Source organism: Mirounga leonina, unplaced genomic scaffold, assembly GCF_011800145.1.
Source record: "Mirounga leonina isolate KUSES-001 unplaced genomic scaffold, KU_Mleo_1.0 Mir_454, whole genome shotgun sequence".
NCBI lineage: Eukaryota > Metazoa > Chordata > Mammalia > Carnivora > Phocidae > Mirounga > Mirounga leonina.
The window spans coordinates 14,878,788-14,949,418 of record NW_023270763.1 but is presented as its reverse complement, the minus strand read 5'-3'; the positions used below and the strand labels follow the sequence as shown (position 1 = coordinate 14,949,418).

At 44.0% G+C, this 70,631-nt stretch overlaps 1 protein-coding gene and 1 pseudogene across 2 annotated transcripts; both read left to right on the top strand.

Annotated features, from left to right (window-relative positions):
- Positions 1–10,162: 10,162 nt before the first annotated feature.
- Positions 10,163–44,422, top strand: TMEM248 (transmembrane protein 248). Of its 2 annotated transcripts, XM_034988727.1 has the most exons (7): positions 10,164–10,411; positions 31,020–31,196; positions 35,501–35,786; positions 37,278–37,428; positions 39,406–39,589; positions 40,985–41,128; positions 41,705–44,422. In XM_034988727.1, the coding sequence occupies exons 2-7, from the start codon at positions 31,038–31,040 to the stop codon at positions 41,723–41,725; spliced, it is 945 nt and encodes a 314-aa protein (XP_034844618.1). In that variant the 5' UTR covers positions 10,164–10,411; positions 31,020–31,037; the 3' UTR covers positions 41,726–44,422. The 2 variants fall into 2 exon arrangements, with proteins under 2 accessions (XP_034844619.1, XP_034844618.1); XM_034988728.1 differs by lacking the exon at positions 40,985–41,128 and having other exon boundaries at positions 10,163–10,411.
- Positions 33,473–34,173, top strand: LOC117999222 (annotated as a pseudogene).
- Positions 44,423–70,631: the final 26,209 nt, after the last annotated feature.

The window sequence follows — 70,631 nt, the reverse complement described above, 5'->3', positions numbered from 1 at the left end:
CTTCCTTCCTTCCTTCCTTCCTTCCTTCCTTCCTTCCTTCCTTCCTTTTCTTTCTTTCTTTCTCTTTCTTTCTTTCTTTCTTTCTTTCTTTCTTTCTTCTTTCTTTCTTTCTTTCTTTCTTTCTTTCTTTCTTTCTTTCTTCTTTCTTTCTTTCTTTCTTCTTTCTTTCTTTTTCTTTCTTCTTTCAGATTTATTTATTTAGAGTAAGGTAGGGTAGGGGCAGAGGGAGAGGAAGCAAGAATCTCAAGCAGGCTCCAAGCCCGGTGTGGAGCCCAACACGGGGCTCGATCTCAGGACTCTGAGATCGTGACCTGAGCCAAAACCAAGAGTCAGATGCTTAACCGAGGGTGCCACCCGGGTGCCCCTACACATTTTCTTTATCCATTCATCTGTTGATGGCCATTTAGATTATTCCTATGTCTTAGCGATTGTGAATAGTGCTACAATGAACACGGGAGTGCAGATACCTCAAGATCCGAACTTCTAGGGGCGCCTGGGTGGCTCAGTTGGTTAAGCGACTGCCTTCGGCTCAGGTCATGATCCTGGAGTCCCGGGATCGAGTCCCACATCGGGCTCCCTGCTCGGCGGGGAGTCTGCTTCTCCCTCTGACCCTCTTCCCTCTCTCTGTCTCTGTCTCTCATTCTCTCTCTGTCTCTCATTCTCTCTCTCTCAAATAAATAAATAAAATCTTTAAAAAAAAAAAAGATCCGAACTTCTAGTTCTTTTGGATAATACACCCAAAAGTGCTGGATCATATGGTAGTTCTACGTTTAATATTTTGAGGAACTGCCATACAGTTTTCCATAGTGGCTGCGCCATTCTACACTCTGCCACAGAGTCCCCCCTTTCTAACCACCAATTTATATGCTAACTCTTCCCAAGATCTCAGAGAACTGAGAAAGGAGAAAACGGTAGGCACTGGAGCTTTAGCCCTTGGATGCTGGGAAGATGCAATTTGAGAAGTTCTCATTAGGGACAGTGTGAAAAAGAGGACAGGATGCTTCAAGTGGGGTGTGGCTGTTAGGTCGTCAGTTACTGGGAGATTAGGGCAACAGCCTTTCAAGCTACAATGTTGTATTCACGCTTTAACAATGTGTCAATTCCTGAGCAGCCATGAATTTCTTTTCTTTCTTTTTTTTTTTTCTTTAAAGATTTTATTTATTTGAGAGAGAGAATGAGAGACAGAGAGCACGAGAGGGAAGAGGGCAGAGGGAGAAGCAGACCCCCCGCTGAGCAGGGAGCCCGATGCGGGACTCGATCCTGGGACTCCGGGATCATGACCTGAGCCGAAGGCAGTCGCTTAACCGACTGAGCCACCCAGGCGCCCACAGCCATGAATTTCTAGTGGACCGTAAGATGCAACAGAATTGCCCTGAGGTGGCCACAGCCTAAAGCAGAAAGTCAGAAAATATGGCCTGCAGCCAAATCGGACCCACCACCTGCTTTTGTAAATAAGGTTTTATTAGAATACAGCCACTCCCATTCATTCTGTGGCTTTCACAGTACATGGCAGAGATGAATAGTTGCAACAGAGACCATATGGTCTGTAAAGCTTAAAATATTTTTTTTTTTTTTTGCAGAAAAGTTTGCTGACTTCTGGCCTAATGTATTACAGTGATTATTATTTTTTCTTCTAAATTTTTATTTTGAGAAATGTCAAATCTACAGAAATATCACAAGGATACTATAATGAATATTTATATGCCCTTCTCCTTGATTCAACACTTAACATTTTGTCACATTCGCTTCCTTTCTCTCTCTTAGGTGCAGATAACTCAATCCTTCTATTTTGTATAGATCTAAATATATATATATTACATTAGTATGTATCTCCTAAGAATAAGGACAGTCTTTCTTTTTTTTTTTAAAGATTTTATTATTTATTTATTTATTTGACAGAGAGAGACACAGCGAGAGAGGGAACACAGCAGGGGGAGTGGGAGAGGGAAAAGCAGGCTTCTCGCTGAGCGGGGAGCCCGATGTGGGGCTCGATCCCAGGACCCTGGGATCATGACCTGAGCGAAGGCAGATGCTTAACGACTGAGCCACCCAGGCGCCCCAAGGACAGTCTTTCATGTAACCACAGGAATTTAACATTGATGCAATAAGCAGACCATATCCAAATTTTCCAACCCAGGGCCCCCACTCTTTTTATGTCTTTTACTTTTTATTGTGGTAACAACACAACATAAAATTTATGTGCTTCACATGTGCATGGTTCCTGTGCAGGATTAATCCTTGCTTTTAGTGGTCATGTGTCTTTAGTGGTCTTTAATCTAGAACAGTTGCCCAGCCTTATTTCTTTTTTTCCCTCAGCTTATTAAGATATAATTGACAAATAAAACTGTAAGATATTTATTTATTTATTTATTTTTTAAGATTTTATTTATTTATTTGAGAGAGAAAGAATGAGACTGAGAGAGAGCATGAGAGGGGGGAGGGTCAGAGGGAGAAGCACACTCCCTGCTGAGCAGGGAGCCCGATGCGGGACCCGATCCAGGGACTCCAGGATCATGACCTGAGCTGAAGGCAGTCGCTTAACCAACTGAGCCACCCAGGCACCCAAAACTGTAAGATATTTAGAGTGTACATCATGATGACTTGATATACATCATGGAAGGATTGTTTCCTGTTTTCATGAGATGGATGCATTTGAAGAGCATGGACTAGATATTTTACAGAATGTCCCTCATCCTGGATTTGTTTGCTCATTTCCTGAGGATTACATTAGGGTTTTAGCATTTTGGCAGGAATCCCAAAGAGGCAATGGATGTGTCCTTGTCCCATCAGGAGCCCAATGATTGTTAATGAAGCCAAACCGCCCAGATGGCGGTAGTCAAGTGGGTTTGACTTGCTCAAGACCCAAAGTGACAGGACTCAACCTGGCGATGCTCACAAATCTACAGTTTATTCATGGAAAGGGCACAAAGGTGGCGACAGCATTAGAATAAGGAAATGTATCACAACGAAAGGCCATCTTATTCCGAGGATCTGGAAAAGCCAGGTGCAAGGTCCTATTACCCCTCTCTCGGTTCAGGAACAACCTACATGTGCACAGAACACTCTGGAACAGGCACTCTGTTCATACAGAGAATTCGAGTGTGCACACAGATTCCAAATGTTTGCAGTAATTTGGGGGGGGGGGGTTGTTACTCATTTAGAGAGCTGATCCATCTAATAATACTACCAGCACAAACATTTTGTACTTGATAATTCTTTTCCTCCCTGCTCAATGACTATCTGTACTTTATGGCATACTTCTGTTGACTAACCCGTAATTAATCTATTTTTTATTATTTTGTCCCTTCCAAGAAAATCTACCTTTTCTCATGTACCATATCTTATTTCTCATAGGAGTATAGGTCAGAGGCCTTGTCTCTATTATTTCATGACCAAATGTGAAATGCCAAGGGAAAGACAGCCACATATTCTTCCTTGTGGTCACACAGACCTCACAACTGTTCACCGGTTGTGAGGACATAGACCATGCCCAGAAGGTCATTAGGTTGGATATTGTCAGCTCACTTATTTTTTTTTTAATGTGATGAAATATTTACAACTTAAATTGACCATTTTTATGTGTACAGTTCGGTGGTATTAAGTACATTCACAGTTCATGCAACAATCAAACAAAACTATCCATTTCCGGAAGTTGCTCATCATCCCAAATAGAAATTCTGTAGCATTAAACAACTCCCCATTCCCTCTTCCCTGCATCCCCGGTAACTTCTATTCTACTTTCTGTTTTAATGAATTTGCTTATTCTAGCTGCTTCATGAAAGTTAAATCACAATATTTGTTCCTTGTATCTGGCTTATTTCATTTATCATGTTTTCAAGGTTCATCCATGTTGTAGCATGTATCAGAATTCCATTCCTTTTAAAGATGATATTCCTTTGTATGTATATGCCAATTTGTTGGCCTATTCATCTGTTTCTGGACATTTGGGTTGTTTCCACATTCTGACTACTGCAAACAATGGTATGATGAACGTCGATATGTAAGTATGTTTTAGTTCCTGCTTTTAATTCTTTGTGGTATGTATACCTAGGATTAGAATTGATGGGTCACATGGTGATTCTACGTTTAACTTTCTGAGGATCTGCCAAGCTGTTCTTCATAGTGCTCAGATCACTTGTTGGCTCTTCAAAGAAGAGGAATTTTTGGCAAACAGAGTTCTTTGCTCCAAGGACCATCTGAGTCAAAGCTAAGAGACCATATTTATTCTCTTCCTCTAAGTTTCTCACAAGGCATGGAAATTTGGTGAGATTTTCCCTTTTAACAAGCTATTCACTCCCTTTCCCCTCAGGGAGCAATCTCATCTTCCATATATCATTAATCTGAATCCAGTCCTTTCTGAAGGAAGGTCCTGTGGTTCCCCACTATGCACGTAGTCCTGCTGGTAGCAACAGGCGATGGGGAAGAGCCTCCGCTTCAGTTCATCTTGAGGGTCTGATTGGATCAGTGCAGGGAAGTGCAACTATCTCATCCACCAGGCTGCAAAACATCTCAGCAGTCAGCTCCACCGCGGCGGGGTGTGGGGAAGGGACAGTCAGTCCTGTCAATCTCTTTGAAATCCTGCAATTAGGTCCAAATCTATGGACATGATATCTTGTTGTGGAATATTTCCAGCCTCTGGAGCCCTTCACTGAAGTTCCAGTGCAGACACGACCAGGTCCAGTATTGAGGGAGGAAAGGGTACAGTAAGTAAGACCCCTGGGTAGGTCCTCTGCTCTGGCCCCTCCCTTCTGCCCTGACTCCACCACAAAAACATGGCAGGTAAGGGAGACACCACCACAGCATACATTTACAAATCACATATTCCAAACAAACCAAAACACAAATCACATATTCCAATTTTTTTAAAAATAGATTTTTTCTTTCTTTTTTTTTTTTAATTTGATAGAGAGAGACACAGCGAGAGAGGGAACACAAGCAGGGGGAGTGGGAGAGGGAGAAGCAGGCTTCCCGCCGAGCAGGGAGCCCGATGCGGGGCTCGATCCTAGAACCCTGGGATCATGACCTGAGCCAAAGGCAGATGCTTAATGACTGAGTCACCCAGGCGCCCCTAAAAATAAATTTTATTTATTTCAGTGAGAGAGCGAGCGAGCACGAGCAGGGGGAAGGGGAGGGGCAGAAGCAGAGTGGGAGGAGCAGAGGCAGAGAGGGAGGGCAGAGGGAGAAGGAGAAGCAGACTCCCCACAGCAGGGAGCCCAATGTGGGGACCGGTCCCAGGACCCTGAGATCGTGCCCTGAGCCAAAGGCAGACGCTTAACCAACTGAGCCACCCAGGCGCCCCAACATATTCCAACTGTTGACCAGATTTTAATTTTGGTCCCTTTCACAGCAGCATCCCCATGGCCCCCTGAGTTAATTCTGTTGCCCCTAAGGGCTTGTTAGCAGGCCTAGGCAATACTGCAAATGTGCTCCCGTACCCAGGAGACCTACAAGAGTTACCTCTCCACCCTTGGCCATTCCACCGCATGTTGGCCTTAAGAACCACCCTGGGAGTTGGGTCAAGAGACCTCAGCCTTTGTGTCAGTCTTCTTCCTCCATTATGGCCTTGATTTTTTTTTTTTAAATAAGGAATGTCCTTAAATTTAAAATTTGAATTTAAATTTAAAATTGAAATAATATCAATCTTAAAGAAAATTTGCAAGTATGGGAAAAAGGACTACCACCTTTTTATTAAAAGTGGGTATTTTGGGGCACCTTGGTGGCTCAGTCGGGAAGTGTCTGCCTTCGGCTCAGATCATGATCCCCGGGTCCTGGGATCAAGCTCCGCATTGGGCTCCCTGCTCAGCGGGTAGCCTGCTTCTCCCTCTCCCACTCCCCCTGCTTGTGTTCCCTCTCTCGCTGTATCTCTCTCTGTCAAATAAATAAATAAAACTTTAAAAAAAAAGTGGGTATTTTGGAATCTAATGTTATAGGCTCACTGGAACCTTAGTCTTTCCCTAAGCCTTGGGATTTTCCATCCTAGGGACATTGAGGAGACTTAGTTGTGGGATCCCCAGATTTCCATAAAATTCCATCAAGGTTTTGGTGGCACTCTGTCAATTTCCTCCTTTTTCATGACTTTTAAAATTAACTGTCTAAAGATTTCTACATGATTAGAGCCTGAATTGTTGATCCCTTTCTTGGTTTGATCTTCTTTCTTTTGTAAAGTTTTAACCTTTTTTTTTTTTAAAGATTTTATTTATTTATTTGAGAGAGAGAATGAGAGAGAGAGAGCATGAGAGGGGGGAGGGTCAGAGGGAGAAGCAGACTCCCTGCTCAGCAGGGAGCCCAATGCGGGACTCGATCCCGGGGCTCCAGGATCATGACCTGAGCCGAAGGCAGTCGCTTAACCAACTGAGCCACCCAGGCGCCCAGGTTTTAACCTTTTTGAAAACAGCTTTATTGAGATATATTTCATATACATAAATCACCCAATTAAAGGGTACAATTCAATGGTTTTTAGTGTATTCACAGAGTTGTGCAACCATCAGCACAGTCAATTTTCAAATGTTTTTATTGGCCCCCCAAAAACCCTGTCCCCCTTTAGTTACCACCTCCCACCTTCGCCAACCACTAATGCACTTTCTGTCTCTATGGATTTGCCTATTCTGGACATTTCATACCAATGGAATCATAATATGTGGCCTTTTGTGACTGACTTCCTTCATTTATCATAATGCTTTCAAGTTTTATCCATGTTGGAGCAAGTATCAGTACCTCATTCCCCTTCATGGGTGAATAATGTTCCATTGTATGGATGTCCCACATTTTGCTTGCCCATTCCTCAGTTGATGAACATGTGGGCTGTTTCCACTTTTTTTTTTTTTGGCTATTATAATGCTGTTGATAAATGTCAGTGAGGAACTGCTAGGCTGTTTTCCAAAGTGGCTGTGCTACTGATTTTTTAAAAAATTTTGAAATCCTCTGTGTGGTAGTTGGGGTAAAGGATTTTGCCTCTTTTACACCCTCCTGTGGTCTCAATAGCAAAGTCATATATGGTGCCAGCGCTGGTGGGACTCCTTGGACCACAGTGTCGGTCGTAGCCTGGGTGAGGGACATCCCATTGGGAAGCTTGATTCTGTTGTTATGCGGGGAGCTCAGTACTGCCTACACCTGCAGTGTTTTTGAGGCTTCAGCAGGTGTTGACAAGGGAGGGGCACTGATATTGCCCTTCTCTTAATCCATTCTAGAAGTCTAGGGGCTTCCCCTTGAACCATCCCCACAAAGGTATTAGCCGATATTTGGTGGGCCCAAATATTCCCCTTTAGTCAGAAGTGTTCAAAGCCCTCGTCCTAAAATTCTCAGGAGTCCTTTTAACAAAGGTTTATTAGAATGATGTCTGTAATGATCTAGAAGAAAATGCTTCAGCTCCTTCACTGAATAATCCCTTATTTCTAATTTTTTTTTTTTTTAAGATTTTATTTATTTGCGAGAGAGAGAATGAGAGACAGAGAGCATGAGAGGGAGGAGGGTCAGAGGGAGAAGCAGACTCCCTGCCGAGCAGGGAGCCTAATGCGGGACTCGATCCAGGGACTCCAGGATCATGACCTGAGCCCAAGGCAGTCGCTTAACCAACTGAGCCACCCAGGTGCCCTAATCCCTTATTTCTATGGTTTCTTGCCCGCGTCATCTTACCTCACTTGAATTACCTTCTTTGTTGTCATACATCTCACAGAATTAGCTGATTCATCAGATATTACAGTGTCAGCTCCAAGGGGCAGAGCTCACCCCAAGGAGATTCCAAACTTACTTTCATTTTGCTGATGCTCAAAGCAGCAACCACAGAACTGAATTTTTAGCTGACCTGACAGCAGTTTGCAGTTCCCTTCTGGTCCATTTTTCTGGCTCCTGAGGTTCAGATTCTTTCATTTCCAGATTTCACTGAAATGTTTTACTGCTAGTGTCTAATTTCAAAGCCTGAGCTACTTCAAACCAACAGTAACTTGTTCATGTTGATCCTCTTTATCAGAATCACCCTTTTTCTTTCTAGTAATGCCCTAGCCATATTTTGAGTTAAGAATGAGTTAGGGTTTTTTGTTGTTGTTGTTGTTTTCAGTAAATCCTATATCTGACACCAGCTTCTGAGATGGTTTAACAGGCTTTAGTTGCTAAAGAAGATTCCCAGGATGCTAAGTGACAAATACTAACAAGTCTAGTTTATTACAGGAAAAAAAAAAAAACAATATAGAAGTAATATCTTTTTTGTTCTTTTTCCTCAGTCTACAAATTTAATAACATTCATTTTAAATATAGCAGTAATCTTTAAGTAACAGATAATGCGTCACAGCCAAAGGCTGTCTCATAGCAAGAGGCCTGCTGGAAATGCCAAGCACAGAGGTCCGTTACCCTACTTCTGTCTGAGCCAAGACAGAACTCACTTTCACTCCTGGGGCAGGAACCAGCGACATGTGCACGGAACACTTTAGAGCCCAAAAGAGAGTCTCTGCTAGTTTCTTTTTTTTAATATTTTGCTAGTCACACAGGCATATTCCTGCTATGTAACTAGCCCCAACTGCAGAACCCTTTGGCTTTTATCAACGAATAATGCTGAGAAGCTGACATAAACTATTCTGAAGCTCCTTGAACCCATGGGTTACAAAACAATACTGTTAAATCAGTGTGCATCATACCTTGACCAGGGATCAGTACCCTGCAGGAACTTTGACAAACAGCTCAGGTCCTACCACAGTTAGCTCTCACAGCACCTAACTTCTCTCTGGATAGTGCAGTGCTTTACAGTTTACAGAGCGGAGGATTTTTACCAACTTGACTAAGCTGGTATTATCATCCCCATTTCAGAAATGAAGAGCATGAGGTTCAGAGTGCTTGGGACTTGCTCAAAGTACCTTTCAAGTACCCTGTGGAGCTCCTTCCCCATTCTAGTCTCTTAACACGGAACATGAGGTTTGCGCATCTTTTTCTCATGGGTTTTTTTTTTTTTTAAAGATTTTTATTTATTTATTCATGAGAGACAGAGAGAGAGAGGCAGAGGGAGAAGCAGGCGCCCCGCGGAGCAGGGAGCCTGATGTGGGACTCGATCCCAGGACTCCGGGATCATGACCTGAGCCGAAGGCAGACGCTTAACCATCTGAGCCACCCAGGCGCCCTTTTTTTTTTTTTTTTGAGTGCTACCAGTTATGCATGCATCTCTAAACAATATGCTGATTAGATTATGTTTGGGGGGTTTTACATAATGGAATTATGCTGCAATGTATCATTTTGTAGCTTGCTCCCCCAGCATATTGTAGCCTTAGGGTGAACCTGGCTGTTGTCAGCTCTTTTCAACAATTTTCATTGTTGAAATTGATTATGTATGAGTATACTGAAGTCTTTTTTTACATTTGACCGTATGGGCATTTGGTTTTTTTTCCCTCAGTTCTTAGTGACTACAAACAGTGGTGCTATAAACATTTTTTTTTTTTTTTAAGATTTTATTTATTTGCGAGAGAGAGAATGAGAGACAGAGAGCACGAGAGGGAGGAGGGTCAGAGGGAGAAGCAGACTCCCCGCCGAGCAGGGAGCCCGATGCGGGACTCGATCCCGGGACTCCAGGATCCTGACCTGAGCCGAAGGCAGTCGCTTAACCGACTGAGCCACCCAGGCGCCCATAAACATTCTTTATTATGTCGTGTGCAGATGTGCCATTGTTTCTCCAGGGTAACAGATTCTCCCGAAAGGAGGTACATCTTCCAGTTTACTGGATAATGCCAAATTACTTTACAAAGTCACCGCATTAAATTATACTTTCATGGGCAGTGATTAATCCCCGAGCGCAGACACACAGCATACACACCTATGTATGCACACATCCTATACTTAGAACCATCACACACCATACCAAACACGCGCACGGATCCACCGACGCGCACAACACGCGGCCTTCACAGAACGCACAGCGACACACAGGTCCGCACACGCGCACCCCGCACGCACGCTTTCCACAACGCCACTCTTACGACACTACGTTCACACAGACACCGGCAAGCACGGCACGCACGCCACGTCTGGACGCACACAGCCCTCGTACTCACACGCAAGCCCCTCCTCACGGGACCCAACCAGGGGGCGTGGTCTCTGCCGCCCGCGACTAAGGAATCTTGTCCCGGCCGCGCCGCCGTCGGGCGCCAGGTGTCGGAGGTCACGGCAGCGTTGGCGGTGGCGTTTTTTCTACCCGGAAACCACGGCTGCCGGACCCGGAGACGAGTCTGTGTCGCCACGGCGTGAGCCGGACTGGCCTTTGGTCCTCGCCTGGGCCCCGCGGAGCCCGACGCCGGCCCCGGCGCGGCGGGGAGATGGTGCCGAGCGGCCCCGGGCCCGCCGCGCGCCGCCGCGAGTGAGCTCTGAGCGGCCGCGGGCGTCTGCCGACCAGCTGGCCCGGCTGGGCCCGGGGCGCGCCGCTGCCCACCGGGGCGGGGTGAGCCGGGGCCGGCGGGCTGGGGTCGGGGCTGAGCGCGGGGCCGGGAGGGGGACGCGCTGGTTGGGAGCGGTCCTGCTGGCCGGGTATCTTCGCCGCCTCTCGGGGCTGCAGCCCCCGCCCCAGTTGCCGGTGGGGGTCGCTTCGCATTAGCCCAGGTCTGGCCTGCTCCGCCGGCCTGGGCCTGGTCACCCGCCACCGGGGTTGGTCCACCTGCATACCCGGAGCACGGGTGCCCTGCCGCCCCCGACATGGCAGGACTTACCACGTATGGACCTGAGGTTGGATAATTTGGATTTGGCACGGGGAACATTTTGGTAGTTTGCCATTTTTTGACTTTGGGTCGTGTTTGCCTTACTTCTCCATTTGCGAAGTATACACATTTCAGAAAGAAGATGGGAGGGAGAGATTCGCGTATGTGCACAAACTTTGAATAGTGGCATTTCATGTTTCAAGCTTGGTAAATACGGAGAGATGGGGCGGATTATTATCTTCACTCATATTTTCGTAAATTAAGGAGTGGCTTCGGGGTAATTTAGAGGCACATAGTTTTGTTTCTCTTGATAAGCACCGTTAGGAATAAAACCAAGCCTGTTGTGCTGTTTTGAATTGTGTGAACAGCGTAACCGGGGGACAGCTGGTGAGGGGGCCTTCGTTGAAGAATCCGTTGCCTGTAGTTTAGTTGTCAACTAGCGGATTACAGCCCTCGGTGATGAATGGGGAGCTTCTTTGCAGCCTGCTTTAACGCAGGAAAGATTGCGGCTCCTCCTGAACTGCTTTCCTGCCTCCAAGGTGAGCCGCTGTGGGAGGTAGTGGGAGGAAAAATTCCAGTGCTGGAATTTGATTAATTTGATGACGACTGTTTAATAAATTGTTTTGTCCCTGAAGCTCTCTGGTCAGCTTGGGGTCTGAGCATTTGTGTGCTGTCTGTATATGAAATTGCTTGAAGGGTAAGAACACTTTCCAGCTTCCCCATTTAAGAAAAGGAAATTGACCTGTTGTGCAGCTGAGATGTACTTCATGACTCCAAGCATGTTTTTTTCCTAGGATAAGGAGGCATTGTGTTGACTTCCTAGTAAAGGTGTGGGAAGAATTTCTGTGGCCTAATTGAGGTGGACTGGAAGCGGGGCTGCCACCCACGTCTGGGTACTGAGATCCCCAAATGCTGATTGAGCTCACCTCTATCTGGGCTGTAGCTGCAGCTGCTGCAGGGAAGAGAGGCAAGACCTTGGTGCAAATTGTTTCTGCCCTCAGGGAACATACTTAGAGAAAGCAATAGGCTCTAAAAAGTGGCAGGACGCGGGGTGCCTGGGTGGCTCAGTCGGTTGGGCGTCTGCCTTCCGCTCGGGTCATGATCCCGGGGTTCTGGGGTCGAGTCCCACATCGGGCTCCCTGCTTGGCCGGGAGCCTGCTTCTCCCCCTGCCCCTCCCCCTACTCGTGCTTTCTCTCTCTCTCTCTCAAATAAATAAATAAAATCTTTAAAAAAAAAAGTGGCAGGACGCAATTGCCATATGGAGATAACAACTATCAGGGGTTTTGTTACCGTTAAGCTTCATAAAGGAAGGTGGCTGGACAGTGGGAGCCTAGAATCATTGGCAGGGGAAGTCGGTTAAGGGTTAAATGCTTTTCTTATTCTTTTTTTTTTTTTTTTTAAAGATTTTATTTATTTATTTGACAGAGAGAGACACAGCAAGAGAGGGAACACAAGCAGGGGGACTGGGGGAGGGAGAAGCAGGCTTCCCGCCGAGCAGGGAGCCCGATGCGGGGCTCGATCCCAGGACCCTGGGATCATGACCTGAGCCAAGGCAGACGCTTAACGACTGAGCCACCCAGGCGCCCCATGCTTTTCTTATTCTTATTCTTATTGTTTTTTTTTTAGGATTTATTTATTTGGGAGGGAGGGAGAGAGAGTGAGGAGAGGGGGAGAGGGAGAGAATCCTCACGCATACTCCCGGCTGAGCATGGAGCTCAACTCAGGGCTCCATCCCAGGACCCTGAGATCATGACCCGAGCTTAAATCAAGAGTCAGATGCTTGGGGCGCCTGGGTGGCTCAGTTGTTAAGCGTCTGCTTTCGGCTCAGGTCATGATCCCAGAGTCCTGGGATCGAGCCCCGCATCGGACTCCCTGCTTGGTGGAAAGCCTGCTTCTCCCTCTGCCTGCCACTCCCCCTGCTTGTGTTCCCTCTCTCGCTGTGTGTCTCACTGTCAAATAAATAAATCTTAAAAAAAAAAAAAAGAAAGTCGGCCGCTTAACTGACTGAGCCACCCAAGTGCTCCGGTTAAATGCTTTTCTAAGGTAAGACAAAAAAAAAAACAACACAGACTACCCAGTCTGGCTTCTGGTAGATTTCTGGGTTCTAAAGAATTGTTTTCATTTGGTGGGTTTCTTTTGTTCTGTTATGCAGCCAGTGACACAAAGCAGTGCTTAACTTATTTTAAGGACAATGAAAAAGATGCTGATTGTGATTTATGTCTGGTATTAACAATCAGGAAATTAAATTTGGTGTCTGCAAGTTGTTTCCGTGCCTGTGTTTAGTTTGCAAGAACACAGCTCTAGTATGGTCTCTGCCACTCTGGCAACAGCCAAGTGATGGATGGCAAGCTCTTTAGCCAGTTCCTGAGTGTGTTTACTGACATCTAGTTCACTTCACAGACATGTGGTTTATTCCTCTTACCCAGTATTGTCAGGAACCTTTGAAGCCATTCAAGTAGGATGCCATGTAATTGCTTCGCAACATTATGACTAGTCTCAGGACCTCACTGGCTTATCCTTGTCTTTAAACATGCTCAGGACTGCACCCTCTTAACTTTTTAATGCTTCTTTTAGATTCTTCTTCCATCTCTACCCACTGCTCTGTCTCCTCGTTATAGATAAGCATCTGAAAAAGAGTGGTGTTTTGTTTTTTTTTTTAAAGATTTTATTTATTTATTCATGAGAGACAGAGAGAGAGAGGCAGAGCGAGAAGCAGGCTCCCAAGGAGCAGGGAGCCCGATGCGGGACTGGATCCCAGGACCCTGAGATCACGACCTGAGCTGAAGGCAGACGCCCAACCATCTGAGCCACCCAGGCGCCCTGAAAAAGAGTGGTTTTAACGGGGGCCACAGCATGACATTAGTCCAGGGATGGACAATCTGCATGATGTTTTTTGTCAATAACATGCTGCAGAATTCTGTTGTCATGTAAGAGGGTTTTTTAAAAAGTAACTTACTATGACATTCCAATTAAAATGAAAAAAAAAAAAAAGGATATGTGGAACTTAAGAAACAAAACAGATGATCATAGGGAAAAAAGAGAGGCAAACCAAGCAACAGACTCTTAATTATGGTGAACAAACTGATGGTTACCAGAGGGGAGGTGGGTGAGAGGATGGGTGGAATAGGTGATGGGGATTAAGGAGGGCACTGTTTGTGATGAGCACCGGGGGATGTAAGTGTTGAATCACTAAATTGTACACCTGAAACTAATATTATATGTTAACTAACTGGAATTTAAATAAAAAACTTAAAAAAATAAAATGAGCACAGTATCATAGTGATAAAAAAACGAAATGGAGGAAAGAGAGTTTTTAACAAATTGATTTTCCATGTTGGATTTATTTTGATAAATATGGAGATCTTTAAATTACCTTTCCCTGGTACAAATTGAATAAATTTGACAAGAGGTCTGTAGTTTGTGTATAATTACAGACCTAAGTGTAGTCCTGGGGACTATATAGCAACCTTTGGCGATGAGAGTCTGCAAAGTAGGGTCATTTGCCAGTTGGACTTTTATGCTGTTTGGTTAAAAGTGCTGTTTTCACAACATCTTCCAGTCATTATACTGAATTTGGATGTTATAATTTCATATTGCATGTTTAGTGTTGATTTAATCTTGTCATCACTCATGATTTATTTTTTTAATATCTGTTAATTAAACTCCCAAGTCATTAAACTTTAATATGGGGATACTTTTAATTTGGTTTTTAAGATGGTCAGCAGTTTAAAAAAATTAAAGAAAAAAGATAAATTATTTTCCACTTTGGAACTATGGTGAATTAATTTTTTTAAAAAGGGAGAGGGGCATGTTGGAGTTTACCATGATTTTTATATTATGACTTTGAAAATGGAGCCAACCACTCATTAATTATAAGTGAGTGGAAGTACAGCCTGAGTCCGAATTTTGAAAATAAGTCTGGTTACAAACATGTAATTATGTCAGCTCATGTTGTTCCTTTCCTTTTTGTCTTTGAGTACTGGTGTTGCCTAAAATGCACGCTTAGTAACTAAAACTTATGCTTTCTATTGTAATTTGTCTTGATCATTTAAACTTGTGAGTTAATGTGAAAGTTTTTTCTACACTATGAATTATATTAGCTTGAGAAACAAGAAGCCATTGACAGAAGATTCTACTCATCTTTGCTTTATACTCTAATTGATGAGAGTTTTGAGATACGAATTGCCTTGCTTATAGAGATGGAAAATAAGTTAACCATTTTAAACTTCAGAAAAATCGATCTTGTGCTTTGATTGAAGTCCATGACTAAAAACACTTTATGTATCCGTGGCATAGGAAAATTTTGTTTGTTTCTTTTCAACTTGGCATTGGACTTGACACCTACTTATCAGCCTGGTATTGTGATTGATGACACAGCTTTTGAGGTCAGATGAATTAAGTCAGAGTCGATCTCTGCCACTTACTACCTTGCACAAATTACTTAACCTCTTTTGACTTAGTTTCCTCTTCTGTAAAATCAGGATAGTAGTATCCACCTAGCATTGTTGTGAGCATTAAAAAGTACCATGTAGGTAAAGCACTTGGCATGGTGCCTGGCACAGGGCATGTTTTAAGTAGTCGCTGTTAAAAATGATACTCTCTCCTTAGCACTTTGTAGTCTGGTTGTTTCTTCCTTCCTCACATCACCATAGTGAAAGGGCTTTCGCTTGTATCACTGCTGATGTCTTAACCACAGAGTTGTATGGATACTCTTCGGTTTTTATCTCATTTGTTGGGGGTTGACTAGGGTTGACTCTATCCAAATCCATAACATTTACTGGGAGGCAGTAATGTGCCTAATGGTTAATGCGCTGGCTCTGGAGGCTGACTGGATTTGAATCCTGGTTCATTTACTACTGTATGGCCTTGGCTAAGGTAGCTAACTTACTCAGGCCTTAATTCCCTCATCTGTAAATACAGATGTGGTGAGGATCATGTACAATATGTGCAAAACTCCTAGAACAGTGTGCCTCTCACGTAAACAGTGGGCGGTCGTGTAGGATGTTCTTGTTCAGCGTCTGCTCTGTGTGAGGCCGGGCCTGCCGTAGGGGCTGCGGAAGCATCGGAAGCGGGGCAACACGGGCAGGATACATTCAGCTTTCAGTTTGGCCGAAGGAGGCAGAGCAACGGCTGCTTGTGAGCGACATTTACAAGGCGCAAGCTGCTAGACTGGTGACTGTAAGCGGGGGAGAGACCCCGGAACGGCTGACAGTGGTCACTGGGTGGATGGCTGCGTCTGTCATTATGAGGAGGAGCTGATTTGTAGAAGTTTTGGCCTGGTTGGCTCAAGGTAACCTGTGGGCCAGCTAAGTAGAGAGCTCCCGTAGGTGGATGTTTGGATCTGGGGTGGGAGATAGGTGTGGAAAATTGATGGGAAGCTGTGAATGGTGTGTCCGCCGTGAGGAGGACAGGGTGGCCAGATCTGAGCAGAAGGAACTCCCTGGCCGTGTAAGACGTTGTGCCCCAGTGTGTCACATTCTGCAGGGAGGTGCGTGCGGACTGCAATTCCGACTTTGGCTTTAGCATCTGAGACCTCATTGGACGCCTGGAAGTGTTCCTTTGTCTTCATCACTACTTACTTGCCTCTCTTGAGGGTCTGTTCTGTCTACACTCGCTGCTTCTTGGTAGGGGAGGAAGGGTGGTAGCTGGGTGCTTGAGATCGCCCAGGGTTTCTGTGATGCCAGCAAGTGCCCTCCTCTCTGCTAAGTGTTGGATGATCTGGTATCACATCCATGAATGCTCTTTATTAGGCTCAGGATATTGGAGGAATGCTACTTTAATTTTTACATTCAAAGCGGGCCCATCTCCCACATCCAGGTGAGTTCCTGCTGTTCTCTTAGCACAGGAGCAAGGTATTTCCTGGGGTAGGCATACAGAACAGGCTCTCCAAGCCTCCCCTCTCATCTTCCCTGTGGCATCCCCCCCCCCCGCCCCCGCCAACTCCTAGTCTCTTCCAAACTTTGAAAAGGACGCGACTTTATAGAAGAGGTTTAAGGAATTTCCCATTTAGCTTTAGGCCAAAAATCTGGTTTAAGATGAACGGTGGTTTTGTTGTTCACGTAGAGTGAACTTTTTGGTCGGGTCACAGGTTGTCGTTTAGCAGAACTTAAGTTCTAGTTTTAGATTATAGTTTTAAACTTGAGCACATAGCTCTGTGGTATACTTGGGAGAGAGGGAGACCCTGTGAAAGGGCTCGTTATCTGGCATAATCAATGTTAATTTCCTTTCTTTCTAATAAAATGCTAAATCAAGATACAAAATTACATATTTCAGTGGCACTGGTCCCTTGGGCAGCCACCTTCTTTGAGTAGCTCCTTTCTCTTGTCAATTTCCTCACTTCTGACCCTGTCACAGGTCCCCTTCATTTGAAGCATGTCTCCTCATCCTTGTTCTTCTCTCCTTCCCATTTGATTTCCCTCTGCCAGAGTGTGGTTTTAAAGGTCACCAGTGATCTTGCCAGGTGGAGGATTATGCAAGCCCAGTTTCAACTAGGTACTTTTTATTTATTTATTTATTTTTTTAAGATTTTATTTATTTGACAGAGAGAGACACAGTGAGAGAGGGAACACAGCAGGAGGAGAGGGAGAGGGAGAAGCAGGCTTCCCGCCGAGCAGGGAGCCCGATGTGGGGCTCGATCCCAGGACCCTGGGACCATGACCTGAGCTGAAGGCAGACGCTTAACGACTGAGCCACCCAGGCGCCCCATCAACTAGGTACTTTTTAAAGCACAGAGAGACTCAGATCCTTTCTTTTCTTACTCCTTATACTTATTCACCTCTCAATACCTGTTCCTTCTTGAAGCTCTTCTCTCCTGCCTTTCAAGACACCTTACCATCCTGGGTACCTCTTTGGCTCATGGTCACCTCCTCCCCTCTGTGCCCTCCACTGGCCTCTCAATCTCTGCCCCAATGGAGGAGCCCACACTTGTCTGGAGAACCTCTATGCACCACCTGCCCCAGGAGCCCACAGTACTGGGTTGTCTGGAGGAACCTCACCTAAATATTCTTTCTTCATTTATTTTTGGTTTCTTACAGATCCCTCTGAGCACAAATCACTGCAAGTTAAGCTTTGCCTTTCTTTAGCACTGGGATGTATTGGAGGACCATCCTGTTTTCTATTTATTTTTTTTCTAGTTTGGTTTTAAACAGTTCTGTTATTTATCCTATTTATCACCTTCATCATTTTTTAAAGAATTTAGTTTAGAGAAAGAGAAAGCATGAGCGGGAGGGGTAGCGGGAAAGGGAGAGAGACGCTCAAGCAGACTCCACACCTAATACGGAGCCTGACACGGGGCTCAATCCCACGACCCTGAGATCATGACCTGAGCTGAGACCAAGAGTTGGACTCTCAACTGACTGCGCCATCTAGGCACCCCTACCTTTATTCAGGAAGAAAGTGAACAGAATTAAGATTCAGTGAAGTTTCGGGGCACCTGGGTGGCTCAGTCGTTAAGCATCCACCTTCGGCTCAGATCATGATCCCAGGGTCCTGGGATCGAGCCCCACATCGGGCTCCCTGCTCAGCGGGAAGCCTGCTTCTCCCTCTCCCGCTCCCCCTGCTTGTGTTCCCTCTTGCTGTGTCTCTCTCTGTCAAATCTTAAAAAAAAATCTTAAAAAAAAAAAGATTTAATGAAGTTCTATTTTGGTCACGAGAGCAGCAGGATCTATTGAGGATTATTTATATTTATAAATTTTATTATTAGAAATTATTACAAAGGAAATACATATTCATGATGGAAAAATTTTTAAAAGATTTATTTATTTATGTAAGAGAGAGAGTGCATGCATGCGTGAGCGTGGGCGGGAAGAGGAGAGGGAGAGAGAATATCCAGCAGATTCCCCGCTGAGCGGGGAGCCCGACATGGGGCTCGATTTCAAGATCCAGAGATCACGACCTGAGCTGAAACCAAGAGTCGGTCACTTAACCGACTGAGCCACCCAGGTGCCCCTCATTTGGAAATATTTTAAAAAGAAGAAGATATATGTAATCTCAGCAGCTAGAGAGAACCATTTTGAGGATTTGTTATTTGTCTTTTTTTTCCCATATGGGTGCTTATGTGCACATATACTCTCATACTTAAAAAAACCTGAATAGCCTTGTTCTGTGTATATTATTATAGATCCTGTGTGTCTAATGACTATAGTGTTTCTGCTGGGGATATATCATCCCATAACCATTTCCCTACTATTGTTGGATATCTGGTTTTTCATTTTTTACCATTTTAAACACTCCTAAGATAACTATGTTAGTTAAATCTTTGTTTTCAGCAATGAGTATTTTCTCAGGTGAAGTTTGTAGAGATAAGAGTGTGCTGGGTTTTAATGCTGTTGATGTGTGTGGCCAGGTTGGTCTCTAGCAAGTTTAACAGCCCTTTTCCTCCCCTTTTAAAGTGACTGGTGTTTCTCCTAACTTGCGGGATGCTTGAGGTAACTCAGCGATAATCTCAGCCTTTTGCCTACTTAAATTGCCACCTGATGTTTAGTGTGGTCATTGAACTCGTTTCAGAGCTGTAGGTACTTTGTCAAAAGACCTTAATCACATGCTTGTGAAAATTGCGTTTTGCCTGTGTTCTGAGTGCCTTAGATCCCTAGACTTTGCCGGGAGGCAGCGTCACAGCCCTGGTGGTTTCTCGCTTTATCTTTGTGCAAGTCGCTCATTGAAGTTGGGATGAATTTAGGGGAGGGGGTCAGAGAGTGTGCTTTCTCTCTCATCTACTTTTCGTATCCCTGTACAGAGCTTAACTTATTCTTTAATTAGAGGTGACATTTACTGTGGTGAAGGTTACAGAAATGTTGTCATTTTTTGCAGAGGAAATAAATTTGTTTAGCTTTTGTTAACTTTGTATTTGAAAACACTTGTAGGAAAGGAACTTTAAGTTTGTGAAGTATTTGGGGCGCCTGGGTGGCTCAGTCGTTAAGCGTCTGCCTTCGGCTCAGGTCATGATACCAGGGTCCTGGGATCGAGTCCCACATCGGGCTCCCTGCTCGGCGGGAAGCCTGCTTCTCCCTCTCCCACTCCCCCTGCTTGTGTTTGTGCTCTCGCTATCTCTCTCTCTGTCAAATAAATAAATAAAATCTTTAAAAAAAAAAAAAAAGTTTGTGAAATATTTGGAGAAGCAGGCTTCCCGCAGAAGAGGGAGCCTGATGTGGGGCTCGATCCCAGGACCCTGGGATCATGACCTGAGCCGAAGGCAGATGCTTAACAACTGAGCCACCCAGGCGCCCCGTATTTGGACTTTTAATTGTTTTATTAAAAAATAAAAAAAGCTTCAGGCGCCTGAGTGGTTCAGTCAGATAACTGTCTGACTCTTGATTTCAGCTCAGATCATGATCTCAGGGTTGTGAGATCGAGCCCTGCATGTAGGGCTCCATGCTGGGCATGGAACCTGCTTGGGATTCTCTCCCTTTCTGCTCCTTTCCCGCTCTCGCTCTTGGGCTCTCTCTCTAAAGAAAACAAAATAAAAAAGAAAAAAGCTTTCACTTTTAAGTGAATACAGTTGGCCTCCTCTGGAACTTTGTCTAATTAAATTAGCTATGTTGATGTTGTTTGCTAATTTGTAGGTATTTATGTTGATACTTATATAAGTGTTTACATTCTGGTGTGACATGGTTTTAATAGACAGTTTTCTCCAGAAGTGAACTTACTAGATTTTTCTATTTTTCCAGATGTTTCATAATTGTAGTTCCAGATGTTTATTTTTATATATGATTCAGATTTTGTTCTTTCTTAATAAACTCTTTATAAACACATAGAAGAGGCTTATAACTTTAAACTTATAGAACTCTAATTTACTGTTGATGTTTTTGTTTCTGAATCTTACGACTCTTAACCTAAGTAGTGTCATTTCTAGATTTTTATTTTTTTAAACTACTCAAGTTTAGGGCACCTGGGTGGCTCAGTCATTAAGTGTCTGCCTTCGGCTCAGGTCATGGTCCCAGGGTCCTGGGGTCGAGTCCCACATCGGGCTCCCTGCTCCGCAGAGAGCCTGCTTCTCCCTCTCCCGCTCCCCCTGCTTGTGTTCCCTCTCTCACTGTGTCTCTCTCTGTCAAATAAATAAATAAAATCTTAAAAAATAAAATACTCAAGTTTATAAAAGCAGTTTTAGGGTCATAGCAAAAATGAGAGGAAGGTACAGAGATTTCCTGTAAAACACTCTGTCCCCACACGTGCCCAGCCTCCCCCATTGTCAGCATCCCCCACCAGAGTGATACATGTATTATAATTGGCAAACCTAGGTTGACACATCGCTAGTATTTAGAGTCCATAGTTTACATTAGCGCTCATTTTTGGTGGTGTATATTCTAGGGGTTTGGACAAATTTATGATGACATGTATCTACCATGATAGTATCATACAGAGTGTTTTCATTGCCCTACAGATCCTCTGTGCTTCACCTATTTATCACTCCTTCCCTCCCCCCTGCAACCTCTGATCTTTTTACTGGCTCCATTGTTTTACCTTTTCTAGAAGGTCATATAGTTGGAATCATATAGTATGTGGCCTTTCAGATTGGTTCTTTCATGTAGTAATCTGCATTTAAATTCCCCCCTTGCCTTTCATGGCTGGATAGCTCATTTCTTTTTAGTGCCAAATAATACATTCCATTGTCTGGATATACCACAGTTTATCCATTCACCTACTGAGAGGTATCTGGGTTGCTTCCAAATTGTGGCAGTTATGAATAATGCTTCTATAAAAATCCATGTGCAGATTTTTGTGTGGACATAAGTTTATTTCTGTTTGTTTTTAAGGGGCGGGAGAGGGAGAGAGAGAGAATCCAAAGTAGGCTCTATGCCCAGCATTGAGCCTGAGGCAGGGCTCAGTCTCACAACCCTGAGATCATGACCTTAGCCGAAATCAAGAGTCGGGCCCTTAACTGACTGAACCACCTTAGCCTACCTGTGTGAACATAAGTTTTAAACTCCTTTGGGCACATACCGAACAGTGCGGTTGCTGGATCTTATGGTTAAGAGTATGTTTTAGTTGGGATGCCTGGGTGGCTCAGTCGGTGAAGTGTGTCTGCCTTCAGCTCAGGTCCTGATCCCTGGGCCTTGGGATCAAGCCCCGAATTGGGCTCCTTGCTTAGCAGGGAACCTGCTTCTCCCTTTGCCTGCCGCTCCCCCTGCTTGTGCTCTCTCTCTGACAAATAAATAAAATATTGGAAAAAAAAAAGAGTATGTTTTAGTTTTGTAAGAAACTACCAAACTGGGCGCCTGGGTGGCTCAGTCGGTTAAGCGACTGCCTTCGGCTCAGGTCATGATCCCAGGGTCCTGGGATCAAGTCCCACATCGGGCTCCCTGCTCTGCGGGGAGCCTGCTTCTCCTTCTCCCCCTCCCCCTGCTGGTGTTCCCTCTCTCGCTGTGTCTCTCTCTGTCAAATAAATAAATAAAATCTTTAAAAAAAAGAAAAAAAGAAAAAAAAAGAAACTACCAAACTGTCTTCCAGAATGGCTGTACCATTTTGCATTCCTATCAGCATTGAATGAGAGTTCCTGTTGCTCCACATCCTTGTCAGTATTTGGTATTGTCAGTGTTCTGGGTTTTGGCCATTCTAGCAAGTATAGTGATATTTCATTGTTGTTTTAATTTGTATTTCCTGATGATCTATGATGTGGGGCATCTCTTTGTATACTTATTTGCCATCTGTAGATCTTCTTTATTGAGGTGTGAAGGTCTTTGGCTAATTTTTAAATTGTGTTGTTTTCTTACTGTTTTAAGAATTCTTTTTATAGGGGCGCCTGGGTGGCTCAGTCATTAAGCGTCTGCCTTCGGCTCAGGTCATGATCCCAGGGTCCTGGGATCGAGCCCCGCATCGGGCTCCCTGCTCCGCGGGAAGCCTGCTTCTCCCTCTCCCACTCCCCCTGCTTCTGTTCCCTCTCTCGCTGTGTCTCTCTGTCAAATAAATCTTTAAAAAAAAAAAAAAAAGAATTCTTTGTATATTTTGGATAACAATCCTATATCAGATATGTCTTTTGCAATATTTTCTCGTCTGTGCTTGTCTTCTCATTCTTTTAACAGTGTGTTTCATAGAGCAGAAATTCTTAATTGTAATGAGCCCAATTTTTTAAAAGTTTTTATTTAAATTCTAGGTAGTTAAAAAAAGTTCTGGTTAGTTAACATACAGTGTTATATTAGTTTCAGGTGTACAATATAGTGATTCAACACTTCCATACAGTACCTGGTGCTCATCACAACAAGTGCGCTCCTTAATTCCTATCATGTTTCATCCATCACCTGTTTCATCCATCCCCCATCCCCACCTTCCTCCCCTCTGGTAACTGTCAGTGTGTTCTCTTCTGTTTTGTTTCTTAAATTCCACATAGGAGTGAAATCATATGGTATTTGTCTTTGTCGGACTGACTTATTTCGCTTAGCATAATACTCTCTAGTTCCATCCATGTGGTTACAAATGGCAAGACTTCATTCTTTTTGGTGGCTGAGTAATATTCCATTGTGTATATATACTGCATCTTCCTTATCCATTCATCAGTCAGTGGACACTTGGGAGGTTGCCGTAATTTGGCTATTGTTGATAAAGCTGTTGTAAACATCAGGGTGCATGTATCCCTTTGAATCAGTATTTTTGTATTCTTTGGGTAAATACCTAATAATGCAATTGCTGGATCATCAGGTAGTTCTGTTTTTAACTTTTTGAGGAAACTCCATACTGTTTTCCAGAGTGGCTGCACCAGTTTGCATTCCCACCAGCAGTGCAAGAGGATTCCCTTTCTCTGCATCCTCCCCAACACCTGTTGTTTCTTGTGTTGTTGATTTTAGCCATGCTGGCAGGTATGATGTGATCACTCATTGTAATTTTGATTTGTATTTCCCTGATGATCAGTGATGTTGAGCATTAATGAGGTCCAGTTTATCAGTTCTTTCTTTCATGCATGGTGCCTTTGGTGTTCTATCTAAAAAGTCATCACCAAACTCAGGGTCATCTAGGTTTGCTTCTGTGTTATCTTCTAGGAGTTTTATTGTTTTGCATTTTACATTCAGGTCTGGTCCCTTTTGAATTCATTTTGTGGAGAGTATAAGTTTGTGTCTAGATTCTTCTTTTTTTTTTTTTTTAAAGATTTTATTTATTTATTTGAGAGAGAGAGCGAGAGCAGGAACAGAAGCAGGGGGAGTGGGAGAGGGAGAAGCAGGCTTCCTGCCGAGCAGGGAGCCTGATGTGGGGCTCGATCCCAGGACCCCGGGATCATGACCTGAGCTGAAGGCAGACGCTTAACGACTGAGCCACCCAGGCGCCCCTAGATTCATTTTTTTAATATGTGGATGTTCAGTTGTTCCAGCACCATTTGTTGAAAACGATGCGTTATTGCTTCGTTGTATTGCCTGTGCTCCTTTGTCAAAGCAAGATCAGTTGACTACATTTATGTGGGTCTATTTCTGGATGCTCTGTTTTGTTCCATTGGTCTATTTGTTTGTTCTTTGGCCAATACCACGCTGTCTTGATTACTGTAGCTTTATAATAAGTCTTAAAGTTGAGTAGAGTCAGTCCTCCAAATTTCCTTCAGTATTTCTTTTATTCTGGTTCTTTTGCCTTTCCATACAAATGTTAGAAAAGTTTGTTGATATCTACAAAATAACTTGATGGGACTTTTGACTGGGATTGTGTTGAATGTATAAGTCAAGTTGGGAAGAACTGACACTTTGACATACCAAGTTTTTCCATCCACGGACATGGAATCGCTCTGTTTATTTGGTGCTTTGATTCTGTTCATGAGAGTTTTGTAGTTTTCCTCACATAGATCTTGTCATATTTGTTATATTGATACCTGAGTATTTAATTTTGGGGGGTGCTAATATAAATGGTATCGTGTTTATAGTGTCAAATTCAGCTTGTTCCTGCTGGCATATATAGGAATGCAGTTGACTTCTTTATATTAGCCTTGTACCCTGCAATCTTGCTATAATCATTTTCTAAATTATTTTTTAGTTTATGTTTTAAGTCTGGATTTATTTGATGCATTTAATGAACTTGCACATTTAAAAACTGCCTATTTTGTGTCTGGGTATTGATTATGCAGAGACAAGTAAAACATTGTATCTGTCGTTGAGAGGCTTACAGCTTGGTTGGGAAGATAGATGTATACATACACAACTGCAGTGAGGTGTTTCAGTGTGTCTGTGAGAAATTTGCAGAGTAGAGTGGGGGCATATAAATGAAAGTGGTCACTTCTCCCTGAGGGGCTGGGTGTGGGGAAGGGCCAGGAAGGGTTCCATAGAGAAGGTGTCCCTTGAGTCTTGAAAGAGGAGGGTGAAGTAGCGGGATGTGGTTCATGAAGGTCAGGAGGACCAGCAGACTGAAAGGCTTGAAGCTATAATATTGTCTAATATATTCAGGAATTGTAAGCAGTTAGACTGTTGAGAAGTAGATAAGACCTAGCTCATGGTGACTTGCCATTCTAAGGAGCTTGGACTTCATTCCTTGGTTGTTGGAGCTCTGAGAGATTTAAGCAGTAACGTGCCTAGATTTACATTTGGAAAAAGTAACTCTCACAGCATGTGGAGGATAGATTATTTAACTGGTATAGGCAGATCCAGTTGAGACTCTTAGTGATAGTTACAAGAAAAAGATGATGAGGGCCTGAACTAAGGGCAGTAGCCGAGGAGTATGGAGAGGAAGAGAAAGTAAGAGATAATAAAGAGACTCTTTAGCACTTAATAATTGCTTGGATATAGTGGGGAAGGCACAAGTAGTCTAGGATGTTTTCCAGAGTTATGTATTGAGATGGGGAATACAGGGAGAAGAGTCATATTGGCAGGAAAGCAGATGAGTTCAGTTTCGGACATGTTGTGGAATGTGTAGGTATAGAGATACTCACTGAGCTCTTGGATATAGAGGTCTTAGGGCTGTGGAGAGCTGATACATCTTCACACGAAGATGGGGGAAAGTGGGTGAACCTGAGATATATTTTGGAAAGAAAACAAGATTAGCGAATGGATTAGATTGGTGGTAGTGCTGAGGGCATGAACATAATTTAGGTAAAGAAAAGGAGTATGTTGAGGGAAATTTTTATTCTGAAATGCTTACATTAGAAAAGAAGAACAAAAATTCTGAGATAAGATTCCAGCTGAAGAAGTTGGAGAAATTGAAGGGTTTCTCTGAGTAAACCCAGAGAAAGCAGAGGGAGAAACATAATAAAAAATACATGTAGAAATGACTGAAATAGAAAACAAATTATTTGGACCCAGTCTACAAAACCAAATACTGGTTCTTGAAAATATCAGTGCAATACAGCTGTGGAAAGATTGGTTAAAAAGAGGAGAAGGCAAACACACGAAAACATTTGTAGTGAAAAAAAACATAACTACAAGTAAATAAAACAGTGAACAAATCACAAAATTACACTGTGTCTAGAAGTATTAAAAACCGATATCAAATGGGTAGTTTCCTAGAGTAACACATCTTACCAAAACCGACTCAGTAGAAATAGAAAAGATAGACCGACCATCATTAAAACCATGATGAAGCAGTTAAGATAACTCACCCAGATATAAAACCAAAGAAAAACTTGGTGAATCCAGGGTTTTTTTTGGTCAAGGTCTGCTAAGCTTCAAAGAAATAAAAGCTAATATCTTATACACGTTTTAGAAAATGCGTGTCGGGACAATTCAGTTAATTTTGTGATACTAGGATGACTTAGTCCTACTAGTCAAGGAGAGTGTGATCATGGCTGATCATTTTCTTATCTCTTATGAATAGATATTAAAAGGTCCAGATAAAATGTGGCAAACATAAACCAGTCATGTAGTTTTAAAAAATCGTGATCATGTTAAATTATCCAAGGAATGCAAGTATGAGTCAGCATGAGAAAATCAACATAGTTCATGTCAACAGATTAGAGAGAAAAAATTGATAAGAAGTTGCAGATAAGGGGCGCCTGAGTGGCTCAGTCGTTAGGCGTCTGCCTTCGGCTCAGGTCATGATCCCAGGGTCCTGGGATCGAGCCCTGCATCGGGCTCCCTGCTCAACGGGAAGCCTGCTTCTCCCTCTCCCACTCCCCCTGCTTGTGTTCCCTCTCTCGCTGTGTCTCTCTCTGTCAAAGAAATGAATAAAATCTTAAAAAAAAAAAAAAAAAAAAGTTGCAGATAAAGCATTCGTTAAAATGCAACACTTTTTTTTTTTTAAAGATTTTATTTATTTATTAATGAGAGACAGAGAGAGAGAGAGGCAGAGGGAGAAGCAGGCTCCCAAGGAGCAGGGAGCCCGATGCGGGACTCGATCCCAGGACCCTGGGATCATGACCTGAGCCGAAGGCAGACGCTTAACCATCTGAGCCACCCAGGCGCCCGCAACACTTGTTTATAATGAAAGTCTCTTTGCAAACTTGAAATGGAAGTGTACTTCTTAACTTGAGGGTTTTCTTTCAGAAACTTTAACATCTACTGTATTTAATAGTGAAACATTTAGAGGCAATTCCTTTAAAGGCAGGAATCTACTATTGCCACTTCTATTCATCATTTCACTGAAGATTCTAGTCAAAGTCGTAAGAAAAAGAAATAGGGGCTGGAAAGGAAGAAATACTTATTAGCTTGCAGTGTGACTGTCTACACAAAATCCAAGAGAAGCTACAAATAACCTAGTTAGAATTTAAAAGATTTCAGCAGTGTGTCTGGAATCAAGATCAATATACCAAAGTCTGTTGCTTTTGTATACATTAACAATAGAAAATGCAATTTTTAGGAGATGCTCTCAGTGATAGCTGCATAAATCAGTATATCTTTGAATCAGTCTAATAAGATGCATAAGATACAGTTAAAAAATTACTGAAAAAGAAAAGTGGACCCAAATAAATGGAGAGAGATACCCTGTTCATGGATTAGGGAACTCAGTGTTATACAGATGTCACTTCTTCCCCCAAATTAATAGTCTGTTTGGGACAATTCCAGTTTAAATCTCAACAAGATTTTTCTGGGAACTTTATATTTGGGACCTAAAATTCATATGGCAGGGTAAAGGGCCAAGAAGAGCTAGGACAGTTTTGAATAAAAGTAAAATGGTAGACTTCTTGTATTAGATGGCAAAATTTCAGACAGCATGGTACTGAGGTGGGGAAATGCAGATATCATGATGGGACACGAGAAAAAGCCTAGAAACAAACCTACATTAATTTGGGAGCTTGGTATATATGAGAGATAGCATTACAAATCCATGGGAAATCCATGTTCAATATAAAACCATGTTCAATGAATGGTATTGGACAATTGGCCACCTATATAGAAAAAGATTAAACCAGAAGCCTATTAGATTCTGGAATCCCAAATCAATTCCAAGTAGATAAGAGACTAAAAATCAAACTATAAGACTTGTAGAGGAAAATAATGAAAAAAATGTTTTTGACATATAAAGATACCAAAGGGATTCTCAGATAATACATACATACACATAATCATAAAAGGAAAGGGGTGATAAATACATTAAAATCAATAACTTTATAGCTATCGAGGAAATGCAAATCAAGCCACAGTGAGTTACCACCTCACACCCATTAGGATGACAATAATGAAAAAGACAATAACAAGTGTGGGTGAGGTGGTAGAGAAATCGAAACACTCACTATACAGCTGGTGAGAATGCAGAGTGGGGCAGTTGCTTTGGAAAATAGCCTGGCAGGTCCTCAAAAGGTTAAGCATGTGGTTACCGTATGACCCAGCAATGCCATTCTTAGGGTATATGGGACAGATACAGCCGAGAGAAATGGACACCTGTGTCCACACAAGATGTTACACATGCATGTTCATAGCAGCATGTTTCATAATAGTAGAAACGTGTCTACCAACTGATGAATGGATATGCAAAATGTATGAATAAAATATTTCGTACAGTGGAATATTTTTGGCAACAAAAACGGATGAAGTACTGATACATGCTACATCATGGATCAGCCTTGAAAACATCATGCTGAGTGAAAGCAGTCAGTCACCAAAGGGCACGTATTATGATTCCATTCATTTGAAATGTCTGAAATAGGCAAATCTATAGAGACAAGGTGTATTAGTGGTTGCCTTAGGGCCAGAGGGACTAGGGGGTTACTGCTAGAGAGTATGGGGTTTCTTTATGAGATGATGAAAATGTTTGAAACTGATTATAGTGAAGGTTGCCCAGTTCTGTGAATTGATTTGTACATGTTAAATGGGTGAATTGTTATGTGAATTATATATCAATAAAGTTGTTAAAAAAAAAAATAACCTTCCGTATGGTAAAAGATACCATAAACTGTATTAAAGAAAATCCACAGACTTGAAGTAGTTACATATAACATAAAAAACTGGAAAAGGCTTAGGATCCAGAATATAAAAAGAACTCCTGAACATTAACGAACATAAAAAGAACTCCTGAACATTAACGAGAAATAGACAAACAACTGGTAAGTAGTCAAAAGATTCAGGCAGTTTACCTAGGAAGAATCTAAATGGCTGATAAAGAAGTGAAAAGATGCTCAGTGTGAGGGAGATGCAATTTAAAATAATGATGAAATAACACTTCACATCAGTCTTGTTGGTCCAAGTCAATAACATTGCTTTAGAATATCAAGTGTTCAAGTGTTGGTACGAATGTTGGGAAATGGAGCGAGCCCTTTAGTCGCTGGTAGGACTTCTTGGAGAGCCGTCCGACATGACCAAATCAGGTTGCTGATGCGCCTACCCTGTGACCTAGAGCCCTTCTTGTGCATGCTGCTGCAGGGCCTAGGTGAGGGAAACTGGGAAGACCCTCACTGGGCTCCTCAGTCCAGGAAAACTCAGCTACAGTTGCATACTATACAGCTGGTAAATTCAGTAGACTAGATCTCCGTAGATCAACAGATAAATCTCAGAAACAATGTGAATGAAAATAGTATAAGAATATACTCAATATATCATTTTCCACGTTTCCCTATGCAATACCAGTAATTGTATCTGATTTTATAGGAAAAATACACAAAACATGCATGGATGCTGCTCTGGGAAGAGCATAAAGGATATTATTTTCCATCTCAAAGGACTCTGGTGAGGACGAAGGAGCACACAGCCTGGCTTATTGCAAGTGGTTGCTGTTCTTAGGGGGTGTTGATGCAGCTTTTTCTCTCAAATTTAAAAGCTGTTACAGTTTTTTTTTTTAGTTGCTTTTTTTAGTGTTCATGTATATAATTGCTCATTATGTGTCAGCTCCTGTTCTAGGGGCCAGGAACCAGGGCTAGAGCAGTGAATAAGATTGGCAAAATTTCTGTTGTCATGGAGCTCAGAACCCAGGGGTGAGAGACAGCAAACAAGTAGAAAATTAACTGTACTCTTGACTAAACAGTGTGAAAGAATTAAAGCAGGGCGCTGAGAGGCGGGGGCGGATGGTGGTCAGGGAAGGCCTCTCTGAGGAGTTGACTGTTGAGTGGAAACCTGCATTTTAAGAAGAGCAAGCACCTGGAAATTTGGGAGAAATGCCTTCATATAGGAAATGTTCCAAAATTCTAAGAAGAATGAAATACTTAGGAATGCATTTGGCAAAAGAAGTGTAGACGTATACATTGAAAACCACAAAACTTGTTGGAATAAATTGAAGAAAACGCAAGTAAATGGGAAGGTTCATGGCCTGGAAGCCAGTATTGTTAAGAAGGCAGGAGTATTCCCCAAACTGACCTACAGGGTCAGTGCAGTCCCCATGCAAGTCCCGGCTGACTTCCTTGCAGAAAGTGACAAGCTGATCCTAGAAAATCGCAAGGCCAGCGTTGCCAGAGCCCCGTGAGGGAGGAGAGGAAGTTCCTGGACATATGGTCATTGAGGTTGGTAGGGCTTCTGCAACATGAAACCCTGTGGGCCATGGGAGAGCTGTTCCTGATCTTCTCCTCGGTCTCGTGGGAAGCCTTAGGAGGGCTTTAAGCAGGGGAGTGGTACAGTTAAACATGTATTATGTGTCTCTCTGCCAGTTGCTAGGATGGGCATGAGGATGGCAGGGAACAGGACAGAATGTTGAACCTTTCAGTGGTAGGAAATGAGAACATCCTCAATTTCTTTTTGTACGTGTTGGCATGTATTTATGTCCTATTATGGACCTACTTCAGCATTAAGTAGAAATAGCAAGTGCTATTATTAGTAGTCCTTATGGAAACAGCAAATGTTCATTATAGAATAATTAGAAGATTCAAACAGAAAGAGAAATGCATAGCTTTTAAGATCTTAGCACTTTGATGTAGTGACAGTTCACATTTAGTGTTTCTTCTAGTCTTTGGAGTAGATTTATGATTAAACGTTTCTCAAGCTCAATAGTGAGTGACCTCCTCACTCCCCAACACCAGGAAATGAAACAACAGTGGAGGGATCATAGGGCTTCTTTGGGCGAGTCAGTCCATGAGTCTAATGATTAATCCCTTTCAGGTGGAGCTGATCAGAATAATGTTCAGCATCAACCCCCTGGAGAACCTGAAGCTGTACATCAGCAGCCGGCCTCCCCTTGTGGTCTTTATGATCAGTGTGAGTGCCATGGCTATAGCTTTCCTGACCTTGGGCTATTTCTTCAAAATCAAGGAGATTAAGTCACCGGAAATGGCAGAGGTATGGTATATTCTAAGTTCTCTCAGTCTGGCCAGACTTTACATAGTAGAACACCTTTGGGCTCTCCACACACCTTTCTTTCTAACCTAGTGAGAAAGCAGCCTTTTTTTCACAATCCAGTCTTCCATCTTCCTGTGATTCACTTTGTTTGAAAGTATCTAGTCAGACAACTATTGATTTAAATAATGTTACCAGTTTCAGTTACACTGTTTCAGCAATGAAACGTGTTTTGGAAAGTATATTTGGAAAGTGTGTCAAGAACGTAGAGAACTACCATATTTGCTATTATTAAGTTAATCATAAATAATTTAAATTTATTATTAAAGTCTTAAATTGGCTCATTGCTATTTTTAAAAACTAAACATTTGTTATTTTAAAGCCATATGTCATATGGGGTTCTATTTAGCTGTACTGATAGCTTTTTCGTTGCCTGAGAAGGGACACTAAAGAAATAGAAAGCTGGATCTTATTTCCAAATATATTTGTCTTTTTTTATTAAGCAGAACTTCAGTTATCTACAAATTTGCCTTCTAGATTTTACACTGGTCAATTTAAATTATTAGGGTATTGCTCTTTAAACCTTAATCTAGGCAAATAATAGTCGAACATTCATAATACAGATTTTAAAAGGTGTATTTTTGCATATACAAAGAAAACAACACAAAGTTAACAATTCTTATTTAATAGAGCTGAATGATAATGTACCTATTAATAAATGTATTTTACGTGTTAGAAATTATGCTGAATTAATGATATGGTAAATTTACTTGTGGATATGGTTTCTTTTAGGATAAATGAGTTCCTGCCTTAGTTGATTCCTGGAGTGCCTTCTCTTATCCTTTTTCTTCTTGAGTGTGTGCCTTGGTGGGAGTGGGAATGGGGCGGGGTTTGAGATCACACTGTTCCTGCCTTGTGATGGAGAGGACGGTTCTACTGGGGTAATGGGGATCATGGCTTGCTCTGTGCTCTGTGCTCTCTGATCCTCGAATACCTTGGCCGGAAGGGCCACCTTCACAAGTGAACTCTCATGCAGTTTAGGTATCAAGTTTTAGCTGTTTTCTGCCATGAAACCCTTTCAAAGAGTTTCTAACCAAGAAACAGACTGGCTGGCTCAGTTCTCCCTCTGTTCTGACTCTGCCTGAATCCTTAAAGGTTGTGCAAATAGGCTGCACCCACATTAGGGCTGAAAATGAATATTCTAGTCACAATTAGGCCTCTGCAGCATGCTGGCATTGCTTTCCCTCGGAGCCCAAGGCCATGTTGAACACTTGGCCAACACAAGTGATTAAGAGGCAGCCTGGATAATTAGTCCTTAATAATTGAAATGGGGCCTGACATTGGCTTTGGCTGACTGTTCAGAATGGACTCGAGGTCTGCAGGAAAGCAGTGCCAAGCTGCTGCAGAACTTTGGTTATGATTAACTTAGTGATTTTATTTTCAAATGAGGACCTTAGGAATATGGGAAAAGTTCGGGGCTGTGAATCAAAAAACCTAATCCTGCTTCTGCCTTCAACTGTGGAATGTAGAGAGTCCATAAAGTTGCTCTGGGCTTCAGTTCCCTCATGTCTGGAATATGAAGGGATGAGACTAGAATGTTCATTTTCAGCCCTTATGTTTTTGGTCTGCTGAGTTTGTAGGTGTGGGGAGAATGTAATTTGATACATCCAGTTGCAGTCTTAATAAATGCCATGTACTGATAGACTGATGCTCTAAAGGCAGACCCGCTTGACTGCTTGAGGATTGCTCAGATGGCTTTTTTTTCTTTTCTTTCTTCTTCCTTCCTTCTTTTTTTTTAATGCAGCAAGGAAAGGGTTTTTTCAAGAGGTAGCCTGATGAGGGGACAAGAGAGTAAGTCTCAGCTCTACCTCCCTGAAGGAGGGTCAGGGATATCAAGTGGCATTTTTAGTCAAGGCTAGTGTTAGAGTAACTGGAAGTGTAACCTGGTTTGTCTTGACATTTGGCAACTTTTTGTAGACTCACGTTGCTTGGAGGAAGAAGTTATATGTGACAGCCTAGGCTAGTTTGTTGTTGCCATTTCAGCCTGAATTCATCTTTGCTTTTCTGTGAAAATTAAATTAAAATAGAACCAGGTGGGTACTTCACTATGTTGGTTTCAGTTTAATCATGACATAACCAGCTGTATGTATTTTTAAAATTACTTACGATTTAAACCATCAAACATATTAAGAGATGCCCGAAGACATCTTTTCTCCTCCTTTTTGAAATTGTTCCTGTTTTAAGGTGGTCATGTTTCAAAGTCCTTGACAAGGGGGAAAATGGACCGCATGAATATTGGTATTGACTGTGGTTTTGCATTCTACAGAGAGAAAGCAAGGTGTATAGAACTGACCTTTTGAGGAATTATTTTAAGGCAGCCTTATGTATTTATTTTTTTAGTTTTATTTATTTACATAATCTCTGCACCCGAGGTGGGGCTCGAACTCACAACCCCAACTGAGATCACGAGTCGCATGCTTTCCTGACTGAGCCAGCCAGGAGCCCCAAGGCAGCCTTACTTAAAAAAACCAAACAAACAGGGCGGGTCCCAGCAGCTCGGGCGGCGGGAGGAGCGGCAGCGCCCAGCCCAGCTTCGCGAAGGCTCTCGGTGCGCCGCGGCCCGCAGGGGCCCACAGGCACCCACAGGCACCCAGCCCGTGCCCGCCCCGCTGCCTCAGTGCCCAAGAGGAAGGTCAGCTCCGCCAAGGGGGCGGCGAAGGAGGAGCCCAAGAGGAGGTCGGCGAGGTTGTCAGCTAAACCTCCTGCAAAAGTGGAAACAAAGCCAAACAAGGCGGCAGGAAAGGATAAATCTTCAGACAAAAAAGTGCAAACAAAGGGGAAAGGGGGAGCAAAGGCAAAACAGGCTGAAGTGGCTAACCAAGAAACAAAAGAAGACTTACCTGCAGAAAACAGAGAAACTAAAAATGAGAAGAGTCCAGCCTCCGATGAAGCAGGAGAGAAAGAAGCCTAGTCTGATTAATACCATAAACCATGTCTTATCAGTGGTCCCTGTCGCCCTTGTACAATCCAGAGGAATATTTTTATCAACTATTTTGTAAATGCAAGTTTTTTAGTAGCTCTAGAAACATTTTTAAGAAGGAGGGAATCCCACCTCATCCCATTTTTTAAGTGTAAATGCTTTTTTTAAAGAGGTGAAATCATTTGCTGGTTTGTTTATTTTTTGGTACAACCAGGAAATAGTGGGATATTGAATGTGGGAGGCTTTGATTGTCTTGGGTGTCAGCTCAACATTCCATAGATGGGGTAATTTTATATCCTCTAATACCAAGCATACTAAATGGCAATTTGGAGTCAGTCGTGCATTTACTATGTCTTGAATATTTTAAATTACTTCTATTCCCATGTTGTTTTTGGTAGAATTGTTTCCTAAAGGAAACCACTCCTAGATCTTGGCTCTCCTGGTCAGAATTCTTGTGCACTCTGTAACATCTTGGTTGTGGTAGTCCAGTTTTCCTAGTAACCCTGTTAATGTACTGTGCAAGATTGAGAATTTGAGTATGTAGTGTATATGATATTAAGTTGTGAATTAATGGGACTTAACAATGTAACAGTGTATCAGCATTTGAAGATCTTGGTACTTGATATACTGTTAAGGAAAATTTGCCTCCAAATTTTAAGCTGGAAGGTCACTGGAATAACTTTTAGAAAAGAATCACAACTACATGGTTTTTTTAGATTTTCGGTATATATGTTAAGAATTGTGTACAAATTGAAATGTCTGTACTGATCCTCAAAACAACCAATAAAAACTCAATTAAGAAAACAAATAAAGAACTAATCATGGGGCACCTGGCTGGTTCAGTCGGTGGAGCGGGTGACTCGATCTCGGGATCGTGAGTTTGAACCCTACGTTGGGTGTAGAGATTACTTAAAAATAAAGTCTTAAAAAATAATAACTAATCATAACTGCTAAGTGAGTTTGGATTAATGCTTTTAATGTTTTATTACTTTCATTCAAGCTTTCTTTTCAAGTTTGCTTCTGAAGCTAGATCATTTTCTGCAAGTATATGCTATTTTTTTTTTTTTTTACACATTTTCTTGAATAAGTTGGTTTAATCACCTAGTTTAATATCTCATGCCAATGAAGAGTTCACATTTTAGATTGTTTGGAAAACCAACACTAGGATGCCAATGCAAGAGGCCGCTGGCTGGATCGTCACTGTTATTTTCAGTGCTGAGCTCTGTGGCCCCGCGACCCCACCGGGTGGTCATGGCCATGGAGTGCAGTGACAGACCGCACTTCCAGACCGCTCATACTTCCTTCCCTCTGTTCCCTGTCACCGCAGGATTGGAATACGTTTCTGCTGCGGTTTAACGATTTGGACTTGTGTGTGTCAGAGAACGAAACACTGAAGCATCTCACAAATGACACCACAACTCCGGAGAGCACGGTGACCAGCGGGCAGGCCAGAGTGTCCACCCAGTCCCCGCAGGCCCTGGAGGACGCGGGCCCAGTGAACATCTCCGTTGCGATCACCCTAACCTTGGACCCGCTGAAACCCTTTGGAGGGTACTCTCGCAATGTCACCCATCTGTACTCCACCATTTTAGGGCATCAGATTGGACTTTCAGGTATGTGAGTGTAGCATTTTCCGTTCAGATTTTCTTAGGCAGCAACTCTTCCAAGACAGAGTATTAGTAGTATGTGGTTTTTACTCATCAGATTATTTTTATATTTATGTGTCTCCCCTTCTCTTGAGTTTGAACTAAGTGAAGCCAGGAAGGAACTGTTTCTGCTACATCTTCACTTAAAGTGCTGGGTAAATAGTAGGCTCTCAATAAAAGTGACTGAGAAGAAACTTTGAGGCCTACTCTGGTTTTAATATTTACAAGCGCAAGATTTTTATTCAAGTTTTTCATCTTAGAGTTTTCAGTACATACTACAGATATTGTTACTAGTCTACAGATTTTCGAATGCCCATGTTAGCTCAGCACTGTGCTAGCTGCTGGGAAGAACTAGAAAAAGCCTAAGATCTGGTCTTGTCAATTGGAATTTTAGGATTATGGCAGAGAGAAGGATAACATGAATTAATATTTATCAAACACTTAACAATAGTTCCCGGCACAAAGGGAATGCTATATTAAGTGCCAGCCCCCCTCTCAGCGGGGAGCCTGCTTCTCCCTCTCCCTCTGCCGCCACCCGCCCCACTTGTGCTCTCTCCCCCTCCCTCAAATAAATAAGTCTTTAAAAAAAGAAATAACATCTATAGAACATTGAGCACTGCCTTTTGACCTGTAGTACCCTCTGACCAGGACAGACTGTAAGTGATTCAGGAGAATGCTGAGAAAGTAGCAGAAGCTAGAATAATTAGGAAAGGCTTCCTACGGAGGCCTAAACCTTAGAAGAATAGTCTTTGGTTCTTTGTTACCAAGAGCCTCTCACTCCTTAGAGGAACTTCGGAGTGCCTGGCAGCCTCCTGCTGGCTTTTATGGGTGAGAGCTGTTCCCACGGGAATGAGGCAAGGGTGACTTCTGGGCAGTAGGTGGACCTTCTCCTGCTGTTACTAGAACACCTTGGTTTTCGTTTAAGCTTTTTTATCCCTTACCAGTTCCCTGACCTTCCTGAAGTCTGTTAGACCCCTTGATCTTCAGTCTGCTCATATGTGAAAGGGGAACAGTATCGCTTCTTTGGTCGTGTTTGTGGGATAGCGGTATGTTTTATGTGAAAGGATACATATAAAAGCAATTTGGAAATGGCACGAGTGTCACACAGGTGCTAAAACAGTGGTGATAATGACTCACCCAGCCCCCCGCTTTCTGCCTGGGCACTGGGGGCCCTTGATGCCTGCCATCTCCAGGCCCTGGCTAACAGTGGCCCCTTGCCATTTGCCACACTGTGGCTCTCCCAGGTGAGCAGGCCTCAGCGTCTGGCTCAGAACTCTTGTTCCTCAAATCCCACAGAGGCAGATGTCTTGCTTCTGTGGGCTGATAGGGGATTCCTGGGTGGGTTTGAGTCCAGGATTCATTGATATCCCAGAGCATAATAAATATATGAGTTCTTAACCTTTATTTACCAACGCCTCTCCCTCCCCCTGCCCTACCCCCCCCATTTCTCTTTCATAGGCAGGGAAGCCCACGAGGAGATCAATATTACCTTTACCCTGCCTACAGCTTGGAGTTCAGACGACTGTGCCCTTCATGGTCACTGTGAGCAGGTGGTGTTCACCACCTGCATGACCCTCACAGCCAACCCTGGTGTGTTCCCCGTCACCGTGTAAGTGTTTTCCTGACCCCGGTGGATGTGTGTCAGAAGCTCCATTTACCATGAGTGTGATTGGGGTGCTTCAGCAGATTCTCAGGATGCTTGCAGTAAATTACTGTGTAGAATTGTCACAGCTGGACCTGTCTAAAGGATTATTTAAGTTGAATTCAGAATCGTAAAGGTAGAACCTTTGTATATAAGTATCAGAGAGTGAGTGGGTGCTTCAGGTAGTAAAAGCATCTGGTTTCGTTGTATGTTCTTAGGCCGCCTGTCCTGTTGGTAGAAGCCTGTCACAGAGAAGATAAATAAGAGCTGATCCTATGACCAGAATGATTTATAATGAAGCCTCCTGAAAGATGAAGTTTTATTCATCTCCATTATTCAGACAGTTATTTTGTAAATCGAGAGCATAAATGAATCTTTCTTTCCACGAAAGTTTTTTTTTTAAATGCCATCTCATTGTTCCCATTTGTATTTATTTATTTATTATTTATTTATTTTTAAGATTTTATTTATTTATTTGACAGAGAGACAGCGAGAGAGGGAACACAAGCAGAAGGAGAGAAAGAGGGAGAAGCAGGCTTCCCGCTGAGCAGGGAGCCCGATGCGGGGCTCGATCCCAGGACCCTGGGATCATGACCTGAGCCGAAGGCAGACGCATAACGACTGAGCCGCTCAGGCGCCCTCCACAAAACAGTTTCTGTTGCTGAAACTTACGCCTCATATTTTTTGAGCAGCTATCCATGTTACCACTTGGCTTTTTAAGGGTTGTTTTTGTTTTTGGTTGTTTTTTTTTGCCTCTTTTCTCTGTAATGGAGATAATGATCTATAAATATATGAAATACACAAGATGTAGCCTATTTAAAAGAATTCTATGATGAATTCTTCTTAAATAAGAATAATTACCCTGGGGGGGGCGCATGGGGACTCGGTTGAGTGTCCTACTCTTGATTTCAGCTCAGGTCATGATCTCAGGGTCGTGAGATCAAGCCCCACGTCGGGCTCTGTGCTGGGCATCGAGTCTCCTTGAGATTCTCCCTCTGCCCCACCCTGTGCGTGCGTACACGCACTCTCTTTCTCTTTTTTTTTTTTAAAAAAAAGGATACTCTGGGATTTCTGTTTTAGATATTTGGAGGTTTGTAGGACAAGAGCAGATAAGTTAAGTATTATTTGCTGTTGGTTATAATATCTGAAGAAGAAGTTTGTGTATAAAACTTTCAGTTGTGACTAAGAATTTAGATAATTTGCGAAAATGGGCTTAAAAGGAGCAGGCCTCTCTTTGGGTACATCATAGGCAAGAGAACCATGGGTTAGTTGACTTGGGAAGGCAAAGATCTTAACAACCAGACTTCCAAATGTTGGATGCCTATTTCTTATTCCGTTATGTGTTTGTTAAATTAAAAAAAAATCTGTGAACGGGGTGTTTGGGTGGCTCAGTCATTAAGCGTCTGCCTTTGGCTCAGGTCATGGTCCCAGGGTCCTGGGATCGAGCCCCACATCGGGCTCCCTACTCAGCAGGGAGCCTGCTTCTCCCTCTCCCACTCCCCCTGCTTGTGTTCCCTCTCTCTCTGTGTCTCTCTCTGTCAAAGAAATAAATCTTAAAAAAAAAAAAGAAAAGAATTGGTGGATCTGGGGCGTCTGGGTGGCTCAGTTGTTAAGCGACTGCCTTCGGCTCAGGTCATGATCCCAGGGTCCTGGGATCGAGCCCCGCGTCGGGCTCCCTGCTCCGCGGGAAGCCTGCTTCTCCCTCTCCCCGTCCCCCTGCTTGTGTTCCTGCTCTCGCCGTGTCTCTCTCGGTCAAATAAATAAATAAAATAAATAAATCTGTGAACTAAAAACACGATGGTCTTCATCTCAAAGAAATGTATGTCTCTTATTTCTCTCTTCCACACAGATGGCTATGCTCAGTGTTGTGCCCAGGCCGTGGGTGAGACCCGGGTAAAAGTCTCAGGCCACTGAGCCCGTGTCTTTTCCTCTGTTCCCCTGCAGACAGCCGCCACACTGTGTTCCTGACACGTACAGCAACGCCACGCTCTGGTACAAGATCTTCACAACCGCCAGAGACGCCAACACAAAATATGCTCAAGATTACAATCCTTTCTGGTGTTACAAGGGGGCCATTGGAAAAGTCTACCACGCTTTAAATCCTAAGCTTACAGTTATTGTTCCGGACGTAAGTGAGAAAAATGGTGTGTGTGTGTGTCTGTCTGTCTGTCTGTCTCCCGGTATCTGGGCACTGTTATGTAGGCCCTCTTTACCTCCTCGCGTTAGCTTAGCCCATGCCATTGTAGATTTCCAGCTGGGCCGGGAGACTGGGTGGAGTAGTGGAGGCTCGGAAAAATGTGCCACCCTGTGAGTTAAGGAAACTCTGCATCCGTTCTTCCTTTTCTGCTTTGGTCACCAGTGGTTACATTTGTCGAGCAGCCGCCCTGTGCCTGACTCTTACGGGTCACAAGGGATGCTCTTACCGTCTGCTCATTCACACGGCCACGCAGGGAATAGCTGGTCAGTGTCAGTATGAGCAGTAAATAGTTTGGAATTCTAGAAAGGTAGAAGTAGGTCGGAGGAGATCAGTCTTTGGCTAGATATTGAGAGCTGGATAGGTTTTACTTAATAAGGAGGAAGACCCCATAATCTGGACCAGTGGATGATTGGCTCATTTGGCTTCCTGCTTAGACTTGAACGCATTTTTAACAGACTGCACTGATTTTTGTTAAATGTCTGTACTTTTCTTCCTGTTAGTATATGGTAGGTAGATTTCTTCTTGCCTGATTGTTTTCTCTTTCTAGTATCAAGTTGTAGCAGTTGGTGGACTGGGGGCCTGCGGGAGTGAGCAACAGAGATCAGGCTGGATGCTGGGCAGAGGCCAGGGTCCAGAAGGCCGTGTGTGAGGCACTTAGACTTCCTGCGTTTGGGCTGTAGGGTTTTTGTAAAGCAGTGTGTGCGGAAGACTGGTCTGCCCACCTGATGATGCATTTATGGGATGGAGCCCAAGGCTGATGTTTCGAGGCCTGCAGGTGTGTGTGTGTTTAGGAAAAGGAATGGAAGCATGGCTGGGATGCAGCACCTGGCAGGCCTGGTGACTGACCGCATGTGGGAGGTCAGAGAGGAGTGAATCAAGGGCTTGGAAAGTGAGGGAAAGACAAAGAAGGATTAGCTGCCCATGGGGAGAGGCCTTCTTGGTGGGGGAGTAATGAGGAATTGGGAACAGAGGCTTGGGCTGTCAGAGGAAGAGGACGGAAGAGAAGGGTAGGGGTTGAAGCCTCTGGGTCTCTGGGGCTTTCTGGGGAAGGGGAGACCTGGGGGCGGGGTGCTCTTGGGCAGTGTGGGAGTGAAGAAGCCAGGGCAGGGGGCTCCCTTAGGAAGGAGTGGGTGGCCCCAGGAACACCGTCTTTACTTAGATCTAGTTTTAAAAGTTTAGAAGAGAAAAAGAGAAACCACTCTCCTTCCAGTTTAAGAATTAAAGTTGAGGCAAGTCTGGAGGTTATGAACCCTGTTTCCAGAAACCTAGCATTAAAATCTTCCAGTAACTCAGTGCAGATGTTTCTGGTTTATTCTCTTTATTCAGGATGACCGTTCATTAATAAATTTGCATCTCATGCACACCAGTTACTTCCTCTTCGTGATGGTGATAACAATGTTTTGCTATGCGGTTATCAAAGGCAGACCCAGCAAATTGCGTCAGAGCAATCCTGACTTTTGTCCTGAGAAGGTGAGCAGTGGATGGGTGTGGCCCAGTATTTTGCTGGAGATCTCTGTAGACAGGAAGTCCAGCTTAGTCCTTATTCCCTTTATTGCTGGTGGCTCCTTTCCTCCAGAGAAATTAGGTCTTGTCTTTTTATCAGAAGTAGTCTGCCCTCAGCCTAAATCATGGTATTGGATTTTCAGCCATACACCCACTTCTTAGCTGGTGAAAGGTCCGGAGTGGGAATTGTTCTCAAAGTCCCGTAGGAGAGCAGTGGATCCTGAAGGGCTGCTTCCTTTGGTTTCTATCAGCTTGAGAAATCATCTCAGAATCCTGATCATGGTTTCAAATCCGTTAACTCTGTCTCCGCATGGGGGTTCCGCTGGATCGGCCGCTTCCTGCAGGAGACTTTTAGATTTCTCTTCATTCCCTGCTAAGTGAGATTTTTTTTCTTAGGGATTTCGTAATTCCTCTGCTCGATAGATGCATGCCACGTAGCTCCCTGGTGTTTGGTTGGAGACCGGAACCCAGTAAGGGTGCTGGTGGGGCTGAGTTACCTGGGCTTTGCTGTATGATGGGTTTGCTCATCTTGTTCTCTTCTAGGTGGCTTTGGCTGATGCCTAATCCCACAACTGCCCGTTTTCTAAGAGAGACTGAGAGAACCATAATCATTGCCTGCTGAACCCAGCCTGGGCCTGGACACTCTGTGAATATATTATCTTGCAATGTTGGGTTATTCCAGCCAAAGACATTTCAAGTGCCTGTAACTGATTTGTATATATTTATAAAGATCTATTCAGAAATTGGTCCAATGATGCACGTGCTTCGCACTGGGTGCAGCCGGAACCCTCAGCCTCCCCTGTGGACTTGGTGGGACGACCCTGTGCAGCGCCGGAGAGGATCGTGATCTCAGTGCCGCAGGGCAGACCATGCTGTCTTCACCAAGGTCACGGGGGCATTTCATTGCTGGCGGGGTTGAGGTTTGCTTTGGTTCTTGTTTCAGCCCGATATGTACAGAATGTTCGAAACAGTCTGCACCTTTGATGTGATATTGCATTTCCAAAGCCACCAGTCCATTTTGTGGATTTTATGTGTCTGTGGCTTAATAATCATGGTAACAACAATAATCCCTTTTTCTCCGTTTTGCTTGCAAGGAAACATGCCTATCTTTCTTAGTTTCTTGTTTTGTTTGTTTTTTTCTTTGAAAAGAAAAGTAAAATAGTCACATTTTAATACTACTCTAGTTAGGACAGACTTGTGCTTTTATCTTGAGTAAAAAGTTAACTATTGAAAAATCACCTACATGGTAAAGATCTAAGTTTCATTTTCCATATGGATGGTGAGGAACCTGGTCTTGTGTGAGTTGAGTGGGCACAGAATGTTCCACTGTCGTCTCCTCCTCTCTTGTCCCTTCCCTCCGTTATAAAAGTTGAAACAGCGTCCTCACTCAAAAGAGCTTAAAAATTAAGTAAATGGCTCTAGAGTAGAGTAGAAATTAGCTGTTCTGTTTTCTGGAATGCAGATGGCAGTATGGAAAAAGAAAGATGATTCAGTCTAATAGTTGTGCAAGAGTTTCTTGTCTTCTTTGAAGAGGGAGTGGATTTTCTTTCTTCCTTTTACTTTTTGCATATATTTGTGTGCAGTGAACATATCTTCAAAAGGAAAATGGCAACTGGTAGATCAGTGACATGAAATGATGCCTGTGGAATTGGAAGGAAAGCAGCTCTGATCTGCCATGTATGAGGAAAACCAAAAGCATTTTTCTTTCCTGTGGCATTTTGATGATCTAGGCCCTTTATCCCTTTTTCCTTCTTCTCCATCTTCTTGTAAAAAAAAAATTGCGTTGTCTTTTCTAGTCCTTTCTTGTTACCTGTATTCTTACTGTTTTTCATAATAGCTCTTTGCCTTAATAACTCACTGTCATTACTGACTTCTGTGTTCTCCCAAGCAATGTTGTAGAGCAGAAGGGCAGTTAAGACCTTGGACGTCAGCACTTCTTTCCCTCAACTCCGGGTCTGTAGTCTGTTCCAAATTAGAATCGGTCCTGGAGTCTGAAATAATTGGCCTAGAACATGTGATCCCAGGCATTCTTGAACGGAAAACAATTGTGGGCTCTTACTGAAGATTGTTAAAGTAATCACTGTAGTAATTTAGTATGTTAACATCCCTTTTTTTTTCCCTTTTGGTACATTTCAAGCACAGTAATCATACTTGTCTATCCAGTTTTATGAGTTGCTTACATGATGCATGGCTAACCTGTTCATTTAGTTTTCTCTTTAGAGACTTTGAGACTTTTACGAGACAAGATGGAGAAAGAGCCATTTGGCTTGGCCTTTAGAAACACCAATATCATAAGACCACCAGATTTTAGGTTAAGCTGCTACTGAATTAATAATATCCCAGTGAAGTGGAGTTGGAGAGATTTAGAACTGGCAGAGTACCCTAAAAGGAGACAGGTGAAGAAAGTGAATTTCACTGGTTTGTTCAATCCAGCTTGTTGCTAATATCAATTACCCTTGTTTTAATTACAGGGAATGGCTGGACTCTGTAGCCAGGGGAGGAAGGACTCTGTTAGACATGAGGGAAGGAAGTGCCAAAAATGCCTGGACAGTATGACTTGTCCTGAGGCCAGGACACACACTTTAAAATCCAGCATTCACTCTAGCAGGTAATTTCTCAAAGATCTTATGGAAACCCAGAGTCAGGTGTCTAAAGGAAGGCGGGGAAGAGGAGAGACCGTGGACCTGGGTGAAGAGGTCTAGGAACCGAAGAGACTCCCGTGGAATCTCAGAAAGCGCAGAGTCCTGTTCATACCCAGGCACTTGCAGACAAGGCCCAGTCCTCCGCCACATCTTGCTGTGGGACCTCAGGATTAGGAGAGCATCCCACACAGGGCCCAGGTGCCATTCCAAGTGACCCCACACGGGAGCCCTGGCGCGTTCTCAGGCATCTTGGACTGGAGGTCCAATCAAAGGTTAGCAACTTACTATTAAATGGTTGTTTCAGATCATATTGATCTCTTTCCTTTTTCCTTTTGTCCTTTCACTGTATGACTTGAATCAGTTTTGATTCTATTTGTAAGTTTTTCTCGTCACTAGGAGCCTGCGTTTTGGTTGCAATTTCTTTGGCAGTCTGTAGGATTCAGCATCCTGGTTTTCAACCCTCCTGCAGGCACTGTGGGGTTACGAGGGCCAGAGGACCCATCTCACTTACCTTGCATGATGGTCAGTAGCTGATCTGTTATGGCATTCACTCCCAGATTAATTTTCCGTGTTTGAAATATGTGCATATGTGCTTTACAGAATAAAACCTCTGAATTTATTTGCCGTGTCTCCTGTTTCCTGCCATCTGAGGGGTGTTTTCTAAGGGAAGAACATCTGCGATAAGTAATTGAGGGTGTTTTGCAAGCTGTTCTCTCCAAGTGTCCCCAGTCCTCAGGATGTGCGGTGGGCCGCGTTTTCTACTCAGCTGGCCTCAGCAAGCACCCGGGTCGTCTCCCCGAGAGTACAAAACCTCTTTTAATGCACTGGATCAACAAGGTCCTCACCGGCGTGGCCCTAATCCTGCCCAGAAGTAGATAAAGTAAGGAATACAGGCCACTAGGGAGCATTTAAGTAGCTATGGGCTTTTGAAGACCCCCTTCTCAGTTACATAAGCCCTTCGCATGCACTTGGCCCGAGTTACGAGAAGCAGACTTCAGCCCGCTCGGCCTTCTCCTGCTACAGAGCTCCCACATGTGCTGGGCTTCCTTTGCCAGGACGCTGCGTCCTCTGCAGTTCTTCATAAAGGCGGATCGTGTTCACTGGTGTGAATTCTTCCCTCTCGCAATGGGCGGGGGCTCTGTGGGTCTCTCGTCCCTCCCCAGCAGGTGCCAGGGTGGTAGAGGTCAGCTTCTAGTCACTCTGTGGGACAGGACACCGCCACAGGCCCATTAGTTTCTACCTCCTTCACCTTTCTGGCCTCTCTCTCTCAGGGGCCGAACACTCTACTCACAACACTGTACCACTCCCCGCTCCCTCCCTGTTCTCGGAGATTCATGTGTTCTGCTTCTTTGGCACAGCACAGATGAACGAGAGTCCTTGGACGAGGAAAGCTCACATCCTCCTTCTGTCCACTCTCTGTGAAATTTGACATGTGCCAAGTCCTCAAGTCAGGTTAGAGATAGTGCTTTGAAACCATTTCATGTCCCGGGGGGCACACGGAGCCTCAAGTTGCTCAGAAGCCCAGACAAGCACAGAGCACAGAAAAAGCAGAATGAACCCACAGACCTGGGGAGCAGGGGGGAGTCTGGTCAGGGTCTTTGCGAACTTGCTCAAAGAAACTTTCTGTCCCTCGAGAGCGCCTTTTTTCCTTCCTGCTCACCTCTGAAAACCCCAAACTCCTCCTCCCGTGCTGGTGGTTGATTATGGGTGAACCAGAGTGGTTGAACCATTGTAAGAACTGCTGGCAAGTGCAGTGCTATGTGCAGGGGGCAGAGGGGGGCGAGTTGTGCTTTTGGTTTTATGCAGGCTCTTCCCTCCAAACTCTTGCTCACTCAGTAACAGATATTTCAGATTACAAATACCTCCCTGTTCCAGGAGCTGGAGGTACAGCAGCGCCCAGATAAAATCCTTGTCCTTTTTTTTTTTTTAAAGATTTTATTTATTTATTTGATAGAGACACAGCAAGAGAGGGAGCACAAGCAGCGGGAGAGGGAGAACCAGGCTTCCCACCGAGCAGGAGCCCGATGCGGGGCTTGATCCCAGGACCCCGGGATCATGACGAGCTGAAGGCAGACGCTTAACCACTGAGCCACCCAGGCGCCCCCTTTCTTTTTTTTTAAGATTTTATTTATTATTTGACAGAGACAGCGAGAGGGGGAACACAAGCAGCGGGAGAGGGAGAGGGAGAAGCAGGCTTCCCACCGAGGAGGGAGCCCGATGCGGGGCTCGATCCCAGGACCCTGGGACCATGACCTGAGCCGAAGGCAGACGCTTAACCACTGAGCCACCCAGGCGCCCCAACACTTGTCCTTTTGGCGCTTCCTTCTAGTTGGCGAGACCGTTCTTAAACAAGTATTTATAATCTAATGGCAGATAGTGATGAGACACAGAGGCTGATGACCGTGAGACTTCGGGGGGGGTCGCACACGGATGGCACCTTGGAAGAGGCCCTGGTGCTCCTTGCTGGGTGGAGAGGGGCGGCCTGTGGGGACTTCTGTCCCCTCCCGAGGACAGGATTCCTCTGGGCTGTTGCTAGAGAGGCCCCGCAGGGCTGGCCTGCCAGAGGCCACGCGGGGAGTGCTGCACCCCCGTCCAGTCCGGGAAGAGGGTTCTCAGACCGGAAGTCCAGCGTGGCAGGGATGAGGCCCGGCTCCAACCCCCACATGCCGGGCAGCTCTGGCTCTGTGGCCAGCTTTCTCATCTGTGAATAAGGATAACGGCACTAACAGGTGCGGTGGGGATACGGCAGGTTAATACCAAGGGCTTCGACCAGTGCCTGGCGCTCTGTAAATGCTGATTATCACCAAGTGCAGAGGGGGGAGGTGTGCGGGGGGGGGGGTGTGCAAGAGTGAGGCTGGGGGGTCAGCTCCGGGGCCGCAGGGCTGCTGGCGCCGGGGCTGCTGCTCCCTGGATGCCCGAAAGCAAGTTACATAATGGAAACGAGCATCATGACCCACGGCGATATTTTTAAATTTTAGTTCCTTCTATTTAATTTAAAAACTGAGCTTGACCACTAAATTGATTACACATCCAACTAATGGAAGGCAGCCTGCAGTTTCAAAACCACCGACCTGGATAATTTATGAGAGCCCTTACGGCAGAGAGATTTCAGAGTCTGAACTGCACGATTCTAGCGAGCAAGAATCCGTTTTGCCGTTTTGAGAAAGCGCCGATCTCTCTGGGTCCCCAAACTTGGGAGCCTGACATCTTGAAATCACATTGACCACACCTTCATTTTAAAGATGAAGTAGCTATTAATCTGAAAAAAATAATTTAAAAGAATGCAAAGGCAGGAGCGCCTGGGTGGCTTGGTCGTTAAGCATCTGCCTTCAGCTCAGGTCATAATCTCGGGGTCCTGGGATCGAGTCCTGCATCGGGCTCCCTGCTCCGCGGGAAGCCTGCCTCTCTCTCTCCCTCTGCCTCTCCCTTGCTCGTGCTCTCTCTCTCTCTCTCTAATAAATTAATAAAATCTTAAAAAAAAAATACAGAGGCACACAGAAGGGGCTTGGGAGGATATATCCAGTGAAAACCTTTGTGCCCTGAGGTTCTCTGTCAGGCGTCATTCTCCTGCTCCTTCATCTCCAGCCCAGCTCTTCTAGTACCTCCTGAATCTGGACGACTTCCTTCCCAAAGACACCTGACTCTCCCCGTCCTCTGTCCCTGTCCTTCAGCCGAATCCGGCTGTCTGCCCTGCACCACGTTCACGACCGTGTGATGGTCCACGTGCCTCATCCGTGTACAGGCAGGGTAATCCACCCCCTCGGCATGGGGGTCCCCGCGCCGACACGTGAACACTGCAGCGGCCTGCCACCTGGCATGGGACCCCTTCCTTTCCCTCCCGCCCAGGCACCCGTTCCAGGCTCGGCCTGGCCGCCTTCCTGCCCCGTAGCTCTGCCCAGGGGCCCCCCGTGCTGGGGCAACTGACGAGCGGAATCAAGGTCACGCTTAGGGCAGCAGGGACCCCATGGCTTTCTCTAGCACCTTGAGCTCAACCTGATCAGTCCTAACGTTTTCTTTTTACAAATTTTACTATCCTGAAAAGAGAGGTCATACCATTTATCAACATGGAACTTAAAAGCAGAGGACTAACTGAATATAAATAAAAGGAAAGCAACATGTCATGAACTCGGGTGCATATTAAGTAAAGGTCTGGGCACGACTACCCTGGAAGTGACGACAGTGGGATTAGGTCTTGTGCCTGCGAGTGGATGTCTATGCTCAGAGAGTGACAGGCGAGCTTCGGATGGGACACCCCGACTCCCGCAGCAGGGCTGCCGGAGGTGGGATTTTTGCTCGATTTCCCAACAAAACAAAGTACTCTCTTCTCTCAGTTTAGTTGCATTTCTAGAACAGTGTGTGTCTAAAAAATATTTGCGCAAAATAGAGTTAGGTTCCAGGCTCAAAGGATTCTAAGCACGTCTCATCCCCACATGAAGGATGGACCAGACAGCAGAAGGCTTGTGAAATGGGACAGGTCTTTGCCCTGGCCTGTGGCTGGCCTCCGCATCCGAGGAGAGGCCCCCTGTTACTGCGGTAACCAGAAACATCCCCTAAACAAAGTGTCCCCTAGGGGTGGTGTCACCCTGTTGACAACCAGGGCCCTGGCATATTGACCCCGTGCATTCTGCCCCAGACTGAAATCTCCCCGATGCCTCAGCTTTTGGCTTCCAACCAACCCTGGGCCCTTGGAACTGCTGTCATTCCCTGGCCCCGACAGTCCAGGTCCACCAGACTATGATCTGTGCTTCTTCCTGGTTTGCCTGACTGTGGCCCACACTTCAAGGTGATGCCAGGACTGGAGAGGTACTGCCTTGTTCCTGGTCCTCCGGGAGGAAGAGGTTGGTCCAGGAGGGCGGTCCTATGATTTGCCTCCTGCCTCGAAGATGTCCATCTGGCCACTCATGAAAGCCAAGATTCCACTCAGGCAGGGCCTTGGGAGGGGGGACCAAGAGGTGTAGTTCCTGTCCCCATCCCTCCTCCTGTGTGCGCCCCCACCCCCACGTACGTCCCCCCCCCCCCCAGGGCACAGAATACCAGGAGAGCAAGAAAAGGGAGAAACTGATCTTTAAAGATTTTTTAAAATTTATTTGACAGAGACAGTGAGAGGGAACACAAGCAGGGGGAGTGTCAGGCAGAGGGAAAAGCAGGCTTCCCGCTGAGCAGGGTGCCTGATGCGGGGCTCGATCCCAGGACCCCGGGATCATGACCTGAGCCGAAGGCAGATGCTTAACGACTGAGCCACCCAGGCGCCCCGGGAGTAGCTGATCTTAACCCACATTGATGTATGTACATTTTTGCTATACCCAGATAGAAAAACGAGCCTGTAGCTCTAAGGTGTAAGAAATGTGCCCATAGGGGCATTTGGGTAGCTCAGTTGGTTAAGCAGTTGCCTTGGGCTCAAGGTCATGATCTCGGGGTCCTGGGATTGAGTCCCGAGTTGGGCTCCCTGCTCAGCAAGGAGTCTGCTTGTCTCCCTCTCCCTCTGCCCCTCCTCACCACCCCTGCTTGTGCTCTTTCTCTCTCTCACAAATAAAATCTTTAAAAACAGCAACAAAAAGAAATTAGCCCATAAAGTTGCTGGTGCAACAGAAACATGCTGTATATTGGACTGTGGGGCAGGGGGTTGGATGATTCGTCGGGGAGAAGTAGTATGAACAGGAAACATGTCAGAAATACACAGTGGAAAACCAAGAATTTGGCTAGAACTGCACAATACCTGGAGAATGTGGGATATGCAACTCTTAGTGGTAATGATGTTAGAAATTTTGGCCTGGGTTGGACTCTGAAAAAATGAGATGTCAAAAATCTAAGCAGGGCAGGCGAAGCAAAGAAAATCTTTGAGGTGGCCTGCCCAGAATTTGAAAGTATTGGCAACCAATGGATGAACCAAGATGCGTGTGGGGGTGTGTGTGTGGTTTTTAGACGGGGACCCTCCAGAGTACATCTTTGTGTATCTTAAGCCCCAACGCTAAGCCTGCAACACGCATACTTTATTTAGAGCAAATGATTGTGCATATCCCTCTGGTAGCTGTTCTAGCGACCAGCTCATGGACAGAGAGTAGCCCCTAAGGAGGCAGGAGAACATAACAGGTGGGAGGTTGGGTTTAGGATTTGTTGCCTAATTAGGATTGTCTGGGTTCCAATTCTGGCATTGCCACCTCACTCTTGGGTGGCCTCGGGCAAATCTCATTTGTACTCTGCCTCCATTTCCTCATCTGTAAAAATAATGATTAACAATAGTATTTATTTTCTAGGGTTCCAGAGAGGATTCAGTGAATTGAAATATGTGGAGCCTGAAGATGATAAATGTTAGCTGTAATTGTGGAGACCTGGAGTCAGCCTGCTTACCTTATACCCTGTCCCTGCAGGGAATATGGTGGTTGTGCCCGACAGCTCTTGGGGGGTGCGGGGTGGGGGATAGTCAGTTGGTGGAGACAGGACCAGAGCTGAGCCCATAAGCCCTGCCTATTGTCCTTGTCACAGCCTTACTACTTTGATCCCTGGAAATGTTAAAGGTTACCAGTCCAGTTCCACAGAGATCTGCTCCTTGTCCAGATGACAGTCTGTGACAGATGACATTTCTCGTGACTTCTCTGATTGGATGGAGATGTGGAGGGCTAGGAGGTCGACCACCTGGAGTCCTGAGTCCCTACTGATAAAGCAGGTTCTCTGGATTGGGGTAGAGGAGTGATAGCGGGCTGCAGGGCGCCGTCTGCTGGTTATGTATTGAGTTCTCGTCCTGCAAGTTCTGCCCCAAAGCACATGACACCTGACAGGAGCCGAGAGCATTGGGGACTTGCCCCCTGCCCCCCCCCCCCCCCGTGGCAGAGTCCCCAGCTGGTACAGTAGCATGCGTACTAACGTGGGATCCCAGTGCAAGAGTATTCCAGAGACCGGTGGGACTTTATCTCTCACCTCTAGTGGTAGTGAATTTTATGCACACACTGGATATGAATTTGCTTAGAATATTATGTATATGCACGACTCATGTACCTAATACACATAAAAATAGAAACACGGACTCCAGCAGTTTAAAATGCTTTGACAGTGTGATGACATCATGGTGTCCATTAGCTAGTATCTCAAGCCACATAAGTGGTTTAGGGTGAGATTCATCGCTCAGAATTTGTCAATCTCTCTTTCAAATTGTGCTTATTAATTGGGCATTATTTTCTGGATGACTTCTTGTCAGATCTAATGAAGGCATCATTTGAGCTCCTAAAGGAACCTCAGAAGCCCTCCCAGGAGTAGGAGAAGGAGTTGCTTGTACTTAAGTATTATTTTCAATCAGTGATTTATTTGAAGGAGGGTTTTTGAACCCATTTGTCCATGTTGTGGGTGTTACTTTTAAACCAGTTAACGAAAGTCATGACTCCCCTTAATGGTGTCCATATACCTTGCAGTGCTTCTGGATCAGCTGAAAGTGGGTCACGTGAGGGCCCTTCCCTCAAGGCAGCCTGCAGGACTGGGCACCCCACACGTGACACATCCAACGGACAGCCCCAGGGAGGGTGATGATGTCAACTTGTATACTTAATCTGGGTGGAGCCTCATTTCAGTCTAATTTTTATACTGAAGTTTTTACACCCTTATGAATCGACCGGTGCCATCCCTTCGTCTGAGTTGTGTGTACCCGACTCTGGAGAGTACTGCCCTAGACTGTGTTGGGACCTCTCAGTAGCAAACCTGAAAAATCCTGAGCCTTACCTCACCAGCAGAGGGAGATGTGCATTTGAATGGAGCGCTCCCCTTAAAGAAGGCTGATTCACCCGCCGGAGCTGGGAGGGTGGAGTCTGGACCCCAGCTGGATCCCAAGGTCTGTCCAGGGCTGGAAGGTTCCGGCATGGGTATTTCTGGCAAAGTATTAGGCAACTACAAAACAGGACAAAATTGGCAAAACCAACCATTTCAGGGCTCTGGAAGTTGACCAAAATAGCAAGTAGACGAAAAGTTGAGGAGCATCTCTTTATGGAAAAACTGAACTTTTGGAAAGAGCAGTGGGAGTCTTGTCTGGAGCTGTTTCCATTTCCTCCTCCATCCCCAACTTATAATGCTACCAGGCTGAAGGTGTCTTTGAAAACTAGCAGTTTCATTGTTGGACTTGCTTTGGAGGGGAGGGAGAAAAACCCATGCTCAATGGCATTGTCGGTAAAAGTAGCAAACTCAGTAGGAAACGATAGTTGAAAGCCCATAGCTTTGGTAGCCTGAGGTTGCAGATGCACTTGGGGCAGGTGGCAGACCAGTGGGCTATGCAGAAATTTACCAGGGAAATCCCAGAAAACAGAGAACCAGAGAGAGCTGATCAAGCTTTCCACACATCCCAGGTTGAATGGGAGGTTGTGTGAATGCACAGGGGAGACCCAAGAAGTTTCAAGCTCTGTGGTGGAAAGTAAAAGCTGGGAGAGACTTGAAAATAGACCACCTTTTTTTTTTTTTTTAGAGATTTTACTTATTTATTTGACACAGAGAGACAGCACAAGCAGGGGGAGCGGGAGAGGGAGAAGCAGGCTTCCCGCTGAGCAGGGAGCCGGATGCGGGGCTCGATCCCAGGGCCCTGGGATCATGACCTGAGCCGAAGGCAGACGCTTAACCAACTGAGCCACCCAGGGGCCCTGAAAATAGACCACATTTTGAATAGGCTACCCCACTTGGCAAAGGGTGAGAGCCTCATGGCTCAGGTGCTTGAGCAGAATCTCTAACCAGTCATTCCTGACCACTCTACTAGGCAGACTCCGGGACAATTTCTAGGCAGATTTTATTTTACAAAAAATGAAAATATAAATTACAAAGCTGAGTAGAGATAATTATGAGTGTGTACCACTGGAGAGGCGGATTCCAAAGATTGAGTCTAGGCAACTTACTAAAAATAAAACAGTAACAACAAACTTTAGAGGAAAAAATCAGAATCCACAGTTGCTATAATATGTTATGTAAAATGTCTGGTGTTCGGGGCGCCTGGGTGGCTCAGTCGGTTAAGCAACTGCCTTTGGCTCAGGTCATGATCTGAAGGTCCTGGTCAGTGGGGAGCCTGCTTCTCCCTCTGCCCCTTCCCCTGCTCGTTCTCTCTCTCAAATAAATAAGTAAAAGCTTTAAAAAAATGGTGTTCAACAAAAAATGGAAACCAAAACGAAAAATACAGTAGCATTTACAACCACTTAAATATACTTAGGTATGAATCTAAAAAAGCGTATATAGAGCTGATGAAAGAAATCAAAGCCAAATAGATGGAGACGCATACCGTGCTCGTGACCGAAAGACTCATAGTAAAGATGTCAATGGTTGCCAAATTGATTTAAAGATCTAATGCAATCCCTATCAAAATGCCAACAAGGACTTGTTTGGTAGATATAGATAGGCTTATTATAAATTTATTAGAAAAGGCATAGGCTCTAGAATATCTAAAATATTCTTTTTTAAAAAAGATTTATTTATTTATTTTAGAGAGAGAGCGGGTGTGCATGTGTGAGTGAGGGGAGGGGCGGAGGCAAGGGGAGAGGGAGAATCTCAAGCAGACTCCCCCCTGAGTGTGGAGCCAGAGGTGGGACTTGATCAAGACCCTGAGATCTTGACCGGAGCTGAAACCAAGAGTCAGATGCTCAACCAAGTGCCACGGAGGCACCCGTGAAAAAAGGTAGAATAAAAGGCATAGAATCACTGTGCCCAACATTAAGCCTTACTAGATAGCTACGGAAACAGCATAAGTCCTGGTGAGAGGACAGAAGCAGGGATCAGAAGAAGAGAGAGCCCAGAAATAGACCCACACAGGTCTGCCCATTGGATTTTTTTTTTTTTTTACAAAGGTGCAAGAAACAGTTCAGTGAAGGAAGGATAGTCCTTTCAACAAACAGTGCTGGAACAACTGGACTTTCATAGAAAAAAAAATGAACCTTGGCCTAAGTCCCACATGTCATGCAAAAATTAACTCAAAATCCTTAGACATGACCCCGCAAACATAATCCGTAAAAGGGAAAATTGACAAATTGAACCTCATCATAATAAAACTCTCAATGCATGAAAGACACTGTTAAAAGGATGAAAAGACAAGCTACAGACTTGGAGAAAATATTTGCAAACCACATACCCAACAAAGAACTATGACTGAGAATATGTAAGAACTCTCAAAACTCAACAGTAAAAAAAACTCAACAGCAATTCAGTTAGAAAATGAGCAGAAGATATGAACAGACATTTCACTGAAGAGATTTCAAATAAGCAAATAGAAAGATGGTTAACATCTTTAGCCATTAGGGAAATGCAAATTAAAACCACAACAAGATATCATTACACACCTATCTGAATTGTGAATGAATGAATAAAGAGCAAAGAGAAACTGAATTACTCATATATTGCAGGTGGGAATGTACAATTTTACACCCACTCTGGAAAACCAGAAATTTTTATGAAGCTAAGCATGTGACTACCATACAACCCAGAAATTGTACTTTTGGGCATTTATCCCAGAGAAATGAAAAATATATGTTTACACAAAAACCTGTACATGAATGTTCACGGCAGCTTTATTCATAATAACCCCAAACTAGAAATGACCTCAGATGTTCTTCCTGCCGAGCAGGAAGCCGGATGTGGGACTCGATCACAGGACTCCAGGATCATGACCTGAGCCAAAGGCAGTCGCTTAACCAACTGAGCCACCCAGGCGCCCTCTCTGTATCATTTCTTAAAACTGCATGTGAATCTACAATTATCTGAAAGTAAAAATACTGATTAAAAAAAATCTGAGCAAAGACCTCAGTCTCCTTCACACTATGGAGGGAGATACATTTCACAGATGAACTTCAGCAAGTTACTAAAAACAAAACAATAGCAACTCTCGGGGGAAATTCAGAATCCCAAGTTGCTACAGTATATTATCCAAAATGTCCCATTCTCAACAAAAAAGTATAAGGTGTGTATGCAAACACAATAAAATCCATATTTGGTGGAAAACCAGTCAGCAGAAGCTGTCTCTAAGTAGATGTTGGATTTAACAGACAAAGGCTTCAAAGCAGCTATTCTAAACACTCAGATAATTAAAGGAAAATATAATTGAAGATTTGAAGCAAAATATAATTACAACTAAAAAACAGGGAGTCTCAACAAAAGCAATGAAAAATATAACAAAGAACCAAGTGAAAATTCTAGAGTTGAAAACTGCCATAACTTCGATGAAATATTTACTATACATGGTCTTAACAGTAGATTTGAGATGGTAGAAGATTCAGGGACTTGAACATAGATCATAAAAACTACCCAATCCTGAGCACTAGAGAGGGAGGGGAAAAAAAGCAAAAAACGATTGGATTGAAGAAAATTGAAGAGAGACTCAAGACCTGGGGACAGCGTAATAACCATACCAACATAGAGAAATGATAGTCACAGAAGAAGAAAAGAGAAAGAAAAGGACAGGAAAAATATTTGAAGAAATAATACAATTAACAACCCATCTCTCAACGCTGTGGAGGAAGACAGTGGGTGTGGCATATTCAAAGTGTTAGAAGAAAAACTGCCAGCCAAGATTTCTATAAGCAGAAAGATTACCCCTCAGATATGAAGCTGAAAGGCATTCCCAGGTAAACAAAGCCTGAGAGAATTCATTGCTAGCAGATTTGCTTTATAAGAAATATAAAAGGAAGTTCTTCAGGCTGAAAGAAAATGACAACACACAATAACTTAAATCAACATGGAAGAAACGAAGAGCACCAGAAATGGCAAATAAGTGGGTAAAGATAAAAAGTTTGTAAAGAAGTATATATTTTTCTTAATTCCTTTGAATGACATATGATTATTTAAAACACTAATTATAACACTGTATTTTGAGGTTTAAAAACGTGGGCTCAAGGGGTGCCTGGGTGGCTCAGTCTGTTAAGCACCTGCCTTGGGCTCAGGTCATGATCCCAGGGTCCTGGGATCGAGCCCCAAGTGGGGCTTCCTGCTCAGTGGGAGTCCGCTTCTCTCTGTCCCCCCAACTCGTGCTCTCCCTCTCTCTCTCAAATAAATAAAATCTTTAAAAAATAATAATAAAAAGAAACGTTAAAAAAATAAAAATGTGGGGCTTGAACTTACAACCCCAACATCAAGAGTCGCATGCCCGAGACCCCTGAGTGGCTCAGTTGGTTAAGCATCTGCCTTCTACTCGGGTCATGATCCCAGGGTTCTGGGCTTGAGCCCCACATCGGGCTCCCTGCTTGGCGGGGAGCCTGCCTCTCCCTCTAGCCTGCCGTTACCCCCTGCTTATGCTCACTCGCTCTCAAATAAATAAATAAAATCTTTAAAAAAAGAAAAAATGAGTCACATGCACTACTGACTGAGCCAGAGCCGTCCCAAGGTTTATAACATATATGGATGTGATACATAGGACAATAATAGATCAAAGGAGGGAAGAATGGAACTATCCTTAAAAAGCTGCCATGTTTTACCAGAATGAAGTCAGCTTTTTTTTTTTTTTTAAGATTTTATTTATTTATTTGACAGAGAGAGAGAGTGAGAGCAGGAACACAAGCAGGGGGAGTGGGAGAGGGAGAAGCAGGCTTCCCACTGAGCAGGGAGCCCGACGCGGGGCTCGATCCCAGGACCCTGGGATCACGACCCGAGCTGAAGGCAGACGCCCAATGACCGAGCCACCCAGGCGCCCCCAGAATGAAGTCAGCTTTAACCCAAAGTAGAGTGTGATGAGTTAAGATATATATGGCAATCCCTAGAACAACCATTAAGAAAATAACTCCAAAAACATCACTGAAACTTCAAGAGAGGAGTTAAAATGGTACATCAAAAATATTTTTTAACATAAAAGGAGGCAGTAAAGAAGGAACAGAGGTTCACACGCACAGCAGAATGGCATGTGTAAACCCATTAGATGTGAATGAATCGGACACTGTAACTGGAAGGCAAAGATTGTCAGACTGCATACAAAAAGCAAGATCCAACCATAGGCTGTCAAGAAGAGATACGTTTCAGATTCAAAGCCACAAAATAAAAGAGTGAGAAAAAGATGGACTACTCAGCTATCAAAAAAATTGAAATCTTGGACGCCTGGGTGGCTCAGTTGGTTAAGCGACTGCCTTTGGCTCAGGTCATGATCCCAGGGTCCTGGGATTGAGTCCCACATTGGGCTCCCGGCTCAGCGGGGAGCCTGCTTCTCCCTCTGACCCTCTCCTCTCTCATGCTCTTTCTCTCTTGCTCGCTCTCTAATAAATAAATAAATAAAATCTTTAAAAAAAAAATTGAGATCTTGCCATTTGCAATGACATGGATGGAACTAGAGGGTATTATGCTAAGCAAAATAAGTCAATCAGAGAAAGACAATTATCATACGATCTTGCTGATGTGTGGAATTTAAGAAACAAATCAGAGGGTCATAGGGAAAGAGGAAAAAATAAAACAAGACAAAATCAAAGAGGGAGACAAACCGTAAGAGACTGTTAACTGTAGGAAACAAATGGGGGGTTGCTGGAGGGTAGATTAGTGGGGGATGGGATAACTGGGAGATGGGCATTAAGGAGGGCATGTGATGTAATGAGCACTGGGTATTATATGCAACTGATGAATCACTGACCTCTACCTCTGAAACCAATACTACGTTATATGTTAATTGAATTTAAATAAAAATAAATTATTTTTTAAAAAAGGGAAAAAGATATATCAAACAAACAGCAACCAAAAGAGAGCTGGAATGGTTAGCTTAGTATCAGACAGAACAGTGTTTTAAATTTTTTAAAAGATTTTAGTTATTTATTTGACACAGAGAGAGAGACAGCGAGAGAGGGAACACAAGCAGGGGGAGTGGGAGAGGGAGAAGCAGGCTTCCCGTGGAGCAGGGAGCCCGATGCGGGGCTGGATCCCAGGACCCTGGGATCATGACCTGAGCCGAAGGCAGACGCTTAACGACTGAGCCACCCAGGCGCCCACAGAATAGACCTTAAAACAAAAAATATTCCTAGAGACAAAGAAGGACATTTCAAAATAATTAGAAGATGAGTACATTAGGAATGTAACATATATATTTAAATGTATACACAAGTAACAACAGAGCACTAAAATACATGAAACAAAACCTGACAGAATTGTAAGGAGAAACAATTCAACAATTATAACTGGAGATTTCCATACCACACTCTCAAAAATTGATAGAATAATTAGACACGAAATCAACAGAACGTAGAATAACTGAATAACACTATCAACCAAGTTAACGCCAACCAATCCCAGCAGATTACACATCCTTTTCAAGTGCACTTGGAACGTTGTCAAGATGTTAGGCGAGAAGACCGAAATCATTCAAGGTGTGTTTGATGACGGAATGGAATTAAATATGGAAATAAATTCAGCAAATCCCCAAGTAAAGGAACAGCTTTAGAACAGCTGATAGAATGTTCTAGGGGCGCCTGGTTGGCTCATTCAGTTAAGTGTCTGACTCTTAGCTCAGTTCAGGTGTTGATTTCAGGGTCGTGATTTTAAGCCCCGTGCTGGGCTCCACGCTGAGTGTGGAGCCTACTTAAAAAAAAAAAGTTCGGGTGCCTGGGTGGCTCAGTTGGTTAAGCGACTGCCTTCAGCTCAGGTCATGATCCTGGAGTCCCTGGATCGAGTCCCGCATCGGGCTCCCTGCTCGGCAGGGAGTCTGCTTCTCCCTCTGACCCTCCTCCCTCTCATGCTCTCTGTCTCTCATTCTTTCCCTCTCAAATAAATAAATAAAATTAAAAAAAAAAAAGAAAATCCTTTAAAAAATAAATAAATTAAAAAATAATAAATAAATAAATAAAAAAGTTCTAAAACTGGATTGTAGTGATGGTTGCACATCCTTATAAATTTGCTAAAAATATCATTGAATTGCACACTTGCAGTGCATGAATTTTATGTGTGTAAATGATACCCAGATAAAGCTGTTTATTGAGTATTGGAGGAGGGGAGAGTGGTTGATTGCAAAAAGCCACTCAGGTAGGATGACCAGCTTGTCCTGGTTTCCTAGGGACTTTTCTGGTTCCAAACCTGAAAAGTCCTGCATCCTGAGACCCCTCTGCAGTCTCAGGGGAACCAGAAAGGTGGTTACCATAGGCACAGGGAAATTTCTAGTGTGGGCACTGAGGTAGTTTATGCATGAGTCCCCGCATTTGTCAAAACCCATACACAGCTTTGCTGCGTGCAAATTTTTAAAAAATCGACCAAGATGTCATGAGACCCAGAATGGAATGCTGGGACTATGACAAATTAATCTGTCTTACATATGACATAACCTCAATGAAGGCGGTGGAGAGAAAAGGAACTGATCTAAGTAACTTTGGAAAACCATGTTTTGACGAGATACTCTAAGACTAAAGACAAAGAAGGACTGTATGTAAATACTATCCTCTAGTTGGTAAATGGTTCCTCATGGAGTGTAGGTGGGCAATTCTGAAACTCCTTTGTATGTGCACTAGGACTGAGCAAATGCATAATAGATGGTAGATGATGGGGACCAGGTTACAAATAAGCAAGGGTTGGAGTCAGAGCTGTTAGTATGAACTCATGTTTCCTTTGACATATGCAGATGGGTGCAGAAAGAATTACAGATGTGCATATACATACGGGTTAGAATACATACATACATTTCCAGATGCTGTCCGCAGAGAGGGCCCTGAAGCAGAAACACTCCGGTAGCAAGAAGCACGCCTACTACCCAGATCTCAGGTTCTAAATACCATTCTCCAATAAAAGAAACCAAGGCTCCTTGGGAAAGTGGCTGATTCTAGGACTGGGGCAGGGAATATAAGATAAGTCTGCAGCATCTTGTGTCAGAAAGTAAGAAAGTGTTTAAAATGAAGGAGGGGGGAGAGGGGGAAGGGGGGAGGAGGAGGAGGAAAAGTAAGAGAAGGAGGAGGGGGAGGGGAGGAGGGGGAGGAGGGGGGAAGGGGGAGCCAAAGCAGAGCAACAGAAATAATGACCATGTTGAGTTGTGACCCATGAGTCCATACTGATGTAAAGAAATGGTTGAAATGAAAAAAAGTTAAATTAAAAAAAAATCATTGAAATGAAGAAAGGGAGAAGAAGGGGCAAATCTTTATGCAGAAGAATTCCAAACAATATGTGTAGATGCCCCCTGCCCTCTTCTGGGAGGTGGAGCTTGAATATGGTCTGGGCTGAGTGATCCACTTCCAAAGAATAGAGAAAAGGGAAAATAATAACAGTACATACACTGGAGAAATCTGGCAGATGCAATCTTAACCGAGTGATGAAGGTTACTATCACCATCAATGTCCTGCTGACATTGTGCGCCCCTAAAACATGCATTGAGAAGGATACTTCACCCTGTGGTATTCTTCCCCCAAACCTATAACCTATTCTAATCATGAGAAAACACTGGGGCACCTGGGTGGCTCAGTCGTTAAGCGTCTGCCTTCGGCTCAGGTCATGATCCCGGGGTCCTGGGATCGAGCCCCGCATCGGGCTCCCTGCTCCGCGGGAAGCCTGCTTCTCCCTCTCCCACTCCCCCTGCTTGTGTTTCCTCTCTCGCTGTGTCTCTGTCAAATAAATAAAATCTTTAAAAAAATAATAATAATAATCATGAGAAAACATTAGAAAAACCCAAATTGACAGACATGCTACAGAATACTTGGCCAGTATTCTTCAAATATGTCCAGGTCGTAAGAATTATGGAAAGATTGAGAAACTGTCACAGATCGGTAGAGACTAAGGGGACATGAAGATTAAATGTTATGGGTGCCCTGGGTTGTGTCCTGAAACAGGAAAAGGATATTAATGGACAAACTGGTGAAACTGGAAGAAACTCTGTAGTCTAGTTAAGAGCATACGACTTCTTAGTTTTGACAACATAGCTATGTTAGATGTTAATATTAGAAAAAGCTGAGTGCAGGATCTATGGGAACTCCACTGTCTTTGCAATTTTTCTGTAAAACTAAAATTACTGCAAAGCAAAAAAAACCCTTTTTTTTGTTTGTTTGTTTAAAGAATGAGAAACATGTCTATGTAATGATATGGAGAAAGCTCCAAGACGTAAAGTGAACATATCAAAGTGCAGAATTTTAGGTGTAGTTTGCTCTCGTTTGGTTGTAAATGCTGAGACCCGTTTCTGGAAAATTCCCCAACACTGGTAAGAGAGTTGCATCAAGGGAGGGTAATTGAGTGGGTTGGGGCCAGGAGTGGGAGGGAGACTTTTTGCTCTGGAACTTTCCTACTTTCCCAATTTTGGACCATCTGCAAAAAAAGTAAATTAAAAAATGTACATAAAATTGCCTTTGGTCAAAGGTACATATATGAATTCCTTAAATTATCCAGGATTAGGAAAAAAAAAAAACCATTGAAAAAAATTTGAGCTCCCAGAAGGAGCAGCTGACTTGACTGTAGGAGCCAGGATAAATTGCTCTCCGTGCTAAAGCTTGTGAGCAGGGCCACCCTGAGAAGCTGTGGGCCTGAGGCTGGTAGGGAGCAGGTTTATGCCTCAAGGATAGACACCACAATCCTCTGTTCCGTTTCTCTGCCCCTCATTCTTGCTGGCTGTTTTCCTCCTTATCAGGTTTGCTTGCATTCCCTTACTGCCCCTACCCTGCTTTGCTTTTCTACGTAACATACATTCCCTAAGGCACATACTGCCTTATATAATGACTTGCTCTGGGTAGATTCTGCTGCATAACAAACCATCCCAAACTCACGAGGTAACAACCATTTCATGAGGCTCGTGGATCCTGTGGGTCGGGAATTTGGACAAGGCACAGCGAGGATGAATTGTCTCTGCTCCATGAGGCCCGGGGTCTCCGTCAGGGGCGATGCCAATGACCGGGGGCTAGAATCACGTGTCTGCCTCCAGCATCGGGATGGTTGGAAGAAGATGCCACTGGGGACTGTGAGTGGAATGCCCCCATAGAGCCTTTCCAGCTGGTTTGAGCCTCTTAGAGCATTTACACGTGTGTCCTAGAGAGGCGTGAACCCCCACTCTCTACTGGCTGAGGTTCAAGGGGAAGGGGCGTCGGCCTCTCCCTTGGGAGGAGCACCAAGGAATGTCGCCCGGTTTTAAAACCACCACACTTGCTTATTTTCTGCTTCCTTTCTGTGAGGACGGGGACGTTCTCAGTTCTGTTTTCGGCTGCAGCCCTCAAAGTCACACCAAGAGACGTTGGCTGGATGCTGTATGGTGATCATGTTAAGAAAGTGTCCCTTTATTCCCAGTTGTAAGTTTCTCTTTTTTTTTATTTTAAAGATTTTTATTTATTTATTTGACAGAGAGAGAGACACAGTGAGAGAGGGAACACAAGTAGGGGGAGTGGGAGCGGGAGAAGCAGGCTTCCCGCGGAGCAGGGAGCCCAACACGGGGCTCGATCCCAGGCCCCCAGGATCATGACCTGAGCCGAAGGCAGACGCTTAACAACTGAGCCACCCAGGCGCCCCTCAGTTGTAAAAGTTTCTATTCAGAAAACTTCTCAAACGGCAAGAGCATCTTCTCAAATGTCTGGAGACAACCAGAGGGCCCACCCTCCTCACCTCGTCTGAATTCACAGCCCCTGGAGCTTCCCAGCACCGTGTCCTGCCAGCACCTACAAGCTGTTTGAGGTCCCCTCGCATTGCGGTGTCCAGCAAATGAGGGCCCCCCCTGGGTTTGCAGTGCCCCTGGCTCTTCCCGACCCTGCCGGCCGTCCATGCCCAACCCTGGAGCACGAGTTCCTGGGACCCCACAAGTTGAAGGAGCTCAGAGACCTTCGGAGCTGAGCATGTCCCCTCGTAGGAGGACTCACCTCGACCCTCACTGAATCCCGGTCCTTTTGGCCAAGACCCTGAGCTTCTCCACACATGCTGGTGCTTCCCGAAGCAGAACGAGAATTTGTCACGTTGAGGACACGCAGGCCTTCCCGGATGATCACACATCACTCCACTCTGGCAATGCCTCTCCGCCATTGTGCGCTGTCTTCTTGGGGTGGCAAAGCCAAGTCGCTTGCCCTCCTGCTACAGCGACTAGGGCCACCCATGATGGTCCCTCCACTGGACACTCTCTCGCCTCCCCCAGTTTCCAGGGGCCAGACTTGTGACTTGTGGAGCTGCTCAGTATGTCTGTGGTGGGACCATACATCTCAAGGGCAGTGACATAGGGTGGAAAAGTGTCTAAAGCCTTTCTGGAAGCAACTCCCAGACAGGACTGGTGAATAGCTCCTAGTATCGAGGCCCTGTCTCTTCCTCCTCTCTGCAAGCCTGTGGCTTCCCCCACCCCCTCTCACAACATTCCTGTTGCTTGGACTGGGCTCAGTCTGGTTGTTCTCACCGAAGAAAGCTGACCGAGGTGCTATGGCCAGAATCATCAGAGACCGGGCTGTAGCTTCGCTATCGCCCTAGGGCTGGTCCCAGCCTCTGGCTTACTAAGGGGGTTATGAACCAGGAATGTGGCTGTGGCCTTCTGCGTCAATACTAGAAAGCAGTCTTTTTCATTGCTGCATAGTATTCCTTTGGGTGAATCGGCCACACTTACTTGTTCTACTGTTGTGGGGCATTCAGGAGTTTTCTATTGGGGGCCTGTTAGAAATAATGATGCTACGACTATTACAGTACACGCAGGGTACCTTCGTGGCTCAGTTCGTTGAACATCCGACTCTTAGTTTCAGCTCCGGTCATGATCTCAGGGTTGTGAGATCGAGCCCCACGTCTGGCTCCCTGCTCAGCACAGAGTCTCCTTGAGAGATTCTCTCCCTCTCCCTCTCCTTTCCCCTCTGCCCCTCCCCCCACTCATGCTCTCTCTTTCAAATAAATAAATAAAAATCTTTAAGACATTAAAATGTCTCCTTAAAAAATATTACAGTACACCTATTTTGTTGAACATATGTAAACATGCCTGTCACGAACCCAAGATCAAGAGTTGCATGTTCTACTGACTGAGGTTGAGCCCCACATTGGGCACAGAGTTTACTTTAAAAAAAAAATGGGGGGGCGCCTGGGTGGCTCAGTCGTTAGGCGTCTGCCTTCGGCTCAGGTCGTGATCTCGGGGTCCTGGGATCGAGCCCCGCATCGGGCTCCCTGCTCGGCAGGAGGCCTGCTTCTCCCTCTCCCGCTCCCCCTGCTTGTGTTCCCTCTCTCGCTGTATCTCTCTCTGTCAAATAAATAAAAATCTTTAAAAAAAAAAAATGGGGCGCCTGGGTGGCTCAGTCGTTAAGCGTCTGCCTTCGGCTCAGGTCATGATCCCAGGGTCCTGGGATCGAGCCCTGCATCGGGCTCCCTGCTCAACGGGAAGCCTGCTTCTCCCTCTCCCACTCCCCCTGCTTGTGTTCCCTCTCTCGCTGTGTCTCTCTCTGTCAAATAAATAAATAAAATCTTAAAAAAAAAAGGTTAAAATTTTGTCTTTTTATATTTTAGCCACTCTGGTGATTGTGTTTATTCACCATTTGAATATTCTTTGTTTTGAAGAGCTTATTTTAATATTTTGCCTATTTTAAAATTGTGTTGCCAATATTTATCTCATTGATTCCTTTATATATTTAAGATACAAGTCATTTGCCAGGTAATATATGGCAAATATCTCCTCCCACTTTGTGACTTGTCTTTTCAGTCTCTTAGTGGTGTGGTTTGATAAGCAGAATTTTTTTTTTTTAAGATTTTATTTATTTATTTGACAGAGAGAGAAATAGCGAGAGCAGGAACACAAGCAGGGGGAATGGGAGAGGGAGAAGCAGGCTTCTTGCCGAGCAGGGAGCCCCATGTGGGACTCGATCCCAGGACCCTGGGATCATGACCTGAGCCGAAGGCAGACGCCTAACGACTGAGCCACCCAGGCGCCTGATAAGCAGAAATTTTTAATATTCATGCAGTTTAATAGATTCAATTGTTTCTTCTATGATTGCAGTTTTTGTGCGCTGTTTAAGAAATCTCTTCCAAAACCCATATCAAGAAGATATCCTTTTAGGTTTCCTTCTAGAAACTTTTACTTTTTCACATTCAGACATGCAATCTATCTGGAATTGATTTTATGTATGAGATAGGAATCAAATGTTGACGCAAAACCATTTGTAACTAGACCAACCTTCCTCACTGAAATTTGTCATAAATTCCATTCTGTTCCACTGATCTCTATCCTTGTGTTCATATCACACGAATTTTACCCCCAATTTTTTTTTATTGTGGTAAAATACACATAACATAAAACTTACCATCTTAACCATTTTTTAAAGAAGATTTATTTATTTATTTTAGAGAGAGAGAGCACAAGTCGGAGGGGCAGAGGGAGAGGGAGAGAATCTCAAGCAGACTCGGTGCTGAGCGCTTAGCCGGAGATGGGGCTCAGTCCCAAGACCCTGAGACCACGACCTGAGCCGAAAACAAGAGTCTCACCCTCACTGGACTGCACCACCCAGGTGCCCTCATCTTAACCGTTTCTGAGGGTACAGTTCGGCGGTATTAAGTACCTTCATATTGTTGGGCCACCATCACCACCACCCATCTTTTCCAGAACTCTTTCCTCCTCTCAAACTGAAACTCTGTACCTGTGAACCAATAACTCCCCGTTCTCCACACCCCCAGCCCTTGCCAGCCATCATTCTACTCTGTCTCTATGGTTTCAGTTATTATAAATATCTCCTATAAGTAGACCCATACAGTATTAGTGTTCTTGTGACTGGCTTATTTCACTTAGCATAATGTTTGTAGTCTATGTCAGAATTTCCTTCCTTTTCAGATGATTAACATTCCATTGTATGTGTTTGCCACATTTTGTTTATTCATTCACTTGGACACTTTGGGTTGCTTCCACAAATTTCCCTGTCCCAGAGTCTCAATGCATAGCAGCATTTAAGTGTTCAGAGATGTCTAGGAGTTAAGACACCGTGTTTTTAGATTTTAAACACAGGTCTGTGTATAGGCAGGGACAAGAACTGCTCCTCCTTCCCTTCTTCCTTCTTTTTGTTTTCTTCCTCCTTCTAATGTTTTAAATGTATCTGCTCAAGACCCTGCCTTGCCCTCTTCTTTGTATTTATATGTGGGAAAAAGCACATAACAACAACAATAACAACAAAAGCACATAAGTTTACCCTCTTAACAATTTTTAAGTGTGTAGTAAAGTATAGATTTTGTTGTGCAACAGATATCTAGAATTTTTTGTATCTTGCATAACTGACATTCTGTACCCGTTGAACAACTAACTCCCTGCTTCTGTCCCTCCCAGCCCTTGGCAACTGCCATCCTAGTTTCTGTTCCTATGAGTTTGATGTCTTTACACACCTCATATAAGTGCAATCATACAGTGTTGGTCTTTTTGTGATTGGCTTAATTCACTGAGCATAATGTCCTCGAGGCTCATCTATGTTGTAGCCTGTGACAGGATTTCCTTCTTTTTAAAGGAGAAAAATATCCCATTTTATGTATATGCCACAGCTTCTTTATCCATTAAACTGACAATGGACACTTGAGTTACTTACTTGTATATTTTTAGCTTTTCACATGTCCATGACACATTTTGAGTTTTGTGTGGAAGGAAGAGGTCCAGATTCATTCTTTTGTTACATGGATATCCAGTTGTCCCAATACCATTTGTATTTGTTGAAAGGCCTCTCCTTCCCCATTGAATGCCTTGGCGATCTTGTCGAAATCAATTGAACATCAGTATATGGATTTATTTCTACATTCTTAGCTCGATTTCTTTTTGTCTATAGACTATCGACTACTGTAGCTATGTAGTAAGTTTTGAAATTGGGAGGTGTGACCCTTCTGACTTTTCTTTTTCAAGATCGTGTTGCTTTTTCTTTTCTTTTCTTTTTTTTAAGATTTTTATTTATTTGTCAGAGAGGGAGAGCACAAGCAGGCGGAGCAGCAGAGGGAGAGGGAGAAGCAGGCTCCTCACTGAGCAAGGAGCCCGATGTGGGACTCGATCCCAGGACCCTGGGATCATGACCTGAGCCGAAGGCAGACGCTTAACGACTGAGCCACCCAGGCGTCCCTGTGTTGATTTTTCTATGTCACTTGAAGTTCTGTATGAATTTTAGATCAGCTCGTCCTTTTCTGCAGGAAAAAAAGGCATTTAGAATTTTGATTAGGATTTTATTGAATCTTTAGGTCTTCTTACGGAGTATTGATTGCCACCTTAACAATGTTAAGTCCTGCAATCCATAAACAGTTCTTTAGATCTTTAATTACTTTCAACAACGTTTTATAGTTTTCAGTTTAGAAGTCTTAAAATACTTAGATACAAATTTAACCAAAGAATTGTATTATTTTTGAGGCTATTGTAAATGGGATTGCTTTCTTAATTTTGTTTTAAGATTGTTCATTGCTAATGTATAGAAATGCAACTGAATTTTTTATATTTATCTTATAGCCTACAATTTTGCTAAACTCATTTATTAGCTCTGATAGGTTTTTGTAGATTCGTTAGGGTTTTCTGTTATGTAAGATCATGTCATGCAAATAGTTTCACTTCCTTTCTAATCTGGATGACTTTACTGGTTTATTTAATTTATTTCTTCTTACCTAATTGCCCTCGCTGGAACCTCCAGTACAGTAGAAGAGAAGTGAATAATATAGTTGAATAGAAGGTGAAAGCAGGCATCCTTATTTTATTCCTGACCTTAAGGAGAAAGCTTTCAGTCTTTCACTATTACATATGATGTTAGCCATGGGCTTTTATTTATTTTTTTAATTTTATTATTATTATTTTTTAATGTTTTTTTTTTTTTAAGATTTTATTTATTTATTTGACAGAGAGAGACACAGCGAGAGAGGGAACACAAACGGGGAGTGGGAGAGGGAGAAGCAGACTCCCCGCCGAGCAGGGAGCCCAATGTGGGACTCGATCCAGGGACTCCAGGATCATGACCTGAGCCGAAGGCAGTCGCTTAACCAACTGAGCCACCCAGGCGCCCGCCATGGGCTTTTATAGATGCCTTTTATCAGACTGGGAAAGTTCTCTTCCATTAGTTTGTTGAATGTTTTTATCATGAAAGGGTGTTGGATTTTGTCACATGCCTTTTCTGTGTCTACTGAGATGATCTTGTGTCCTTTCCACCACATGCTCCATCCCCATTAAAAAAAAATTAATATGGTGTATTACATAGATTGATTTTTGTATGTCAAACTAATCTTGCATTCTTTTATTTATTTGAGAGAGACAGCACACAAGAGGTGGGGAGAAGCAGAGGGAAAGGGAGAAGCAGGCTCCCCACTGAGTAGGGAGGCTGATGCGGGGCTCGATCCCAGGACCCTGAGACCATGACCTGAGCAGAAGGCAGATGCTTAACCGACTGAGCCACCCAGCCGTCCCCCTAATCTTGCATTCTTGGGATAAATCCCATTTGGTCATGTTTTAATAACCATTTTTATATACTGCTAGATTCAGCTAGCCAGTATTTTGTTGAGAATTTTTGCATCTATACTCCTGAGAGTCTATAGTTTTCTTTCCTTCTGATTATCTTTGTTTGGCTTTGGTATGAGGGCAATAATAGCCTCACAGAATGAGTTAGGTAGTATTCCTTACTCTTCTATTTTTTTAAAGTGTTTGAGGGGGTGCCTGGGTGGCTCAGTCGGTTAAGCGCCTGCCTTTGGCTCAGGTCATGATCCCAGGGTCCTGGGATTGAGCCCTGCATTGGGCTCTCTGCTCAGTGGGGAGCCTGCCTCTCCCTCTGCTTGCTACTCCCCCTGCTTATGCTCTCTCTCTGTGTCAAATAAATAAATAAAATCTTTACAAAAATAAAAGACAGTGTTTGAGAAGGATTGGTATTAATTAATGATTGGCAGCATTCATCAGTGAAACCATCTTCCTCTCCTGAGTGTTTCTTTGTTGGAACTTTTTGGGCTACTAATTATATTTCTTTACTTGTTATATGTCTATTTGGACTTTATTCTTGGGTCAGTTTTGGTAGTTGGTGCGTTTCTGGAATTTGTCCATTTCATCCAGGTTATCTAACTTGCAGTTCTTTATAGTATTCTCTTACAGTATTTTTTTTTTTATTAATATAAAGTCAGTAGTAATGTCCCCAGTTTCAATCCTGATTTTAGGAACTTGAGTCATTGCCCTTTTTTCCCATGGTCAGTGTAGCTTATCAATTTTGTAGATCTTTTCAAAGAATTCTTGATTTCCTTGTTCTTCTCTATTGTTTTTCTATTCTCTATTTCACTTATGTCCATTTTCATGTTATTATCTTCTTTTTTCTATTTATTATTATTTTTTTGAGATAGAGAGCGCGTGTGTGCGAGTAGGGTTGGGAGGGGGGTAGGGACAGAGGCAGAGGGAGAGAGAGAATCCCAAGCAGGCTCCACGCCCAGTGCGAGCCTGACCTGGGGCTCCATCTCACAACCCTGAAATCATGACCTGAGCTGAAATCAAGAGTCAGACACTCAACCGACTGAGCCACCCAGGTGCCCCCCTTTTCTTCTATTTGCTTTGGGTTTAGTTTGCTCTTCTTTTTCTAGTTTCTTTCTTTTTTTTTTTAAGATTTTATTTATTTATTTATTTATTTATTTATTTATTTATTTATTTATTTATTTGACAGAGAGAGACACAGCGAGAGAGGGAACACAAGCAGGGGGAGTGGGAGAAGGAGAAGCAGGCCTCCCGCTGAGCAGGGAGCCCGATGTGGGGCTCGATCCCAGGACCCTGGGATCATGACCTGAGCCAAAGGCAGACGCTTAACCACTTGACTGAGCCACCCAGGAGCCCCCAATTTTTTTCTTTGGTTACATTTACCCTCATTGATTTTATATTTGTATCTCCTTTCTCCTAATCTGAAAATCCCAGTTCTCACTGACATTAGTGTATTGGCAAATTTGCTCTGTCCCACAATACAAACTCAACAATCTCTGGATAGTAATACTCTCACATTACCACTAACAATATGATTACTGAAAAAACAAAAAACAAAAACCAAAAATAACCCGGGGCACCTGGGTGGCTCAGTTGCTTAAGCAGCTGCCTTTGGCTCAGGTCATGATCTCCAGGTCCTGGGATGGAGCCCAGCATTGGGCTTAGTGCTCAGCAGGGAGTCTGCTTCTCTCTCTCTCCCTCTGCCCCTCCCCACTGCTTGTTCTCTCTCACTCAAACAAATAAATAAAATCGTAAAAAAACCCACAAAAAACCCAAAACAAAAAAGCTATCTTCCAGTTCATTTTGTCCTGAGGGCATACCTCATCAGGAATGTGCAATCACCTCCATATATTGTGTTTTAAGTCACCTGGAATAGCTCTTTTTTGTGTGGTTATATCATTATCCAGATATTTAGTACATTTATTTCATCTTGGTTTTGATTTTTAGACATTGCTTTTTTTTTTTTTTAAGATTTTATTTATTTATTCATGAGAGACAGAGAGAGAGAGGCAGAGGGAGAAGCAGGCTCCCTGCCGAGCAGGGAGCCTGATGCGGGACTCGATCCCGGGACTCCAGGATCATGACCTGAGCCGAAGGCAGTCGCTTAACCATCTGAGCCACCCAGGCGCCCAACAGTGTTTTTTTTTTTTAAGTCTTTAGCTTTTATTCCTCACTCCAGATTTCTTCCACTTTAGTAGGATTTCCTCATTTTTAATGGCTGAGTAATATTCACTTGTACAGATATACCACGACTTCTTTGTCCATTCATCCGTTGATGGACACCTAGTTATGCTTCCGTATCTTAATGGCTTCTTTGTCCATTCATCCATTGATGGACACCTAGTTATGCTTCCATATCTTAGCTATTGTAAATAATGCTGCTACAAACATGGGGATGCAGATATATTTCCAAGCTAGTGGGTTTTCCCCCCACTTTGGATATATTCCAGGAAGTGGAATTGCTGGATCACATTGCAGTAGGACTCTAACTGTTCTTAAGGGTTAACTTGCTTCAAGCTTCTGTGCTGACCTAAACCCGGTAGTTTGTAGCAGAACTGATCTACTTCCCTTGAGATCC

Coding starts and splice junctions, on each gene's coding strand:
- TMEM248 (XM_034988727.1), top strand. CDS start 31,038: ATGTTCAGCATCAACCCCCTGGAGAACCTGAAGCTGTACATCAGCAGC. Junction 35,787..37,277: donor GCATCAGATTGGACTTTCAG/GTATGTGAGTGT, acceptor TCTCTTTCATAG/GCAGGGAAGCCCACGAGGAG. Junction 41,129..41,704: donor CTGACTTTTGTCCTGAGAAG/GTGAGCAGTGGA, acceptor GTTCTCTTCTAG/GTGGCTTTGGCTGATGCCTA.